This window comes from Phascolarctos cinereus, unplaced genomic scaffold (genome assembly GCF_003287225.1).
Source record: "Phascolarctos cinereus isolate Bilbo 61053 unplaced genomic scaffold, phaCin_HiC Scaffold_5;HRSCAF=322, whole genome shotgun sequence".
Lineage (NCBI taxonomy): Eukaryota > Metazoa > Chordata > Mammalia > Diprotodontia > Phascolarctidae > Phascolarctos > Phascolarctos cinereus.
This window is the reverse complement of record NW_027555958.1, coordinates 422,797,358-422,869,446: the sequence shown is the minus strand read 5'-3', so window position 1 is coordinate 422,869,446 and position 72,089 is coordinate 422,797,358. Positions and strand designations below refer to the sequence as shown.

The 72,089-nt window shown below is 38.3% G+C and overlaps 1 protein-coding gene and 1 long non-coding RNA gene across 3 annotated transcripts; one reads left to right on the top strand and one right to left on the bottom strand.

Moving 5' to 3' along the window:
• Positions 1-17,804: 17,804 nt before the first annotated feature.
• Positions 17,805-55,673, bottom strand: TMCO1 (transmembrane and coiled-coil domains 1). Of its 2 annotated transcripts, XM_020979012.2 has the most exons (7): positions 55,590-55,673; positions 49,197-49,274; positions 43,914-43,973; positions 40,736-40,782; positions 39,773-39,840; positions 31,300-31,444; positions 17,911-18,570 (listed from the first exon to the last, which is right to left on the bottom strand). In XM_020979012.2, exons 1-7 carry the CDS (start codon positions 55,657-55,659, stop codon positions 18,472-18,474), a joined length of 567 nt encoding a protein of 188 aa, XP_020834671.1. In that variant the 5' UTR covers positions 55,660-55,673; the 3' UTR covers positions 17,911-18,471. The 2 variants fall into 2 exon arrangements, with proteins under 2 accessions (XP_078012645.1, XP_020834671.1); XM_078156519.1 differs by lacking the exon at positions 31,300-31,444 and having other exon boundaries at positions 17,805-18,570.
• Positions 55,648-63,475, top strand: LOC110202729 (uncharacterized). Its single transcript, XR_002322784.2, has 2 exons — positions 55,648-56,219; positions 63,374-63,475. It is a non-coding gene; the product is annotated as an uncharacterized LOC110202729 (long non-coding RNA).
• The last annotated feature ends 8,614 nt before the right edge of the window (positions 63,476-72,089 follow it).

Below are 72,089 nucleotides of genomic sequence, written 5' to 3'. Positions count from 1 at the left end.
TGGACTGTTATGTTAAGTATTGGGTGGTACAGTTTAAGAAAGGCATTGATAAGTCTGACAAGCATCCAGAGGAGCGCAACTAGAATTGTCAATGACCTTGAGTCCATGTCATAAAAAGACTGGTTTTAAGAACTGGTGATGTTTATGTAGAAGACTCAGAGTGGGGAGAGGGGGAAGGTGATAGCTGTTTTCAAGTATGGGAAAGATTGTCACGTGGAGGAGGAGTTATACTTGTGTATGGCCCCAGAAGGCAGAACTTGGAGCAATTGGGGGGAGTTGTAATGAGTAAAATTTAACTTTTGATGTCAGCAAAAACTTTCCAACAATTAGCACTGCCTTTTTCTTGTGGTGGCAAAGAATTGGAAACTGAAGGGATGCCCGTTAATTGGGGAATAGCTGAACAAGCTGTGCTGTATGATTGTGATGGAATACTATTGTGCTATAAGAAATGATAAAGGGTATGGTTTCAGAAAAACTTGGGAAGATGTAAGCTGATGCGAAGGGGAGTGAGCAGAACCAGGACAACATTGTATACAATAACAACAATAGTGTAGTGACAATCAGCTAAGAAAGACTTAGTAACTGATCAGTACGATGATCCATCACAACTCCAAAGGACTCATGATGAAAACTGCTGTTAATCTCCAGGGAGAAAGAGAACTGACAAATTCCGAGTACAAATGGAAGCATACTTTTTCACTTTATTTTTCTTGCTTTTTTTGCAATGTGACTAATATGTAAATATGTTTTGAATGACTTCATATATATATAATAAGTCTTATATTTCTTGCTTTCTCAATGGGTGGCAGAGGAAATGAAGAGGAGAGAATTTAGAATTGAAAATATTTTTTTTAAATGAGAAAAAACACAATTCGAGTTGCCGAGGGCCTCAAATCACTCCCACAGTTTCCTCCTTATGCATCAATGCCTAAACTGACTGCAAAGCCCAGACAGAGACGTCTGAAGGTTTTGCTTTCAAAACTCACAAAGTAGAGGTCTTCAAACCCTTCACCTAGAATGGAAAAGAAAAAATGCTAAGGTCAACAACCAAGGCCTATTTTGTGGGGTTGTGAGAAAAAATGATTTATTATATTGTTTAGGAAAAATTAGTATACTATTTAAATCCAATTTTATGTGATTAAAGGTTGTCCACGCCCAGAATGTCTCCTGACCCCAGTAACTCTCTAGGAAGGCTGGAAACGGCAACAAGGTATTTTGGGTTCCCCTAGGTCCTAGATCTACCCAAAGCATTCTTGTTTCAGATGCCCACACCCAGGTCTTGTTTTGGTTCCATTCACACTTGGGTTTGGGGTTCCCTTGTGTTTTGGCTTCACCCAAATTTTATTGAATGTTTACAGTTACTCATATCTGTTTCAATTTACCTTGCTTTCAGGTTGCCCTCTTGGCAACTTTGCTTAACTGTGGACCTGTGGTTTATGTGTGGGCACCCTTGTCTAAATCCTATATGATAAAAAGCTTCCAGAGACTTTCTGGCTTGCCTTCATCTACCAAATGACCTAATAAGTTTCTTTCTACTGATTCATGGGCTTGTCCCCTTCAATAACATGCATTACTTTCCCTGAAGATCCACCTAGCACACTGGCTTCCCTATTTCTGCAGAAGGCACCTCTGTCCTCCCAGTTACCCAGGTTCACAGGCTGAGAGTCAATCTTGACTTCTCCCAATTTCCAGTCAAATTGCCCAGTCTGGTCAGTCCTACATCCACAACGACTCTCGTGTCCATCCTCTTCTCTCTACTCGCACAGCCATGACCTTATTCCAGGCCCTCATCATCTCTCATCATTGCAATAGCTTCCTCACTGGTCTCTCTGGCTCCAATAATCTCTTCTCTCCAATCCATCCTCATCACAGATGCCAAAAGATATTCCTAAAGCGCAGAGCCGACCATGTCACTCCACTGCTCAATAAACCACAGTGTCTTCTTACTGCCTCTGGCCTCAAATACAGACTCTTCTGCTTGACATTGAAACATCAACGTAATCAAAGGCCACCATTGGAGAAGCCGAAGGATCTGTGCTAGACACCGTGTTGCATAGTAGTCTTGTCAATGACGTAGATAAAGGCATAGATGGCTTTTTCATTGAATCTGAAAGGATTAAGCCTTTTTTAATCTGGCTCCAACCTACCTCTGCACACTGATTTCACATCACTTCCCCTCACATGTTCCATATTCCAACCAAACTGACCTACTGGAATGCTCTTTCTCCTTGTCTCTGCTTCTTAGAATCCCTAACTCAATTCAAGTCTCCACTCAAGCGCCACCTCTTACATACCTTGATTTTTGCTCCCCTCCCCTAGCTGCCAGTGTTTCCTCACCAAATTACTTATGATATTAATAAGAGTATTTGCATAGTGCTTTAAGTTTTGCAAAGCAACAAATATCTCATTTTATCTTCACAATAACCTTGGGAGGTAGGTGGTATCATTACCATCCCCATTTTGTAGTTGAGGAAACTGAGGCTTGCCCAGGGTCATACAGCTAATAAGTGCCTGAGGCCATACTCGAACTCAGGTCTTTCTGAATCCTGGTGTAGTGGTCTATGCACTATGGTGCTGCCTAGTGGTAGGTCTCTATAAATCTTGTTTCCTCTCAGTAGAATGCAGGCTCCTTGAGATCAGAAACTATTATTTATTATTTTTGTACACGCTTAGCACAGTATCTTATGCACTCAGAAGTTCCTTAATAAGTGAGTTTTTAAAACTTGAATTGAATGACAAGCTGGTATAACAAAAAGATCTCTGGACCAGGGTGGTTTCTTATGTTTTCTAGTTGGGTGATCCTGGATCAATCATTACACCTGTCTGAGCCTCAGTGTCCTTGGACATAATACTGGAGTGACACTATTTGCCTACGTTATAGGCTAACATAAGGAAGTTCTTTCTAAACTTTATAACTGTAATATATAATAATTATTATAGTTATAATTATTATCATCTTTCAGTATGTTAATTAGTCCTGAAGCAAGTCCCGTATTTCATTCTTGGAATACTGCCTTACTTGCTCTTTCCAGCTTCTCTGTCCCAACACGATTCAAGGAATGTTTTAAATTAGGTGATACCAGAAGCTATTTTTACTATCTAATGATTAATTGAAGGAATAACGTCAGTCCTGCTCTTCCAAGCATCGCTAGAAAGTTTCCTGTATATTAATAGTTCCCATCAGGAACTGCTGATGGGAACTGCTTCTGTCTCTGTTTTGCTCCATGTAAAGCAATCCTTTGTTACCCTGTGAAAACTCCATCACACCTGTGAAAATTCCATCTGTAACCATGGAATTAAGCTTCCCAACCCTTTAAGTCTATCCTACTATGACAAATAGTTTCCACCAGATTTCCCTGATGACTCGGTATCCTCATGATGCTCTGGGCTGGCATTTCCCAAACTTGAGGAGATTTAAACAATGCCAGGCATGTCTAGGATAACTTGGCAAAATCTCCTTTGGGACAAGTGATAGAATGGAAAAGGTGTTAGATTGAGTCAGAAGATCTGACTCTGCAAATTACTAGCTGTATGACATTGGCACGTGTAAACTCTTTCTGAGCCTCATCTCTCTCATCTACATGAATAAGTGTTTGTAGCACATGCTGTAGGGATTACTTTCCCAGTTCCACTCCAATTACCAAGTAGAGTCCTCAGGATTGGGCTACTTCTCCCCTCAGTGTTTTAGGGTTAACCCTGAGGGATGGAGAGATGATTTTCTAGTTCCATGGTGCATGGGCCCCCACTGGTATGCTTTCTTCCTTGATGATATAATTACATCAATTAGCCAGAGTTAATTAGCTTTTAGAAAGGATTATTTACTAAGGTGGTATAGCAAGAATAGTTAGTGTAAAAGATCCCCCAAAACTCTGTGACACCCTCTCCTATAGAGTCCAGAGGAAGCTGAGAGCCCTCATGTTGTAAAGGGGTAACTCACAGATCCTGGTTCCTAGAAATCTTTTCTCTCCCCCTGCTACTGATGATGTCTCCCTTAAGCACGGTGTAAATTTCTGCAGGAGGGGCAAGTAGGTGGCGCAGTGGATATAGTACTGGCCCTGGAGTCAGGAGGACTTGAGTTCAAATTCGACCTAGGACACTTGACACTAGCTGTGTGACCCTAGGCAAGTCACTTAGCCCCAACTGCCTTACCAAAAAAAAAAACATTCTGCAGTTATCCTTCTTACCCTGAAACTCTTTTCCTCAGTATATCTAACTTGTTCTTGACACCAGCTTTTACTATCCCAGGAGGCTGCTATGATGCCAGTGAGGCCAAAAGGTTCACAAGGTCATTCTCTAGTCAAGGAAGGAGAAAGAGACTCTCTGTACTGCCCACCCCTAAACAATCCAGTCCAGTCAAGAGCTTGACTATCCAGATACTTGAATATCTTCTAACTTGCTGCATACTCAAATGCCAGACTACGAACTACCTGTTTTATAGATGATCCACAGAGTATGAGCAAGTTTTTTCAGCTAACAAAGCCCAACACACTTCTGTCCACCTAGCTGAAATTATTTTGACTGATTGGTTTATTCAATAAAGATGCCAGAGGCCTTGTTCACATCTACTTTATAACTACAATCAATTAACTCAAGAAATCTGATTCCTTTACACATCTGTTAAGTGCTTACTGTGTGCCAGGTCTGCATTAACTACTGGGGACATAAATACAAAAAGGAAGACACCTTGAGTTTATGCCCTCAAGGTGTTTACAAGCCAAAAGGCAAAGACAGCATTCAACAGAAGTGGCAAAGGACAGAAGGAGTTACAGGGATGCTAAGCTGATGTATAGGGAAATCAACTGATATTCCAGAAGCAAAGATACCATTGATTTTATTACTGGCCTGAGAAGAAAAGGCAAAAGGTAGTGTTGATGGGAAAAAAGTATACATGTAAAAGCAAGCATGTGGCAAAATGGCCTATGGAGATAGCTGGATAAGCTGTGAAGGTAAAGCACGGCATGAGGTCTGGGGCCAGACAGATATAGTAGATTAAGTGGGGTAGTTTGTACTCGGTAACCAATCTCGTGAGAGAGAACTAGGCCCCAGAGTGGTAGTTATAAAAAAAGATTATATTAATTTTTCTAGTTCTACACATCTGAAGAGCTATAATAAATATTTTATACATAAAGGGTCTTTTCTTCTTTTCTGGATTTCCTTGGGGCATTTCCTTGAAGTGGTATTGCTGGAACAAAGAGTATGTACAACTTAATGTCATATTAGGCTTAATTCCAATTTACTTTCCAGAACTGATGGACCAATTTATAGCTCCACCAGCAGTGCATGAATGTGCCAATTTTCCTGCAGTTGCTACAATATCTGTCATTTTCCTTCACTGTCAACGTTGGAAATCTGATGGGTATGAGGTATAACCTCCAAGTTGCTTCAGTTTGCATTTCTCTAAATATTAGTAATTTGGAGCATTTTTTCATATGGTTATTGATAGCTTGATTTCTTCCCTTGAGAATTTCCTTTTCTTATCCATTGACCATTTATCATTTTGGGAATGGCTCTTATTCTTACAAATTTCAATCAGTTTCTTATATAGCTTGGAAATGAGACCTTTATTAGAGATACTTTCTGCAAAGGTTTTTTTTTTCTAGTTAACTATTTTCCTTCTAATCATAGCTACATTGGATTTGTTTGTGAAATAAATTAAAAATTTATTGTAATTGAAATTGTCTGGTCCTCTCTATTACTTGTTTAGCCATGATTCTTTATCCATAGATTTTAAAAGTAATTTCTTCCTTGTTCTTCTTATTTGTTTAAGATGTGTCTTTTTATGTCTAGGTGGTGTATTCATTTTGAGCTTATCTTAGTGTACACAACGTGAGCTGTTAGTCTAAATCTAATTTCTTCCAGATTGTTGTTCAGTTTTCATAGAAGTTTTATCAAATAATGAGTCTTTATCCTAGCAGCTGGGGTCTTTGGGTTTGTCAGACCCTAGGCTACAAGGTTCATTTGCTTCTGTATGTTGTATACCTAATCTGTTCCCCTTATCATTTTTTCTATTTTTTAGCCAATATCAAATAGTTTTGATGATTTGTAACATAGATTGAGATCTGGTACTGTTGGGACCTCTTCCTATAGAGACCTTCACAGGGTCTGTGGATAGATTTCAGAGGATCTGAATCTGAATGGGAAAAAAATTACATCTCCATTTAAATATTATATTTGGTTTTTTATAATCCTATTTTATTTCCGAGAAGGGGTCCACATGGGCTTCACCAGACTACAATAACCAAGTTAGATCAATATTTGCTAAAGCGTATATATGCATTTTAGATAACACCAGGAAAGCGAAACAGTAAAAAAGAGACCTTCACAGGGTCTGTGGATAGATTTCAGAGGATCTGAATCTGAATGGGAAAAAAGTTACATCTCCAACAAACCAAGAACAAAGATAACTAGTAATCTCTAAACCCTAATGCATTCACTCAATGCCTCTTCCCCAATTATCCAGAGTGTTCCAACAGCAGAGATTCATAAGCTGACTTAGAGGCTCCCGAGAGAATTCAATTCTATTCCTCTCTAGTGCCACAGAAATCCAAAAGGCAGAATCTTACTCAGGCTGTGAAAGTGATGCACCAATGCAATGTGTCCCCAGAAAAATGGGAAAAAAAGAAAACTGGGACAGGACCCATGTGTGGCTATGTGGCACTCCACTAAGACTGAGGGAAAGAGCCCAGGATAGGGCTGGGGACAATTCTATCCTCTTGGAAGTCACTTGAATGCAGAGACTGAGACTGGTGAACCTTGCTCAGTACTGTAGGAAGTTGAGACAGCTTTGAGATTCCGCCCCCAGGGAAAGAAGGGTGTCAGAAAGAGAGCAAAAGGGGGAAAAATGAAATTCCTAAAAATCACAGGAGGAAGAAAACTCAATTAAAAACCTTAAACATAAGTAGATAAACTAACAGTAAAAATATTAATAACAGAAAGGAAGATGGCCTATAAAGTCTAGACATTTATGAATAAATATTGAAAGACAAAGAAAAATGAATCACTCCCTGATGAAGCAAAAGACCTTGTGGAATACAAAGAGAGGTTAGAACCATGGCAACATGTTCCTGAATGGTTTAAAAAGAAATACAAATTTTTGAAAGGAGAATTTATGACCTGCACAGCAGAAATAACTTGCAGAATAGAAAAACCTGAATTCACAGTGGTAAGGCACTCCAAAGAAACAGGAGAATAACTGATTGGGAATGCAAATACACAGAATTAAAGGACAATCTCCAAAGGGAAACAAAAAGCAACAAAATTAAGAGAAAGTGTGATCCCTATAAAAACAAAACATTCTTCCCAAAGACAGAATGTAAAGAGAAAATCTAAAGATTATTGGGCTCCCAGAAAAACATGACAAGTCAAAAAACCTAAATGCTATAATGTGAGAAAGAATACAAGAAAAGTGTTTAAAACTTCTGCACACAGAAAACAAAGTGTCAATTGAAAGAGTCCACAGACTATTTCCAGGAAGAAAAAAAAAATTTTAAACTGTATGCTGTAAATGCCAAGACACATAGTGGTTAAATTTAGCAACTCCATTGACAAGCAATTAGGAGAAAGACCTTTAAACAGAAAGAAAATTTCATTGACAATAAATAAATCCTTCAAGCAATTAGGAGAAAGACCTTTAAATATAAAGGAAAGGAAATTCAAAAGACATGAAACTATTCTGTGCCACCAGAAAGTGCAGGAAAAAATAGAAAAAGGTGTTCTGAAGAGCAAAGGAGCTCAAGACTCAACCCAGATTTACCTTGTCTAAAATCTGATTCTAACTATTAATGAAAAAATATGGATTTTTTAAAAGAAGTATTTGAAATGTTCCTAGGAAGAAAAGCAAACTTGAAGAAATGATTTGTTTCTCAAATACCCCAGACAACAGAAATACAAGAAGGGTAAGCAAATACAGAAATCAAGGGAAAAGAGAGAAGGGAGAAGGGAGAAGGGAAAGGGAGGGAATGGAGAAGGGAAAATTGAGAAAACATTCCTTCAAATTAGCCTTTCTCACATAAGAAGGCCTCTTTAAAGTGCAAGAGGTTGATTGCATAAAAGTCTCCTGCTGGCTCTAATAGCTTCTTCCTCTCTACAAATACCCCACTAATGATCTCTTGAATTGATTTTTGAAAAATCCAGCCACACAAATCAGCATGTACCCAATAAGATCGAAAAGACAGCTTCTGCTTTCAAGCTAAAAAAAAAAAATCATATCAATGTGAATTTTAAAACAATTAGACAATATTATTTAATTAGCCTATAAATACAACCCATAACAGAAATAAGCATGGTTTAGTGGTCTTGTAGAATTGTACTTGAAATCAGGAAACCTGGGTTCATATCCTGGCTCCATCACTTGCTAGATGTGTAATCTTTGGTAGAACTGTAAAACCATAATTAGTTTTGGAAGAGACCTTAGAAATCATCTAGTTCAATGCTCATGTTGGGGAAATACTCCTACTAATCAAATACTCACCATAATGGCTCCTGAATCCCAAATGGTGCGCTTCGTACGTACACAAAATCAGTCACCATGAAACCACTAACAATTAAACACGAAGCATTTGCTAAAAGCAAATGCAATAATCATCACAACATTTACTCAGCAGAAGGTAAGTGCAGGAGTAACCAAATGGCATGACTGCTCAACAGAAGACAAAAGCCAGAATAATCAAAATTGTCCTCAGTCTTCCCACGAACTCATTAGGTTCCAGCTTTGCTGACTTTTGATTTTGGTTTAATATGTTTTGCTTCAACATTGAAATTTGGGGTTCTGTCTCTTTCATTCCACCTCTTACTCTGAGAACGCTAATCAATGCATACCATTATTGCCTCTGGGGGAAAAATGTGTCAATTGGCTGTCCCATTGTTCCACTCACAATCTTTGTGACTTCTCAGACTATGCTTCTCTTCCCTGGCTCCTGCTTCGCACTATGTGTTATTTTCCTCATTGAACCTCGTAAGCTCCTAGTGGGCTGAGACTAGCTCCTTTTGCATTTGATTCTCAGTTTGCCTAGAAGAGGGCCTGATTTATATTAAATACTTAATAATTTCTTTTCATTCTTTTAATTCCTTCCTTTTTTTTTCAAAGTATCTAATGCTTTGCTAAAGTTTCTGTTTTAAGACATACATTCTTTTGAGTTTTTCATTGAGAGCTCTGGCTTTTCTTATCTTTTTCTCCAATTCCATTCTCTTTCAGAGGTTCTGATTTTAGATATTACAAGAGTATAAACTTCTCTTGAGGTCTACTATTGGAATTTTCTTACTACACAGTATTTCTGGATTAAATTTAGAGATTTTCTTTGCTTTTTCAGTTCCTGAACCCATCTGCTGGCTTTTTTTTTTCCTATGGAACTTGCCTTGTGGGGATTTCTTTCTTCTGTAGTAGGAGCAACACCTATTACATATAAAAAGACTGGAAAGTCCCTGCCACAAAGGCTGGTTTTCCCCCCTAAAAGGGCAATGAAACCATCCTGGGGACTCAAGGTCGAACCACTGACATAGCTTCCTGGTTAGCTAAGGTACAAAAGTCCAGCACAAGACTAAGTGACATTCTGCAGACTTGACAGACTTCTCCCTCTCAATGGAATCAATGCACCCTTCAGATCTGGCATACCGTCATGGCAAATGTGTGTGCCCAACCAAACCAATCTTGTATCTTTGCCTAAGATCCTTTCCACACCATTGAGTAAATGTCTTTTGTTACTTGTTAGATGGTTTACCATTATCCAATTTCACTCCAATCCCAAGACTCAACCACAGGAGCAGTTTAAGTCAGATCTGACACAGATCTGACTTTCTTTTGAGGCAGGGGAGAGGTGGGGGAGTTAGTGCTGGTTTTATATATAAACTCCCTTCAGACATCTTTCTAGGAAGCTCTTTTCTTGCTCCTTTCTACCAAGAATAATAAAATAAAATGCTTGCTTAAGCATGGCCAACTAGGTGGTGCACTGGGTAGAGCACTGAGCTTGGAATCACCAAGACTCATCTTCATGAGTTCAAATCTGGTCTCAGACACTTACTAGTGGGTAACCCTGGGTAAGTCACTTAACCCTGTTTGCCTCAATTTCCTCATCAGCAAAATGATCTGGAGAAGGAAATGGCAAACCACTCCAGTATCTTTGCCAAGAAAACCCCAAATGGGGCCCACAGAGAGTCAGAAACAACTCAACAACAACAGTGTTTCCATCATTTATATTTTGACAACCAGTTCCTCTTTGTTGCTCAGAATCTAATCTAGAATAGCAGTTCCCTTCATGGTTTTTCTCTACTTTTTGAAGGTTGCATTTTCCAAGAGGGAGTGGTTGGAGCACAGGCTGGGGACTAAGGTGAGGGGGAAGGAATTAGATTTGGAGTTGGGATAAGACAGAAGGAAATGAGAAAGGACCTGGAGTCCATGCCAACCTCATTTGAGAGGGTAGTGATAGAAGATGGATGAGGGCAAGTGGAGGTAGATTATGGAGGTTAGAGTATGGGAAGTATGTCCAGAGAAGATGCGAGGACTGAAGTGGGGAAGTCTTGGAGAAAGAGGGCCTGGTCTGTGTGAAAAGGAGAAATCTAGGTTGGGTAAAGGATGGAGTGAAAGGAAAGCAAATTACAGCTTACTGGACTGAGTGATGCTTTTAGAGTGAGATAATTATACTATACACATCTCCTCCTCTGACTTGTTGTGTGTGAGAGGCTATAACCCAGGCAGAAGACAATAATCATTTCTAAGAAATGTACTAGTATCTTATTGCTGTGATGAAATGGAAATTTAAATAAATCATCCAAAACATTCACCGGGAAGTGTTGCTATGACTGTTACATCACCAACAGCCAATCAGAAAACTCCAGTCAACAGTTCACCAGCCAATAAGCACTTACTATACACTCACTACATGGTTCGCAGTGTGCTATGCCATGGGGATAAAAAGTAAAAACACTGGCTTTGCCCTTAAAGAGTTCATATTCTAATGGGGGAAACAACATGAAAATAACTGTATGTACATGATATATGCAGAGCAGATGGAAATGAATCATAGAAGAAAGGTACTAGAAGCAATGGTTGGAGCCCAAAAGCCCTGGAGGGGAGTAGGAAAGGCCTTCTGCAGAAGGTGGCTTATGAGCTGTCTTAAAGAAAGCCAGGAAAGCCAAGAGGAGGAGGAAAGGATATGTAATATTTCAGGCTCATGCCTGGAATAGCCAGTGCCAAAAGCACAGTGAGAAATCGTGTTTCCATTTTGTTTACAAAATCACATAAGATAGCACAGAAAATTAGAAGAGAAGTAGATCATTTACCTTTCATAGCTATGGGCAGCAGATGAATTCTTAACTAAACAGTGGATAGGGACAATTACAAAAGATAAAAAAGATAATTTTTGGCTGATAAATATTTCCACAAACAAAACTATTCTATCTATAACAAGAAGGAAAGTAGTTGGCTATAACAAGTGTCTCGGATAAAGGTTTGGTATCCAAGATATTAGATAAGTAACAGAAATACATAAGACCAAAAACCATTCCGCAATTGACAAGTGGTCATGGTCAAAGGATATGAACAAACAGTTCTCAAAAGAATTATAAACTATTAACAATGATATTTTAAAATGACATAAATCACTAATATTAACAGAAAACAAACAAGGTTGTACCTCACAACCAGAAAATTGGCAAAGATGACAAAAGGTGGAATTAGTCAACAATGGAGAGGTACAGTGTTGGTAAAGCTACCTTGGTATTAGTAAAACTATTTTGGAAAGTCATTTGGAATTATACAAACTGGCTAAAATGTAGACATCTCCTGGTCCAGAGAATTCACTGCTAGGCACACATCCCAATCAATCAAAGAATCACAACTGACAAAAAAAGTCACTGACAAAAAGAAGTGTTCCACATACACCAGAATATTTGTAGTAGCATTTTTTGTGGTAGCAAAGAATTGGAAACAACTTAGACGCCTGTCCATTGTGGAATGGCTACACAACTTGTGGTTCATGAATGTAAGGGAGTATACTATGTTCTAAGAAATGACGAAGGTGACAAATACGCAGAGAAGCGTGGAAAGACTTAACTGAACTGATGCATGGTAAAGTAAGAGCAGCCATGAAAATAATATACGATGACAACAACAATGAAAGTGGGAGACACCACCACCGGGAAACAATCGTGTTGCAAAATTACATAAGCTTCACCCCAAATAAAAGATGACAAGAAGATGCCTCTTCCCACTACTTTGCCAATATGCTTGTGGGGGAGGGAGGGCCAGAGCGAAAGCATGCATATGTCAATTTATACGCACACATAGGTATATGTATGTATACACATGTATATTCAGTTTTGTGGAATTTTTCTCTTAACTCCTTTTTCTTTAAAAAAAATTATTTAAAAAGCTGGCTTTCTGGTAAGAGAAAAGGGAATGGAGAAAGTAGAAAATTTAAGCGATATAAAAATAAATCAATGAAAATCTTTTTAAAATATACATACCTAAGAGAGCAGAAAGAAGTTCAGAAGGGGACAAGGAAAAATAAGGCAAGGCTAGAATATGTTAAATTTAATATTTACTTTTTTTAAAAAAGCTATAATGGTATTTAAAGGTGCCATAAATCTTCTTTTCCCATTCTTTGTGTAAGGAAATATTTGTTGATATAAAGTCCACAATAATACACGAGACATTTTTAAAACATCAACTAGTCAATCAGTAAGTCAATAAGCAACTATTAAGCACCTACTAGGAGCCAGGCACTGTGCTAAGCGCTAAAGATTCAAAGAAGGGCAAAGGAGATACCCTGCTGTCGAGGAGTTCACAGTCTAAGAGGGGAGACAATATGCAAACAACTATGTGCAAATAAAATGGATGTGAGATAATCAACAGGATGACACTAGCCCTAAGGGGGAGTCGGGAGAGGCTTCTTACATAAGGTGGGATTTTAGCTGAGACTTGAAAGATGCCTGGGAAGTCAGGAGAGATGAAGAGGGAGAGTTCCAGACATGGGGTACAAGGGAAAATACCCATTTGGGAGATGAAGTGTCCTATTCAAGGAATAGCAAAAAAAGCCAGCGTCACTGAATTGAAGAGTATTTGAGTATGAGAAAGTATAAAATAAATTGGAAAGGTAGGAGGAACTAGTTCAGTCATTATTCAGTTGTGACAGACTCTGACCTTATTTGGGTTTTCTTGGCAAACATACTGGTGTGGTTTGCCATTTCCTTCTCCAGCCCATTTTACAGATGAGGAACTGAGGCAAACAGGGTTAAGTGACTTGCTCAGGGTCACACAAGCTCGTAAGTGTCCGAGGCTGGATTTGAACTCAGAAAGATGAGTCTTCCTCACTCCAGACCCAGTAATCTACCCATTGTGCCACCAGGTGTGCAAGGAGGAACTCTACAAAATAACAGCCTCTCTTAGGATAAGCTAATCACTTCTAAACTCACCCATGCTGCTAACTCACACCTTGATAGATATCACCTCCCTCAGCCTTCTCTCCCCTGTCATTGAAGGTCTTGGGGGCAGAGTAGCAAACTCTGCCCAATTCAATTTTCGGCTCACTCTACTTTGCATCTACTGCTCTGCCTGTTTTCAACTCCATTGAATAAGATACCTGGTGACCTCTCCCCCTTCCCCCTCACCCCTGCCCCTGGCCACCCTGTGCTGTTGTGGAAGCAGTGAGATATGAACCCATGTCTTCCTGACACCAAGTCTAGTATTCTAGCTTCTAAACCAATCACACCCGCCAGACCTTTCAGCATCCTGAGATACAGACCATCTGAACCGCCAAACATCTTGAAGAGTGAAATTCCCTCAAACTCATGAAATCAAGCATTAAGAATGTACTAAGTACCAGGTACTAGGCTATGTCCTGGAAATATAAGTCCTTGTCCTCTACTTGATTATTTTACATTTCAACTGTTAACTATGTTTATTCTCTTTCTCAGTCTAATGATTATTCTCTTAGAAAACAGAAGCAAAATTAAATACATGGCATAGTGTTAAGACCACTCATCACATTGGCTGCCCTTTTTTGAATGCATGCCAGCCTGTGAATACCCTTTCTAAAATGTAACTAGCATTTACATTGCACTTTAAGGTTTGCACAGCATTTTGTAAGTATTCTGTTTGATCCTCACAAGCCTAGGAGGTAGGTGCTATTATTACCATTTTGCAGATGAGGAAATTGAGGCAGTTACTAAATATCTGACACTACATTTGATCTCGGGTATGCCTGACTCCAAGTTCAGACTACGGTGTCACCTAGCTGCCCAGTCCTTGACACCATGTACCAGATGCAGTTTAACAGATCATACAAGAGATAGTTGGTGAACATTTTGGGGTTGTTTTTGTTCATCCTTTGTTTTTGACAATAGCCAAAGATATTGTGATGTTGGGGCAAAATAGTGGATAGGTGATGTCTTGAATTATCTGTGAATTGGTTTAAAATAAGGCAGAGTTACACAGTCATCAGCCTCACTCTCTCTTCCAGAGACATCAAAGTCCAGTCATAGGACCAAGTCAAGATGACTAGCAATGGCCCAGGATGCGGTGGATGACCTTGGCATCTTTGATGTCTGACCAAACTCTAAGCACTCCACAGTACCTGCTTCAGCTATCCTCATGGTCATTGCAACAAATTGTTTTCATCTGCCCATTTTATGTGTGGTGGGGAGGGGGTAGTCTTCACAAGCTTAGGGTAGACATCCTTCTACTTCCGTGATGGGTTTGATGCCTTTGGAGTGTGTAGGGTTTTCAGAGTGAACATTTAGAAAGTGAATCAATGAATACCAAGAACCAGTACAACTTTATCAATAACTCATCATGCCAGACTAAACTCATTTCTTGTTTTTGACAGGATCATTAAACAAGTAGATGAGAATGCTGTGGATATAATTTACCTAGGTTTTAGCAAAGCTTTTGGTAAAACATCTCTTACAATTCTTGCATATATTCCTGTACAGAGAAGGCTGTGGGCCAAACGATAAAACAGACGAATTCAGAACTGCTTGAGGGGCAGCTAGGTGGTGCAGTGGATAGAGCACCGGCCCTGAAGTCAGGAGGACCTGAGTTCAAATGCGGTCTCAGACCAAACACTTGACATTTACTAGCTGTGTGACCCTGGGCAAGTCACTTAACCCCAATTGCCTAAAAAAAACAACAACAACAAAAAAAAAACCTGCTTGAATGGTCGGACTCAGAATAGCTGTTAATGGCTCACTGTCAAAACAAGAAATCTCCAGTGGAGTACCCTAGGTATCTTTACATGACTTTTTCTCAAGTTACTGTTTGTGTTGCTTAACTTTATAAATAACTCCAATAAAGGCATAGATGTCACAGTCATGAAATTTGAAGATGACACAAAGATGGGAAGGACAGTTAATACACTGGACAATAGTCAGGATTCAAAAGATATTTTGACAGGTTAGAGAACTGAGATGAATCTAGTTAAGTCAGTAGAGATAAATGCGGAGTCTTACACTTGAGTTAGAAAAATATGTTTCACAAGGACTAAGATAGGTCAAACAGATCACAGCTAGTATGAAAAAAAAAAGTAGGGATTTTAGAGGACTGCAAGCTCAATGAGACCACCACAAAAAAGCTAATGTGATCTTGTGCTGTGAGCACACCTTCCAGAAATAGGGAAGTGATAGTTCTACTTTATTCTGTCCTCCTGTGGAATACAATGGCCAGCTCTGGCATTAATAAGCTGGAGTGTCCAAAGAAATGCACTCAGGATGGTGAAAGGCCTCAAGTAGATGTCAGATGAAGTTAGGACAAAGGAACAGGACATGCTTAGCACAGAGAAGACTCTGGGTACCTGACTGAGGCCATATGGTGAAAGAATTCCACTTGTGTTTGGCTTTCAAAGGGCAGAACCCAAATCAATGGGTGGGAGTTGCAGAGAGGCTGATTTAGGCTTAATAGTGTCAGGAAAAACTTCCTAACAAATAGGGCTGTTCCAAACAGCTGCCTCTGGAGCTAGCCATTGGTCCCTCCTTGGATGTCTTTTGCTAGAACAGGGATTCTTTTCATTTCTGAGTTGGACTGGATGGCTCCTGAAGGGCCTTCCAACCTTCCAGTTCTATAATAAGGGCCACATATAAGAAGACTATTATCTCTCTCATTCTGGACAGTGCAGATCTATCAATACAGCCTAAACTGTTAACTTTTTTGTCTGTCTCAACACACTTCTGGCTCAACTGAGCTCTAAAAATGAGAACCCCAGGTTGCAGGTCTTTTTCACATGAACTGCCTTCTAAGATCTAGGTCTACTCCAACCTGAACTTGATATAATTCATTCTTAAATTCAAATACTAGACACTGATTCCAATTACAACTCATTGTGTTAGCTTCAGCTTACCTTTCTGGTCTATTGGCATCTGTTTAGATCCCAACTGCATTAACTTCTTCACAGGGTTGCCAGTAAAGGACTTTGTAAATGGTTATATAAATGTAAGCTATTATGATGTTATTTTGGCAGCAACATTTTAAACCAAAAAAGATAACATAAGAAACGGACAGCAAAAGGGTATATGCTTTTATGTCTTCTTTTGTTTCTTTAAAATATAAATATAAGATGTCTGCTATAGGACAAGAAAATAAAGACAAACAAGATGAATAAAAATACAAATTACGAATGTTTAGAGAACAGAAATGTGTTGTGACATTTTAGGGCTTTCTTAAAAGTAGGACTACAGCTTTACCTTTGGTTCTAAGAGTGAAAGAACTCTTCCTTAAATATGCTGTAAACACAACTGGAAAGTAGCAAAGGGTAAGAGGCAAATTCAAGCATAACTACCCTATTTAATACCAAAGATTACAGAGCCTCTCTCAGAACATGCAACTTCACAAAACAGATCACTTAAAATGTCTATCACAAATAGTTTTGCATGATGCATAATCATCCAACTACCTAGTTCCAGCAAAGTCTATGTGATACTGATGCAGAAGCCACCTAATCAGATTCAGGGGAGGAGGTCTTAGTGGCACTAGAGAAATGAGACTGGCATGCCTAGGCTCCTCCTTCATAAGATGTCTACTGCACAGGGTCACACACTTAGAAACTAGATGACCTCTTCATGTTCTCCATTTATATGTCTTATAGTACTGATAGAGTCATCAGTTCAAATTCTCAAAACTTAGAGCTCTTCCAATCTGCCCCTTTCATTGCTGCCAGCTTTATCATGTGAAACAGCATTCCACGTGACTTAGGTTTCATAAAAGAGCCTTACTGTCTTGGCTTCTCTTTACAAGGTATAAAAGTAGTAAAATAAATTAAATCGGATGTTGACATTTCAACATGCTTCGTCCTCAGCAAGTTGCTCTGTGGGAAGATGACAAATTTTTTTCTGATATTTAAAACCTCCTAACCTCTCTGATATTAGCATTTTAAAACCAGTCTTCTCCACGGCATACACGTACTGAACGTAACTCCCTCCTTAAGAATTACAATGCAAATATAACTGACAGGATATTCTGTTTTCGTATGTAGAGGGTGACATGTCAAGTCAAGCATCCTGCCCCTTATAGCTAACTATGATTCTTATTTAGCTTCAGGAATAAAAGGGGGACTTCCAAAGAGGGATTTTCCTAATAAAAAAGACCACAGCCAAGTAGAAACTCTGAAGCACAATCGTAAGAAATAAAAAGGAAAGGGTACATATTGTTCTACCAATGGGGAAGATCTCCATGAAAATCCAGCAATTTGCAATTAGGCTTCAAGGTATGAATGGCATGCTTTAAAGCCTGCCAGGCTACAAAACATTTACCTGATGCTCATCGTTATGAACTCCCGCACTGTGACTGCTCTGCATGATGTTCAAATAGAGGAGGCAGGTCATAAAGGTTAGGACAAAACCAGTCAACTTGTTTTATTCCTTTCATACCAGGATTCCCACTAGATGCAGCTTAAGCTTTCATTATTAAAGATGACATTCATTCATAAACATGCTAAAACAAGGTGTATTTATTAGACTACAAGATTATTTTATGTATGAAGTTGCACAAACTAGGTTCTTCTTAAAGTCGGTAGTCACCTAACATTTAGCTGTGGAAAAAAAAGGATCGTAACAAATTCTTTCTTTGAGTGTGCTTAGATCTAATGATTGTTTTCAGTTCAGCTCCCCATGACTTCATGCCTAGACCATTTCCATGGCATATGGCACATATCAGAATTATGAACTGGCCATACCAAAAATATTCTTAGAATATGACAAGCATAACATGAAAGATTCCTTGTTTCTCAACCATACCAATAGCATTTAAATTTATCTAACGAACATACACATATTTTAAAATTTTCAACTCTGACAGACAAGTACAATTTTTAATCTTGTCTGCTGAATGCTGTTCTCATTCCAATCGTGTACAGAGGCCTGAGGCTAGCTCAGAAAGCTGGGAAGTGGCCTTTGTGGCTAACAGTGCCCACTGCTCAGGACAAAATAAGAGCAGTTTGGTTTAAGTGTCTGAGTAAGTAGGAAAGGAATGAAAAAGCTCTGAGCTTGGTCTCAGGAGAATTTTCCAGCCGGAGTTGGAGGACCCAGAAAGCCCCCTGCTTGCTTGGTGGCAGCCCGAGAAGGAGCAAGGCCAAGCATCTTCTGAATGTTCTGTGGAGATAAACAGAAAACCAAATTAGGTTTGAGAATGATACTTATAGAAGGCCAACTATTTATGCCACATACTTGATTTCCAGATGTAGTCAAAAAAGTTCTCTGTAGCCAACACAGAATGTGTCCAAATGTAAGCAAAAGTACCCTTACCTTCCTCACTATGATGCTTTTGCAAAGGACCTAAAGGAAAACCCCCTCGAAATATGGTACTTCCTAGGGCAGAAGAATGGCTATTTCCAGTACCAACTGGTCCCACGCTGTTCAGATTTCAAATACACATCCCCTGAAGCTTCCATAGACCACATATTTACAACTGGAAACCATAGACTTCTAGAGCTGAACACCCTCATTTTACAGAAGGGGAAACAGAGGCTCAGGAGGCTAAGTCACTTGCCAAAGGTCACACAGGCACTAAGTTGCAGAGCTGGGATTAGAAGCAGGGCCTCTGACTCCTAATTCACCCTTTTTTCCCACTACACAAATCTGCTACATTGGGTCTTAATCTATGCTTTCAGCCGGTATAGACAGGTATTCGAATATGAAATATTTTCTGAGGTGCTTATTTAAATACTATGTAAAGTGAGTTGCCTCTTTCACAAATACATGCACTACTTTAAAGCAACAACACTTTTAATGTTTTTTATTGAGTGTTCATAACTTGTGGTGTGTGTTACAATACAGATTCCTTTCATGTATGGGTTGGCCACTCAAGTCCCTTGCAATTCTCCAATATTGTGACTGTGAGGCTCTTAAGAAGAAATTTTAAAGGGAGGTACAAGGATAAAAGGAATAGTCACTGTTGGGAGACCAAGCTACCTGCCTTTAGTAAAGGTGCACAATAATCTAAACAACAAAAGGCCTAGGATGTATGCCTTTTTCTAACTTCTCTTGGTCAGCTGTCAACTCTCCCTAGTGCCTACTTTGTACTGAGTGTGTACAAGACAACTATAGGGCACAGTCCCTTATTCTCACAAAGCTTACAGTTTAGTTAAGAAATATTCACTTAAGAAATAAAGCCAATTATAATAAGACATTAAGAAAACACAGTCTAGATTTGTAACACACAAGATACTGTATAAGCATCACAAGGAAATGCAGCTTATAATTTTGTAAAAAAGGTACCAGAACAAAACAATTCCTCTCTAAACACAACTCTGCTACCCTCTAAATTGTAGGGTCAATGGATTTGAGGAAGAAGATGTAGAGGGAAAGGGATAAAGGAAAAAATATTTTCAAGACTCAGGTCTACAATAGTAAGTGACCGACCAGTAACTGAAGAAAGTGGCAAATGACTGGAAGAGCACAGCATTGTCTTTTCTTTCTGTCAGACTTCACCAGCAGTCAGTACTACCCTAAATGCTGGTAAGACTCAAACAACTGGAATGCCCCAGCAATTGTGTTTCAGGCTGCAGTTCACTTAAATATTGCCATCTTATTCTTTAGAACAAAGCAGTCTTTTCTCATAAGATAGCCTGATAAAAATCAAGGCTTCTGTTAATGCCATGAAGCTCATGACTTTGCTGAGAGCAAACACCTTCACACTTGCCAGTCGTTAGTGAAGTTTTCTCTCATGCAGAGACTCAGAAGACATCATACCCCATTTTGCAATACTAGACATATCCCTTAGTAACAAGTACCTTGCAGGGGGAACAGTACAAGCAGCACCCCCTGAACGAGCTAGCCCAAATTCAATTCAATAAGGCCAGTGGCCTGACACTACAGTTAGGGAAGGATATATGGAAAATATTAGCAGTTTTCCTTTTTCATCTTTTAAATCACCCATTTCCTGATCTTCTCATTTTGATCTGACTTCTGTGCCAATTCTTCAAAATGCTTTCTGAGATATTAGGTTAATCAAAAAATACAAATGGAAGGAAAAAAATATTACTGATATCAAACTTATAAAAATAAGCTTTCTTTCTCATATCAGGAAGATAAGATAGAGAACTTAAACCAATTAATTAAAACAGATGAAAAATGATAAGGTAAAGATGTTAGGGCTCTAAAATGAAGTTAAAACAAGTTTCAGATATATAAAACATTTTGAATTATAAGAAGACTCATATCTATTTCTGCATTTTGAGAGAAGCCATCTGTAATCACTAGCAAATGAAGCTTTTCTGACCAGGAAAGAAGAAAGGGAAAAAAATGATTATCCCTTCCACTAAAGGAGGAAATCCAGATGCAATCTTCTACAGGATTTATGTTCCTTCCTCTCTTGTGAAGGGTGAGAACAAGCTACCAAGAAAAGGAAGCTATTAGTTGCAAACTGGATATTTTGGGAAGACACTGTAACCCAGGTCATGGACAATAAATACATTTCATTCTTCTATTTTTTAGTCATTTAGATAATGTTCATCTCTTTTAACTTTCAGTTCCATTTGTCAATGCAAAGCTCTCTGGCACTGTGGTCTTCTCTAGCATTTGGCAGTCAGATTTTGTTTCCAATTAATTATGCTTCCTTGGTGGTTTCATATAACAGTCTTACAGACTTTATTTTCCATCTCATACTCACTTTTCAACTACAGCTCTCCATGTGTCATATTATTAACCGTGTCTTCCACAAGCTGCCTGTGGAATCAGATAACCTGGAATCTCAACTCAGAGCCTCCTTGGTAAATCAATAATTAAACTACGTTTTTATCAGCTATTACTATCAGCTGTTATCATCAGGTATTAGCTCAGAGACAAAACATTCAGTCATTCATGATCATTTCAATATATTCCATGAGATGGATTTCAGCACTTGTTGGTTCTCTAGGAAGGAGAAAAAGAGTTCAGTATGGAGAACAGGTACACAGACCTGTACTTCCTATACCACTAAGGCTATACTCAATGTAACCACCATCTCCAGTTACATTCCTACTAAATAATAAAGGCCTCTAAGCAGTACCCAGGATTATTCAAAGAATAACAAATGCATGTCTCCTTTGATATTATGTGATACTTGAGGCCACCTTCAATACCATGGTGGCCCATACATTGAATAAAACCCAGAAAACAGGAACTCAAACCTTTAAACTCATTATCATTATGACTTCAAGAATGACTATTGGACTCCAATTATCTGCCTCCTGAATAAGCACTAAACTGTCAGACCTCATTGCTTTTCCTTCTTCCTCATCTTCCCAGGCTGAATTCTTACAAATCTTTTAAAATCCAACTCAAATTCTACTTTCTCCAGGAAGCCTTCCTTGATGACTCCAGGCAATGCAGTGGACAGACTGAACTTAGAGCTCAGGTTCAAATCTCCCTACCGATAATGGTAAAGGAAGGCAAGAAAAAGAATCTGATCTTCCTCTCAAACTTCACATAGCACTTTGACTTTGTCCTGGTTGATGTCTTATCCCTTATTGGAATATAAGCTCCTTGAGGGCAGGGACTGTACGTCTCATTTAAACTACGAATATTCTTGGTGGCTAGCACAGTACTTTCTTTGCACATAGAAGGCATTCAATATTTATTGTACTCAGCAAATGTACACCTATGTTCTGAACTCGTTGTATTCAAACACAATTTGAACAGTTTTAATTATTTTGCACATAGAAGGCATTCAATATTTATTGTACTCAGCAAGTGTACACCTATGTTCTGAACTCGTTGTATTCAAATGCAATTTGAACAGTTTTAATTATCTACCGAGAGATTCTATATCTATATATTATAATAGTTTGAACTATCTAACTATCTGTATGTCTACCTAGGTAGCCAGACATACAGACAGACACCCACCCACCCACACACTTTTGTGTGTGTATGTTCTGACTCATACTGAAATTGATGATTTAGGATTCAAATTTTGAACTAAAGGATATGTCATTTCCAGGCGCAGGCATGCAGCACCTCTACTGTTACCTTGCTGACTGAAAGATGTGATAATGTTTTCAAGAGTAGAGATTCCTTTGTATACACTGGTGGCTTATGAACATGTTCTATTAAAAATCAGCCTAATCTCAAAGAATGTAAATTTGCTTAGTCCTAGGAAATAGCTGTTGAAAGATACTTCACTAATATAATAAAAATAATGTTAGCTCAATTAGTTGACAGATTTAATGTGACATCATTGAAATGCCAAAAAGGTACTTTTAGACACCTAGACCAAAAAAAAAAATTAATTAAATTCATTTAGGGTAATAAAAGGTTTTTTCATTATTTTCCAGGAAAATAATGGGGGAAAAAAACAGGAATTATAGGAAAGTAGCACTTCTAGATTTCAAATTATACTATAAATGTAGGTTTTTATATATCATCTCATTTGATCAACAAAACTACTTGGAACTAGTTAGATAACAGATCAAGGAACAGAGTATGTAATGATGATGAGAAACAAAAGGAATTAATAGTCAAATATTTGATAAAGCCAAGAAATTACTTCGGAGAGAACTAGCTATTTGATAAGAAATAATGTGAACACTGGAAAGAGGTTTGAAAGAAATTAGGTTTAGTTTAAATCACTATCCTACACTATTTACCACAATAAGATCAAAATGGTTACTGATCTGAATGCTAAAGATCTTACCATAAAAAAAAACCACCTAGATATATCAGATATTTTTCATTGTCATGGCTAGAAGACAATTCTCATATAAATAAGAAATAGAGATGATCACAAAAAATAAACTAGAATTTTAATTACATGAAATTGAAAAGCTTTTACAAAACTAAATCAACACAATTAGGATATAGAAAGCAGTCAATTACAAAAGAAAAAAAGGAAAAAAAAAGCTCTGAATCAAATGTCTCTGATAAGGGGCTGACAGCCAAGAGATAGACAGATATAGATATTAAACTACCACCAATACATACATACTTGTGTGTATGTATATGAAAATCATTCCCAACAGACAAGCGATCAAAGGATACAAGCAATTTCAAGAGAACCGCAAATGATTAATAATCAAATGAAAGATTGCTCTAAATCACTAGTAATGAAAAGCAAACTGAAATAATTCTAAAGCTTCATGACAAAGCCAGAAAACTGGCAAAGATAACAAAAGACAATATTTAATGTTGGAGGGATTGTGGAAAGAAACACATACTTTTGGTGGACTAACACTGGTCCAACCATTTTGGAAAGCAATTTGGAATTGTTCTGAGAAACTGACTAAAATGTCCATACCCTTTGACCCAGAGATCCCACTACTAAATATATACTCTAAAGAGGACAAAGATAGAAAGACAGGCCCTGTATATACCAAAATATTCCTAGCAATATATTTTGTGGTAGCAAATTACTGGAAATGAAGTAGATAACCATTGACTGGGGAACAGCTAATAAATTATGCTATGTGAATTTAATAGATTATTACTATGCTATAAGAAATAATGACTATGAAGAACAAGAGAGGTATAGATATAGGAAGATACGATAAAAAATGATGTAAAGAAAATAACAAATACAACAAATACACTAAAAGCAGCAACAAGCAAAATTAAAAATAAATACTGTATAACTGGCAGTTACATGGCACAGTGGATCGAGCTCTGGGCATAGAACCAGAAAACCTGAGTTCAAATCAGCTAGACGGGTGACCCTGGGAAGTCTGTTGGTCCTTACAGTTGGTTTCCTCAACTGTAAAATGAGGATAATAATAGCACCTACTTCACAGGGTTGTCAGTTGATCTGTTTTGCTGACTGGATATTACAAATCTATTACAATAATTTCCACTAATGGATGCCATTAATCCCATTTAAAGTAAAGTAAAATCATATAGCAAAAAACCCCCCAAAAAGCCCAAGAAAAAGAAGAAGAAGGAGAAAGCCTCAATTCAAAGATCCTTTGAGAAGATCCTTCTTATTCTGGAATTTTTTAACTGCTCTGAGACTGACTTAATAACTATAGTGGAAACTGGCACAGCTGCCACATCCTTGTGAGGTCTCTTAAAATTCACAAAAGGAAACCAGTCATTATCTGAAGGTCAAGGCAAGTTAATCACTAAACTTTAAGGAAGTAAACAAAAACCAAGGAGAAAAATAAACTGAGAAAAGATAATTAGGTTTATTTTTATATGAGATCTTACCTTCCCCCACAATATAAGAATAACCTTCCTGTTCAGTACTCAGTCAAAATAAAACTAGTCAGCCTTTTAAGTAGCACACTCTACTCCTCTTAGTGACTATATTAATTGTCAAAAAAGAAGGAAAGAAAGAAAAAGAAAGTGAGAAAGAACCATTAACAATTCTCGATTAAAATCATTATTTCTTACACATTTTAGTCACTTAAGAGACTCTACCTTAAAAAAAGGAACTAGTGGCTTTGAGGGGAAAGAAGGGTTACTTTAGCATGAAACCCTAGTCTGCTTAGGTTTTTGAGCTTGAGTTTCACCTTAATTCTCCTATAAATGAATACTTTGATAAAAAAAAGTTTTGAAGGCACAGACCAACATCTTATACCTTATACCACGATAAAGTCAAAATGGGTACATGATTTATATATAAAGACCAATACTATAAGCAAACTACAAGAGCAAGGAATAGTTTACCTATCAGATCTATGGAGAACAGAAGAACTTATGATCAAACAAGAGATAGAGAACATTAGGAAATGAAAAAATGGAGACTTTGATTACATTAAATTGATAAGTTTTTCACAAACAAAGCCAATACAGCCAAGATTAGGAGGGAAGCAGAAAGCTGGGAAACAATTTTACAGCCACTGTCTCTGATAAAGGCCTCATTTCTAAAATATATAAGAGAACTGAGTCAAACTTATAAGAATACAACTCACTCCCCAACTGATAAGTGGTCAAAGGATATGAACCATCAGTTTTCAGAGGAAGAAATTAAAGCTATCTATATAGTCATATGAAAAAATGCTCTAAATCACTACTGATTAGAGAAATGCAAATCAAAACAACTCAGAGGTAGGTACCACATCACACCTATCAGATTGGCCAACATGACAAAACAGGAAAATGATAAATGTTGGAGAAGATGTGGGAAAAGTGCAATACTAACGCATTGTTGGTGGAGTTGTGAACTGATCCAACCATTCTGGAGAGCAATTTGGAACTATGCACAAAGGGCTATAAAATTGTGCATACCCTTTGATCCAGTAATACCACTTCTAGGGCTGTATCCCAAAGTGATCCTAAAAATGGGAAAAGGACCCACATATATAAAAATATTGATAGTTCTTTTTGTGGTAGCCAAGAATTAGAAACTGAGGGGATGCCCATCAATTGGGGAATGGCTGAACAAGTTGTGGTATATGAATGTAATGGAATACTATTGTGCTAAAAGAAATGATGAACAGGCTGACTTCAGAAAAACCTGGAAAGACTTCTATGAACTGATGCTGAGTGAAATGAGTAGAACCAGAGGAACTGTACACAGTTTCAGCCACACTGTGTGATAACTGATTTTGACAGACTTAGCTCTTCTCAGAAATGCAAGGATCTAAGACAACTCAAAGAGACTCACGATGGAAAATGTTATCCACATCCAGAGAAAGAACTATGGAGTCTGAATGCAAATGGAAACATACTATTTGCTCTCCTTTTCTTTTTTTGTTTTGTTTTGTTTCTTCTTTCTCATGGCTCTTCCCATTAGTTCTAATTCTTCTTTACATCACGAATAATGTGAAAATATGCTTAACATGAATGTACAAGTAGAGTCTATATCAGATTGCACACTGTCATGGTAAGGGGGGAGGGAAGGGAGAGAAAATTTAAAACTCAAAATCTTATGGAAGTGAATGTTGAAAACTAAAAAGTAAATAAATCAATTATTAATAAATAAAATTTTAAAAAGGTCCAAATATGCTGTTTTTAAAAAGTAATTACAGGGCAGCTAGGTGGCGCAGTGGATAGAGCACCAGCCCTGAAGTCAGGAGGACCTGAATTCAAATCCATCCTCAGACCAAACACTTGACACTTACTAGCTGTGTGACCCTGGGCAAGTCACTTAACCCAAACTGCCTTAAAAAAAGAAAAAGGTAATTGTAGCTTCTACATTAAGGGACCAGAGGGCTTGGAATATAATATTCCAGAGATCAAAGGAGATAGGATTACAGCCAAGAATAATCACCTACCCAGCAAAACTGAGTATAATCCTTCAGGGGAAAAAACGGATATTCAGTGAAATAGAGGACTTTCAAGCATTCTTGATGAGAAGACCAGAGCTGAACAGAACATCTGACTTTCAAATACAAGACTCAAGAGAAAAATGATAAAGGTGAACTGAAGATGAAGGGGTGATATCTGGAGAATAAAATTAAGGGATAAGAGAGGATTATACTGGGAGAAGGAGAAAGGGAGAGGTAGAACGGGGTAAATTATCTCACATAAAACAGACAAGAAAAGGCTTTTACAGTGGAGGGGAAGTGGGGGAAGGTGAGAGGGAATGAGTGAATTTTATTCTCATCAGATTTGGCTTAACGAGGGAATAACATACACATTCAACTGGGTATGGACATCTTTATCTTATCCTACAGGAAAATAGGGGAGAAGGAGATAAGAGAGCAGAGGGATGATAGAGGTAAGGGCAGATCAGGGGAGGAGGAAGCAAACACTTCTGAGTAGAGACAGGGTCAAAAGAGAATAGAATAAAGGGGGTATGGGATAGGATGAAGGGAAATATACTTAGTTTTTCACAACTGACTACTATGAAAATGTTTTGCATGACTACACATATAGAACCTGTATTGAGCTGCTTGCCTTCTCAATGAAGGTGGGTGGGGAGGGAAGAAGGAAGAAAATCTGGAACCCAAAGTTTTAAAAACAAATGTTAAAAATTGTTTTCACATGCAACTGGGAAGTAAGATATACAGGCAATGGGGGATAGAAATCTATCCTGCCCTACAGGGAAACAGAAGGGGAAGGGGGAAGATAGAAGGGAGGCAGACTGGGGAAAAGGGTATTTAGAATGCATGCCGTCTTGGGGGGGGGAGGACAAGATGGGGAGAAAATCTGGAACTCAAAATCTTGTGGAAGTGAATGTTGAAAACTAAAAATAATTAAGTAAAATTTTTTCAAAAAAGGTAATTGTACTATGGGTAGGATAATACAGTGATTTCAGAAGGGACTCTTTCATGTGAATCTATCAAAGAATTACTACCACTAGAATGGTAATATTTCTGAACCTTAGAAAAAAAGTTCTACTAATACTACTAAATATTGTTCACAAGCTACCAGTAATGAAGAAGTCTAGTTTATATTACAATTTCATCAAGTAAATAAGCAAATAGCATTTATTAAGTGATTACTAAGTCTCTCACATTCATCCCAACCTTAGGGGTAATTCGGCAAGCCCTGTGTTTCAGGAAGCTTCAAGACCTACAGAATAATGCCATCAAAGCCCAGGAGTGGAAGAAAAGAAAACTCCAAATCAATGCCTTGGTTCTCAGGACTAAAGCACTTTGTAAACTTCAAAAAGCTATAGAAATGTGAGCTGTTATTATATTTAGCTGAGTACGACGCATAGCAGTTTTATCTACTTTTAGTTTTTGTCCAGATCATACATCAGAGAACAAAGCACATCATCTTAGCTACATTTCATTACAGTTTGTTAAAAAAAAATTAGGTTATAAGTCATGTACCCCAAGACCTTCATTTTAATATAGCCCACACCTCCCACTGTGTTAACCAATCTGAGCTGCCATTCCTTGGGAATGCCTACTCTTTGAAGGGCATGTAAACTGAGCCTACTACCACGAAGGGTCTTTGGTCTAAAAGATGGACAAATGACCATTCCTTTATAAATAACATGCTGGCCTTATTAATAAAATTATTAAATTACCCAGAAAAAAAAAAAACTATTGTTACCGTTTCAGTATTTGCTTTAAGATCTGTACCTAGAATCATCATCGATCTAGAGCTGGTAGGGACCGCAAAAGACACTGAGACCAAGTCTATCACTTAATAAAAGCTAATTATAATAGAATTCTGTCACACTTCAACGTTTACAGAGAGCTTTACGTGTCAACTTATCTGATCTTTACAACAACCCTGCAAGGCAGGTGCTATTATCCTCATTTTATAGATGATGAAGCTGAAAGAGACAAAGGTTCAGTGGCTTGCTCAGGACCATGCAGGCAATAAGGGTCTGAGGCTACATCTGAACTCAATCAGGTCTCCCTATCTCCAAATCCAGTGCTCTAACCAGGGTATTACCTAAAACTGAGACCCAGGGAGGCTGGTCACACATGACTCTCGGGGAAGGATTTGAATCCAGATCCTCAACTCAGGAGCCAAGGCTCCTTCCACTGTACCTCACTACCTCCTGGCAGCATGAAATTTTTTAACCTAAGTATAAGACTTTACATGGATTCCTAATTAAATTTTATATTATTAGATTCAGTCCTTCTAGCCTGTCAAGACCTCTTTGGATCCTGATTCTGTCATTCACGTTCTTGTTTACTCCCTTCAAACTTTCTGTCACATTCTATCAATGTCTTCAGGTTATGGATAAAAATACTGAACTAAATAGAATCCAGGACAGAAATGTCTAATAACCCTTAGAAATCTGTTTACAGTGGCATCAACCTACTAATATCTATGTACTGGGCCAAAATCCACTTATTAGAATTATAGTATGCAACAACACCATGATGGACTTCAAATGCCTTGATGGAATTCAGATACACCATATTTCCTTGACCTACTAATTTGGCAACTGTTTCACTAAAGGAAGTGAAGCTGCTTCATGGGATCCCAAAATTTTAGAGCTGGAAGATCCTCAACAGCCATCTAGTTCAACCTGTACCATAAAGGAATTTCCACTGTAACCTAGCTGGACAAGTGATCATATAAGTTCTGTCTAAAGACACCCAAGAAGGAGCAACACCTACCCACAAATGCAGTCCATTCCCCTTTCAGACAGCTCTAATTGTAAAGAAGTTTTCCTTGAAACAGAACCCAAATTTGCTTCTTTGAAACTTCTCATTGCTCCTAGTCCTGCCCTCTAGGTTTAAACAGAATTAACACTAAGCTTTCTCCCACAATATCCTTCTAAGTACTTGCAGATAGCTCCCAGGTTGCCATTCCCCCCAATTATTTTCTTATGCAGGCTAAAAATTCCACCTTCTTCCACATGATCCTTAATCACCCTCAGTCACAACCTATCATTATCCTGGTTGCCCTCCTCTGGATGCTGTTGTCCTTTTAAAACTGTGGTGCTCACATAGGGAGAGGGATTGTGACTTCAGTGTTGTAAGGAACTGTCATGTGAGGAAACTTCTCAACCTAATGCAGGTTGACAACTTCTCTGCAACTAACAGGCCTAGAGAGTTGCCCAGATCACCAAGAGGCTGTGACTTTCCAGGTACCTCAGAGCCAGTATGTGTCAGGAAGCAGGACACAACAGATTTTGGCGGCTTCGTAGGCCAACTCTATCTGCTGTGCCAAGCTGCCTCTACTGACTGTATTAATAGAATGGAATACCATTCTCCAGAGGTTGTTGGATCAGGGCAGACAGAATACAATGGGACAGTACAGGCTTTTTTTGGCTGCCAGTTCATACTATTAACTCATACTGAGTTTTTGTACACTATAATTCCCAGCTCTTTTACAGATGGGGAAGACCAAGGCATCCCCATCCTATAATTATATAGTCTGATGTTAGTGAAGCCAAGTTGGCTCCTAGTGTTAACTACTTTTTTTCTTGTCTAAGGGTTCACAAACTATTCAAATAGAACTCTAGCTGGGATAGACTCAGAGATCCACATCATGCTTATTAGTATACAGTTTGTGGAATCCTTTAAATTTCATAAGCCTCATCATCTTCATCTGTAAAGGGGGTTACTGTGAGGACTTGCCTCATAAGGTTGTTGGAAAGATAATGTGATTCTCTTTGTGTGTGTGTGTGTGTGTGTGTGTGTGTGTGTGTGTGTGTGTGTGGTGTGTGTGTGTGTGTGTATCAAGTGCTCTATAAATCTCAAAGTGCTACATGAAGCATGAAACAATAATTACAGATTAATTAAGCTTTCTTAAATACTTATTACATGGAAGGCACCACCTAAGGAACTGGGAATGATTATTTATTTTGGAGAAATAGGATCATAAGATCATAGCTCATTTTACAGATGAGGAAACTGAGGACAAAGGAGATTAAGTGACTAGCTCAAGGTCACAAAGTGAGAATAGTAAGAACAGTAAGAATCAGAGACAGACTATGAAGACAGGTTCTCCTACTCCAGAGCTAGAGACCTTTCCATCACACCATGCCACTTTTGGCTTTGAGAAGGATATAATCAGATTGGGGAAATGAGGGAGGCATGTGCACAACTTTCATACGTATTAGAATTAAGATAAATGTGTAAGTCAAACCAAGAGGCATAACAGATTTGGAGGAGAGGAAAGAAGTACAACAAGAAAAAGGCTTCATAGCAGAAGTACTACCTGAGCTACGTCTTAAGTGGAAGGAAGGACTTAAGTATAAAATCAAAACACAGTTTCACAACATTAATCTAGAATTCCACAACAATAATCCAGAATTGTGTGCATCTAGAAGAAGGTCTCTGTAACACTGAGGTATACACTGTTCAACATCGCAAAATCAAAAGGCAATCTCAGGCATGAATTCTTATCATAGATTCAGATTTGGTAAGGACTTTAGAGGTCATCATATCCAACATCATTATTTTACAGATGAGGGAAGTTCGGCCAAGACTGGGATTAAATTCTGAGCTGAGATTTGATCTCAGTTCCTCTTACTCCAAATCTTCTTTTCCCACACCAAAATGCCTCCAATAATGTGTAAGTATAAGCAAGATCGTAAATACTCACCTGTCTAATAGACATGGTACAGAGTATATAGAGGAAGATGAAGGAACAGTCTGTATAGTCTTCCCCCAACAGATTTCGATGAGATAATCCTTGGATGTAGGAAAGAGGAGTGAAGGGAAGCTTGGCTACCACCCTGCCATCAAATCTAGGAAGGAAAAAACAAATTATTTTTATTTTTGGATGACTGATGAGATTCCCAGTTCAGATAAGCTCTTGGGACAGGAACAACACTTAGGTTCTCTGATCTCTGAAACACAAAGAAAAGGTGACCAGAGGTAAGGACCTAAATAAAGTGCACGGATAAAAGGAAGGGTTTGGATTATTCCCATCACCCATTCCCTAAACCATGAAATGAAATAGTTCATGAAAAGCTATTGCTTCAGAGAATTATCCAGCACAAAATACATTTTCCAAGTCCTAGAGATCAATGTTACAAATGCATTTCCAAGATGAAAGGAATGTATCCTAAGGATAGATACTGCAGCTACTACATGTTTTCCGAGACAAACAGTACATAAAAGACAGTGGTTATCAGGCAGGGGAAGCAGAAAAAAAATAAAAATGGAAAGTTGCTGTTCATGGATTAGGTATTTTTGCTAGCAGAAAATTAACAATGTTTATAATAGTTGCAAAATACACACACACAAACACACACACTCTGCATCTTAGAACTAGGAGGAACTTAATTAAAACTTCTTTATTTTGATAATGAAGAAGAGGAGGCATGGAGCTAATCAAGCTGAAAGTGTCCTTGGATAAACTAACTCAGAATCATAAAGCTAGAAAGGCCTGTAAACATTATTTAGTCCACTCACTTCATCATCTGACAGATAAAAAAATTAAGGTCCAAACATTTCATACATGGCCACACAGGCAGGTAGCAAGCGTGGCCTATATCCCAAGTCTCCTGATCCCAGTTCAACATTCTTTCTATTACACTGCAGTACATGAAATTAGGAAAAGAGATAAAACTTTCCAAGATAATATAAAAACTTACTAAGGAAAACCACTGTAAGTCAAAAACTCTGGGTTGGGCTATAGGCTTATTATCACATTAGGTAAGCTATTCTAGTACTCTAAGCCCTATTTTGTTTCCATGTAAAATAGAGGGCTCATTCTTCTACTATATTTCCCAGGAATGATGAGAGAATTAATACTTAGAAAATATATTTTCCACCCCCTCTCCTCTTTTTACTTTAAGTGTGGCAGTAAACAAGGACAGGCCCTTAAAAAAAAAAAGTCAGCTAGTCCAATCCCTCATCTAATGGATAGGGGTTAAAAAAGTGAAGCAACTTGCCAGAGCTCACACAGGAGTAAAGTGGAAGACTGAGATGTGGATCTGGGGCCTCTAACTTCAATCACCAATGCTTCTAACCATCAAATGGAAGAAGCACCCTGCCCTGATTACTCCATTGTACAATAACATGACAAACGGAGCATCAAGCACTAAACAAAACTGCCAATTGTGGGAAGAAGAAGTCATGGATGGCAAGGAGCTGGATGATTTTTCGTAGTCTGAAGTAACAACAGAGGAAAATACAGAAATCAGCAGCTGCATTAGATACACAAAGAGCTTGTTTTCCCTCAGAGGAGTTCAGAGTGTCTCTCAAAAACACTACATATTGAGGCAGCATCTGTAGAGAGGGAAGAAAGGGAAAAGGTAATAGCAATATAATCCTTTCTCTCAGAGACAGAAAAAACAAAGAAAGAAAATCTTGCTAGACTTTTTTTACCCTTGCAATTCAGTATAATCACAAAAAACTTTTGCTTACAAAATCATTATCTCTGAATAACTTCCAAAAAATTATTTCAATGAAAAGTAGCATATATTCAATGAGGTGTTTTTCCCATTGTATTTTCTAATTATCATTTCTAAATTGCTAGAGATCCTACATATATGTTCCTTTCTTACACAAAGAAAAGCAGTTCAGTTATGAAGGACCCTCTCTTACATATAGCAAGCAATTTGGTAGATGATGTCAAATCAATTATTACCTTCTCTTTATAAGAACTTTACCATTAAAACTATTACTTTCTCTAGGAAGGGATATTAAGATAGTATTGGAAGAAAGAAACAAATCACAAAACAAAAAAACAAATCAAAAAAAGTAAAAGGGGCAGCTAGGTGACACAGTGGAGTCAGGAGGACCTGAGTTCAAATCCGGCCTCAGACATTTGACACTTACTAGCTGTGTGACCCTGGGCAAGTCACTTAACCCCACTGCCTAGCAAAAACAAAAAACAGCAACAACAACAACAAAAACTTACCTAGTCTCCCTCAAAGCAGAGTCAAGGGACTACTCAAGCAAAATGTTGTAAATGTGGTCAAACACATCCAATGTTTTAGATGTTTGCCTAATTGCTTTTCTTATTTATGAGAGTTTACATGGAGAGAGGATCTCCAGAAATGACTGCTATAAAACCAAAAATAACTAATCACACCCCCCCCCCATCCACAGCTTTAGAGCTAACAGGAGCCTTAGAACCCATCCAGATAAAATCTCTTCTTTTACCAAGGAAGACATTAAGGCATTGAGAAATTACTTGAACTGCCCAATGTCATACAGGGAGGTGACAGTGGCAAATCTTGAACCCAAATCTCTGGCTGCAAATTCAGCACTGTTTACCCTGCACCTCCTCACAGTATGATGTAGGCAAGGCTGTAATTTGAACTAATTTGCTGGATGCCTGCCCCAACAAGCAGGGCCCTACAAAGTAGGAGCATCGCTCCAGGTCACAGTTTGATGCAGTTCAAGGTCTTCTATCAGAAGAAATCCTGCAATATTATGACTCAAGGGTGGTTTTTGGTTGTTTCCTCAAATCTCAAAGTTACAAATGGCATAAAGCGCATAACATTGTTTCTGTTTTCCAAAAACACTTATGTGGGGCATATGGGGTTATAACCTCTGGATCCCCCGCAGTACTTCATTACCCAATCTTCTACAGCTACAGTTTCCACACTAATATATCCTACTAGGTTAGGAACGATGTAGATGAGGTATCTTGTACTTAATAGGGAGTAAAAGTTCATTAGGTTTTACCTTTTTGGCCTGAGAATGGAAGGGGTAGAGGATGGAAGTGACTTATCCAATGTCACAAAATGAGAACCAGGATTCAAACCTGGAACCTGTGATTCCCAAACCAGTATCATTTCCATTATATCAAAGTGTCTGCCCAGATGGCTACCCACAATCACAAGTTTACACATCTAAGACTGGCTTTTAGGAAACTGTATTATCAGCTGATATCTAAAATACCATACTCAGTTCTGGAGGCCATATTTTAGAAAAAAGTGATGAGAGCATAATCCAGGAATGTCTCAAGATCACACCATTTAAGGGCTGGCTGAAGGAATTGGGGATGTTTAATTTGCAAAAAAGATGACTTAGGGGAGACAAGATGGATATATCTTCAAGTTTTAAAGGCTTAAAATATGGAAGGAATTAGGCTTGTTTTGCGTGGTTCCCAAAGCAGGGAAGCAGGCTTAGGGTAAATGTAAGGAAAATGTTCCCAATAATGAGAGCTTTCTCAACATGGAACCTACTGCTTCAGGACACAGTGGGTTCCCTTCACTAGATATCTTCCAGCAAAACCTGGATGGCCACTTGTCAAGTATATTGTTTAGGCACATATCAGACCAGAAGGCCTCTTAAGATTTCTTCTTCTGAAGATTTTTTCCTTCTGAAATTCTTTCTTCCTCTCAAAATTCTGTGATTCTATAAAAGGTCCCAACCTACCTATCCAATATTAATTATGACCATCCAAGACACCTTCCAATTTAATAAAACTGTTGCTTTCACACCCTATGCTCATTCTTGCCCTTTGCACATACTATTCCTTCCATTTAGAATGTCCTCTAGCTAGCCAAATTCTACTCATCATCCAGGTCCCACTGCCTCCAAGACTTCCCGATTATTACACACACACACACACACACACACACACACACACACACACACACGCACTCTCTCTCTCTCTCTCTCCTATCATACTCCAAATTCTAAAGAAGTTTAATTCCTTTGTAGTTCTCATATAAACTACACAGTTCTGAATAAACAAAGTTTGTTTCTAACGGTTTCATGTTTTCAATCTTCTTTCCCCAACTAAATTACAAGCTCCATGAGGGCAGTAACCATCTTACTGATTGTCTGGCATCTTCTATATCACTCAGAACAATTTCAGGTGTGGTAAGGACTTAATAAATGTGTTTTGTTGATTGATAAATGGCAATGTAAGCATCAGAGACACTCCAGCAATGAAGTACAAATAAACTAAGCAGACCAAAAACACTTCAAAGAGCACCCTGAAAGTGACTACAAAACTTTGAAATACAAATAAAACAGGAAGATGGCTAAAGAATGATTCTGATGATCAGATAAAGGAAATACACTCCAAGTTGAAGTGATAACAGAGATTAAGTAAGAAAGATTCTAAGCAAGACCCAAGTCATTGCAGGACAGACAGGCATTTCCATATAAGATAAACTGATATAATCAGTGATACAAGACAGGTTCACTGGGAGAACGGAATCAAAGCAAAAAGCATTTCTTGCTAAGAATTCTCTGAGATCAGATACATACATGGAAAAGGTTTTGATGAGATTACATGGTCATTTTAAAATTATCATGGGACTTAGAAAATAGATGCTTTTGTCACAGATGTGGAAATAGCTTAGAAAGAGAAAACAAAAGTAACAGATAAGTGGATACTTCATTGATTGGAAAAGCATAAACAAAAGGGCTTCTAAGGGACTGATGACAAAGCTAATCTTAAATCATTTGATAAAGAATATGTAATTTCCAGGTCTTTAGATAATAATTTCTTCCAGATAAATTAAACATTTAATCAATGGAGATGAAGCATAGTCAAAGCTTTCAAGGTGGTGGTGAAAGTAGAAAAAAGTAGTCCGGTGCTTCACTGTTTCCAAGAGTGAGGCAACAAACATACAGAAATAAAAATTAATTCAAACTACATTCATCTTAGAACCCATCAATTACTATCTAAAAATGAAGCGTGGGTAGTTCATTAGATCTGATGCGTAATGGGCTGAGAGTTAAGAAAAACAATAGGACAATAACAGCAGCTCATATTTACAGTGTTTAAGGTTTGCAAGACACTTTCCTGATATCAACAACAGTGAGGCAGACAGTGAAATATTATCCTCATTTTATGAGAAAACTGAGACCAAGAGGAGTTAAGTGACTTTTCCAGGGTGACACAGCTGGGAATCAAACATTATCTCCCACACTCCTGAGCTTTTTTACAAAGGGAACTGAAGATAAAACGGAACATTTTATAACAAGTGAGGATACATCTGTATTCAAAATACTTCAGGTGATTTTGGTTGTTTCACTTCGACAGAGGCATATCTAGAGAAGAAACTAATAATAATACCTTAGCATTTATATAGCTCTTTAAAGCTTGCAAAGTGCTTTTTACTAAAATGCTATCTAATCTTATCCTCATAACAACCCTGGGAGGCAGGTGTTATTATTACTCCTCAAGTTCTGAGGGGAGGTGAGAGGAAGAGAAAAAAATGCTTTTTAATTAAAAAAAAAAAACCAAAACATTTTAGGGGCAGGTAGGTGGCACAGTGCATAGAGCACTGGCCCTGGAGTCAGGAGGACCTGAGTTCAAATCCGGCCTCAGATACATAGCACTTAACTAGCTGTGTGCCTCTGGGCAAGTCACTTAACCCTGACTGCCTCATAAAAAAAAACCGACTAGCAATAATGATTCATCAGTTTGCAAGGGGATCAAAACCTAAAAAATGATGAAGCCTGTGGATATGCTGAATACAGATTTACTTACAAAACTGCAGAATACCAGAATTTGAGGAGTATACCTTAAAACTCAAAAGAGATAAATATAAAATACAACATAAAGTGGCAGAAAAATATAATCCAAACTATACTTACATAATGTTGGGTTGAGATAATATAATATAGTATGTATAAAAAAGCAGAATTACAATATATAATTGATGGTAAACTCATAGAACTTGTTGTGCTATGAATGGTCAGGCCTGAAAATATAAATTAGCTCACAAACAGTTTTTAAAAATTCAGATAGCTGCATTATAGACAGAGTAGTTAAGGACACTATGTTTTAGAGATACAGTTCTAACCTTGTGAGGCTGTCATTACGGGGAACAATTATGTTCTTCTATAAGCAGTCCCTTGGTACCACTGGCAGACACAGAATACTGAACTAGAGAGATCATGGTGTGGATCTGTATGAAAATTTTTGTTCTTAGCAACATAACTACAAAAGAGATGTTATTCTTGTCTGTAGACAGAACCTGGTTGTTACACAGAAACAGAAGGGTGAAGGTGATAGACACTATAGAAAAATCTGAAATTAAAGAAAGAGGAGAAAACTGACATGCATTCATTTAGAACTCTACTTTATAAGAATACTACCAACCAACTAAAACACTGTATTTTTATTGTACTTGCTTGGAAAAGGTATGGTAGAATCCTTGAAAAAAACAGCTCTTTGCTTCCAACCAAGATGTTATCCAGTTCCCATATTCCTACTCCAGCAAAAACCTAAAAATCACACTAGAATGAATAATGACCAAGAAATTCAGTGAAAAACTACAGTACATGAGAACTTCCACTCCAGAACTGCACGAGAAATCAGCCAGATGCCTGGGTACAAGACGAAAGGGAACTGTCAGCAAAGCCAGTGCCAGCACTGCCTCCCTATGTGCCCAGAGATGGGATAAAGACATCTGTAGGCTCTTTATCCTAAGCCAGCAAGTGTGTATGTTTAAGGGGACAGGTGAAATCATAAACTCACAGTGGAGACCCTGGAAGCACAGAGAATAAGTGATATGCTAGCATTCAGATAAAGACAGCTCAGATCCAAGGGCTCAGAGGTCCCTATAACTAAGCCCTAAGAAACCATATAGGGTCCTGAAGATCCAGTGCTCTGAACCTCAAAGATCCACAGAGGGCCTATATTTAGAAGGTGGAGGTCAGCACAGAAATCCAGGTGACCAAGCAAGGCCAACCATGCCACCCAAAAGGGCATCAGAATGTTGAGCTGGACCCTGGCACAAAGCCCAGTGCAGACTGGATAGTGGAACAAACATTCTAAGATACAGACCACTATAAAACAGAATTATAATAGATCCAAAGATATCCAAAAATCTAACCTAGAAGAAAATAATACTATAACACAATTGTAAGCAGAGATTCAAAAGAGAAATAAAACAGATTTTCTATAAAGACTATAAGAATACCTAGAAAAAATGAAACAAGAGATTTTTAAAAATGAAATGAAAAGGAAAGAGAGATCATGGAATAGAACATCCCAAAAGGCAAAAAATATAGCTTACAATCAAGAATACCTTGCCCTGAAAAGCTAAGTATAATAGTACATGGGAAAATTTAATGGAATACAGGACTTTTAGATATTTCTAATAAAGACCTGAGCTAAGGAAGAACTCTGATATAAAAACACAAGAGTCCAGAAAAACCCAGAGAGGTATATTTATTTGAGCAAACTGGAAGAGGCTTTATGACGATGAAGGGCTAATGTTTTAACAGGGGTTGAACACCAACTATCCTTTCAGAACCATGTCTTCCAAGGATACTTAGAAATTACAAAAAACAAAGGACCAGGGAGTAGACTGTGTTTTGAGAGCTTTTAGCAAGGAAAGAAAAATGCTGGTAAGAAGAAGGAGGGAGTTTGGGCATCAGAATTACCTCATCTCTAACCTGGACAAAAGAGGGCTGAACATACATACCCAGAGTCTGGTGCAGAACTAGGAGAAATTCAGCAGGGAAAGAGGTGGGGTAAGAGAAGAAAGGTGGTTTGAGAGGGAAGATAATACCAGGGAGGGAACAGCTGCCAGTAAAATATACTTCCCAATCCTGAAGGCAAGATGAGAATAAAACAAAAAGAACTGGAAATGAAAAAGATGCCCATCAACTGGAAGAATGACTGAACAAATTATAGTATGTGAATGTAATGGAATATTATTGTACCGTATGAAATAATGAACGAGATGTTTTCAGAGATAATTTTTTCTTCTGCTTTTAACTGGGATGGGAGAGTATCAATGGTGATAAAAAAAAAAAAAAGAAAGAAAAAAAGAGGGCTACTGAAACCTTTTTAAGTGCACAGAGAAGAAGAGAAACTCAGAAGGAAGCATAGACAAACTAGGCAATTTTGCAAGTAACATGTTGGATTTATTACATACTTAAAAAGGCAAGCAGCATGGGAAAGAAATTCAAGGTTTCATATACAATCTTCTCTTTGTCTACCAGTTTATATATGGAAATGATCATTTTTTGAGTCTAAGTTCAGGATAAAAAAGCATTTTTAAAAAAACAATTCTGTGCCCCTGTTTATATGTATACAGCTTTGTTATTGTTGAAATAAAATGCAAAAGTTTAAAAAAAAAAAAGGAAATGCATCCATATGTATGCAGTTAGGCAAAAACATTCAGAGGATTACTTACATGGAGTTAAACATCCCCATCAGGGCAGTAAAACAAAAGCCAATAGCAAACATAGATTTCATTCGAACCTGCAATGAGAAACGTTACAAACAGTTACTGTACTCTGCTAGCAATCACCAAGAAAAAATACTACGATAGCAATGAACACAAATTTCAGTTTGACAAGGTTTCAACTGTCCATTAAATAATGGATCTCTCTCATTTAAAATAACATGAATTTCAAGCAAAAGGAGATTAAGAGAGCTGGTAAAAGTTCTTCAGCAAGTTAATGAGAACTGGCATCACTGCTTAGACTTCCTCTCTTAAAATCATATTAAAAACCAGAAGGAAAATCAAGTTATACAAGAGAATTATTTAATGGCCACTATGTTCATCCCAGAAAGAAGGGCTTAAACATGCTTCTCTTTAAATAAACGATAAATGAGTGATGAAATCATCTTTTTTATCATCCTGGAAATGTTACACCAAAAAAAATCAATGAAACTGAAAAAAAAAAAATCAACTGAAACTATCATGTTCTCATACTGACAGGACATGAGGGCCAGGAGGTATAAAATGAAGTCATGACAGATAAAAGTGTTTCACTATTTGATAACACAAAGAGTCTATGGGAAAAGAGGCAAGAATTGTACAAGAGGGACAACTGATAAACTGTGAGATGAGCTAAAGAGTACTATTCAATTTAATAAAACAAAGTCATAGAGATAATAACATACCTTCCATTTTGAACTAAATGACCAAAAGCATGGCAAATAACAAGACTGCCATTGCAGACTGGAAAAACAACATAATCCCATCATTAAAATAAACAAAAAAGGCAGCTGTAGGATGCTAGATGAAAGGCAAAGAAGAGTAGTGTGGCATGTAGCCTGTAAGTTTTATGCATATATGTGTATATAGATATATATATATATATCTATACACACACACACACATACATACATATCTATATCTATATCTTACCATTGACAGATCCCTGTTGTTATTCTTCAGTTTCTCCTCCTGCCTCTCTGCAAAGAATCAAGGCTAGAGTTAAGACACACAACATATAGTAAGTAGGTTCTCCAATACTTCAATCAGGAACATATATTATAACTTGCCTGGCTTCCAAAACCAACAGAAACATAAAAGCAAACTCCACTTTCACATTACAAAGTGTTTACCCTGACACTGTTGGTTGCCTTGATACTCTCCCCTTTCATGATACTACTCTCTCTAGGTTCTTTTTCTACAGATATCTGACCTCTTCTTCTCAGCCTCCTTTGCTGGATCTTCACCAGGTCTCATCCACTAATGCTGGTGGCCCACAGGGCTCTCTCCTCTTCTCCCTCTACCATTTCACTAAGGGACCTCATCGGCTCCCATAGATTTAATTATCATCTCTAAGCAGGTAACTCTCAGGATCTACTTATCCTGACCTGACCTCTTTGCTGACTTCTAGTAGCTCATCTCCAAATGCCTAACAGACATCTCAAACTGGATGTCCCATTGACATCTTAAACTTCACATGTTCAAACTGAACCCATTTTCTCTCCCCACAAACCCTCCTCTCTCCTAACTCTTCTCTGTTACTGTCAAAGGCACTACCATCCATTCACTCACCTAGGTTCATAATCTAAGTGTCATGCTTGACTCCTTATTCTTTCTCACCCACAATACCCAATATGTTGCCAAGGAACGCCAACTTTTACCTTCAAAACAACTACTGAATATGATCCCCTCTCTCCTCTGACACTGCCACTACCTTGGTGCAAGTCCTCATCACCTCACAGTTGGACTAATCCAACAGCCTGCTGTTTGGTCTCCTTGACTAAAATCTCTAGTCATTTTAGCCCATCCTCCATTTAGCTGCCAAAGTCAGCTTTCTGAAGTGCAGTTCTTAGCACGTCATCTCCCTACTCAATGAACTCCAGTGACTCCCTATCACTTCCAGGATCGAATATGAAATCCTGTTTGGTATTCTAAGTCTTTCATAACTTGGCCCCCTCTGTGCCTTTCCAGTCTTCTTATACATCACACCCTCCAACATAACGCTGCAAAACAGTGACACTGGTCTCTTTGCTGTTATTCACTTAAAACATTCCATCTCCTGACTCTGGGAACTTTCATTTTTTTCTCCCCTTATTTCCAGTTTCAAATGCTCTCTCTCCTTCCATCCCTTCTTCTACCATTGAGAAGGCAGGAAATACAAGGCCCATTATACGTATGAAGGCATGAAAAATATTTTCATGTTAGTCATAATGGGAAGGGAAAGGAGTGAGAAAAAGAAAAAAATATCCTTCAATCGCACTCAAAGTCCATCAATTCTCTATTCTAGGCACTTTCACAGGCTATCTCCCATACACAGAATTCTCTCCATGCTCATATCTGTTTTCTGACCTCCCATGCTTCCTTTAAGTCCTAGATCAAATCCCACCATCTACAAGAAACCTTTCCCGATCCCCCTTAATTCTAGTGCCTTCTCATCACACTACTCTTCTTTGATTCTCTTCTTACTGTGTAACTGCTCGAAATTTCTCAGTCCCTTTTCCTGCATCATCCACGTACTAGCCTCTAATGGGGGGGGAGGTGGAGGGACAGGGGTGGCACAGGAGAGATGACTCTCAGATCTGCACAGAGCCTTTTTCTCTTCTTTCTTGGTGACTCCTTCAGCTTCCATGTGTTTAATTATCATCATTTCTACCTCCTGGCTTCTCTGGATGGCTTCAAGTTCCAGCTAAAATCTTACCTTCTACAAGAAAGAAGTCTTTCCCCATTCCCCTTAATTCTAATGCCTTCTCTCTGTTATCTCCAATTATCCTGCCCGTAGCTCGTTTGTACATAGTGGTTTGCAATTTGTCTCCTCCATTAGATTCCTTGAAAACAACGACTTGCCTTCTGCCATTCTTTGAAGCCTCAGTGCACTTAACAGGTTCTTAATACTTGTTGACTAATTTGAGTACATTTTCTTGAAATAAAAAAGCTTAGGACTAATCCAAATTAGTTACAAGTATTGGAGTGGGTATTCCCTCCAATGATTCAGGTTATAAACCTTTTGCCCTTTAGCTGGTGATCTTTATGAATCACGTAACCAAAAACACAAAAAATCATCACCTGGTAACCAAGCCTTTCAGAACATAACAAGGCTGTTCGTAGAAAAACAGATATTCAACCTATCACTGGATCCATACCTGAAACCATTCTCTTGGTAGAACCTACCAGAACCTGCACTCATCGCTAACTGCCACCAAATCCAATGTGAATGGGCCTTTGCTACATACAGTATGCAGTCTACCATTAAATTATATGACTTTACTCATGAGAGACAATAAGGATAAAATAGACAAGACAGAAAGAACAGATGTGGGTTCAAATTCTGGTTCAAATTTAAATTTATAAAGTAGAGCATTTGAACCTTCTTTCACTTGGCCTCAGGGCTTCAAAGTCATCACCTATTATCTACTGTCCTTTAAAACACTGATTAACTGATGAACAATTCTTTATAGTTGTTTAAACTGCCCTACACCTTAAACCTGTGGACTCTGAAACATGTGTCCTCAACAGACCCACTAAGAGTCACTCACCAATTTCAGTTTTATCAAGTCCACCTCCAAGTTCTCCACCATAAGCAGTGAGTGACCCGCACTGTTAACAGTATTCAAGCAAATCTAGCTCCCTTAGCACTAGCCAGCCTCACTCCCAAGTATCATACTTCAGGCATATCAAAACTAAGTTGTCAGGAAAAAGCTGGGGACTTTGTTCTGAATAAGACAATCCAAGCAACCTGCTATGGCTGAACTGGAGAGGCAGCAGCAATGAGTGCAATACCACATGTTGGGCAAGATGAAACCTCCAGGAGAGCTTTCACCTCTGGTTCAATCCCATCACTACTTAAGAGATACAGAGAGCACACGTTAGTATTCCAGCAAAATCAAATAAGAAATGACTACAAACCACAATTTCAAAGATAAATTAAAATATACTTGAAGGAATCCTATAAAGAATCCTCAACCATATGCAAAACCTAAAACTAGCATGTTCTCTTAATCAAGATTTTAAACTTCAACGGTCAGAACAAAAAAGGGACAATTCTGTTCATATATCTTCCCTCCACTTTCATCTTTGAAGCATTTACTGTGCACAGACCACGGTGTAATCTTACCTATTTTCTTCTTTTGCTGACGGCCAGCAGATTCTGTTATTGTTTCCTTCTTCTTTTCCACTGTAATCAACAAAGCAAGAGTGGTTAACACAGAAAAGCAATAGCTTATGATATGAAAGTAAACTATTAACTCTTCATAATCATAACGATTAAAGAAATGGACAAAACAGCAGCAATGACCAGACATCACTTAATAGCTTCAGCTTATAGTCATGGGTAAGTCAGTTTTCTTGCCACAAGACATTAATAATTTTCTAAGAATGAAAACAATTCCACAAACAAAAATGCTAGAAATATATTAATATTGTCACAGAAGTGACTATTATAATTAAAGCCCAAGTTTTTTGACAGTTTTGAGATTATTTACCATCTAGGCTAATAAGAGGAATTGTGATCTACTAGGAAGAACAATGAATTTGGCATCAGGCCAGAGTTCTAATTAGAGTTCTACCTTCAACTCGCTATGTCAAATGGATAGGACCCTCCTCTTCCACTCCTATTTTCAAAACTGTCAGTGGCTCTGAACTGTCTGCAGGATAAGATAAAAATTCCTTGTCATTCAAGGCCCTCCACAATATGATTCAAACCTACAACTTTAGTCTACTCCCTTTCATACAGAGTATGTTCTCAGCCTACCTAGCCTACTAGCCATTCCCCCATCTGGTCCTACCTTCTCTAACCCCCATATGTTGCATAGATGGTTACTTGACAAATGTTTACTGGGCTGAACTGAATATTCAGCTCAGTTTTATAGCCACCTCCTTCCTCATTCCACTGCAGATTTGAACCAGCTACAAAAATGATCTCTCCACTTCCTAATTTCTCAAAACACTTGGCCTGGATCTCTGCTTTGGACTTAATACTTTCTGTCCTGTCATTGTAGCTGTTTAGTCATTTCAGTTGTGTCTGACTCTTCTTGATCGCATTTGGGGTTTTCCTGGCAAAGATCCTATAGTGGTTTGCCATTTCCTTCTCCACATCATTTTACAGATGAGGAAGTAGAGGCAACCAGGATTATTAGGTGGTCACACAGACAGTAAGTATTTGGGGTCAGATGTGAACTCAGGCAAATGAGTCTTCTTGACTCCAGACCCAGGCATTCTTATCTACTAAGCCACCTAGCTGCCCCTAGAGTTAACTGTACAATGGATTATACTGTTTCTTGTTGAAGATATAAAATGCTTGAGGAAGCTAAATCCAAATCTTTTCAGTTATGCTAACTGATTTGATGACAAATTAACATACAGGGCTGTAAGTTTGTATTGTATATGTAGAAATTTCACATCATTAGTAACTGTGATAAGTCTAGTGAAAGTAGTGCCCCCTCCAAAAAAGGTCTTGTCTCATTTCATTTAACACTGGTTCCCATGTTTTCTTAGTCATATCTACTTCACTTGTCAAATGTGTTACAAATGTATAATTTCAAATAACTGTATTGAATACAGAAAGCTTCAGCTAAGCCTCATCTTCTGAATGGAAAAGTATAAATTCTGATTATAAGATTTCTAATTTGCAGTTCTAATTGCAAGATTTGTATCAGTACTTAGGGAAAAATTTATATCCCTTAAATGGGTACAGCAATAATAGAAAGAAAGAGCAGATCAATGGGCATACAACTAAAAAAACTAGAAGATTTAAAACCTCCTAATAAGCACAAAAAAAATGAAAACCCTGAAAATCAAAGGAGAGATTAATAACACTTAAAGTAAGAAAACTACTGAACTAACAAATAAAACTAGAAGCTAGTTTTATGGAAAAAAAATAGATAAATCATTGGTTAATTTAATTAAAAAAAACTAGTTACTAGTATCAAAAATGAAAAGAGTGAATGAACCACCAATGAAGATGAAATTTAAGCAATTATTAGGAGTTAGTTTGCCCAATTATATGCCAATAAAACTGACACTCTAAGTGAAATGAATGAATGCTTTGAAAAATATAAATCACTCACTATTAATCTTTATTACAAGGTGTAGCTTGCCAGAGTGGTCTGGGAAAGGAATATAATTGGAAATGAATGTGATGTAAAAAGCAACAGGTATCAACAAAAAATAAGGTTAATTTAACAACAAAAAAAGAATAAGGCAGACACCTCATTTTTGGGGACAGGCTTTCTAAACTGGTAGACCAGGAGAAAGCCACACATATGATCTAATCTGATTTCTGTAAGGCATTTATCTGCCAAAGTCTTTCCCAATATTCTCACAGATAAACTGGAGAGATGTGGGTTAAGTGATAGTGCAACGGACTCTGGACAAGGTGAGTGGCGAGATCCAAAGAATGATGATCAATGAACTAACATCACCCTGCCAGGAAATTTCTAGTGAAGCACAAGGTTATGGTCCTGACCTTGTTCATTCAGCTCAACACTTTAATCAATGACCCAGTTAAAGGAATAAATGGCTTGCTTATTACATTTTGGATGGCAGTATACTGACAATAATAGCTAATACATTAAATGAAAGAGTGAAGATCCAATAACAGGGACGCAAAACTATAAGCTGAAGCAAATAAGATGCAATTTAATGAGGAAAAATTTTAAAGTCTACTCTTGGGTTCAAAACAATCAATTACCCAAGCAAAGCCCACAGTAGGCATAGCTACACTATAGTTCACATAAAATGCCATAGGATTCTGAATGTACATGCTCAATGAGTCAGGAGTATCCCTTGACAGAGGATCATTATGTATTAATAATTAGAACAAGAATTACTACATAGCACTTAAAGATTTGCAAAACACTTTTACCATACAATGTCATTTGAGGCTCATCCCAGTACTATTAAAGGTTTTATCACCATTTGACAGACGAGGAAATGAAGACTGAGAAGTGAAGTAGTTTGCCATTAAAAAAAAGAAAAGTGACTTACCCCTTGGCACAAAGATAAGTGGCAGAGGTGAGATAAACTCTGACCCTGAGCCAGACTCTAACCACTATACAACACTGTCTCTAAATTTTATTTGGGTAGATATTACCAACACAGATTGTAACCCTTCTATCACTTGAACAGCTCGCAGAAGTACTTGAGCCAAAACTTCATCAGTTAGGGGCAGCTAGGTAGCGCAGCGGATAGAGCACCAGCCCTGGATTCAGGAGAACCTGAGTTCAAATCTGGCCTCAGACACATAACACTTACTAGCTGTGTGGCCCTGGGCAAGTCACTTAACTCCACCGCCTAGCAAAAACAAAAAGTCATCAGCTGTGCCTTGCCCACCTCCCCCATCAGCACCCTCACCCCCTGCCCCAGTGTCAGATACCTTGCCAGAAGCTGGAAATCAAAGAACTCAGGCAAAGGTTTAGTACTGCACCAGGACTCAGAAGACTGAAACTGCAGGGAAGGGCTAATAACGGCCTGTCTGGACCAGGGTCTTAGACATCACACTAAGTGTATGCTCCACATATACTATGTCTTCTTATCTTCCACCATCTTGGGAATACAACTACTGAGCTGGTACTATACTCAACTGAGACCAGGGTAAAGCAGAGTTCCTGCCTGAACTACCTGCAACCACTCTTGTTAGCACTCTAGCATTTGGAGAAGGAAGAGCACACCAAAATGCCTTTATTACAGGTAACTGAAGGTAAATTTCCTAGCAAATGTACACTTCCTGCTCCCCTAACCCATGTTTCAGATTCTAAAAGCCCCCTTCCCCTTCTAGATCTGCTTCCATGCCCATTCAGCTCCAAACTTCTCCTCAGTCCTGCTCCTCCTCTGCCCCCTCTCTACTATGCCATCTGGAACTTCCACTCATAACAGACTTCCTTGATGAGTTTCCTGTGCACCTACACTGGTTGCTTCAGATCATGTCTGTTGTTTTTTGTTTCCACTCAGACTTTTCTGTGTCTTAAGAACTTCATTCTTGACAGTCTCCCATCCATCCTGGGCTGATTTTTCCAGTACAACATCAGCCATGGGATCCCAACTCTTTTTCTTCTGACTTACAGGATGAATGTTATATACCTTACTCAGCTTTCTCTCTTCCTACAGCACAAACTCAAGGAGCAAGCGGTTACTTCTTCCTAAAAGTGTCATCAATTCCACCTTGGCAACCAATTTCTCTCAGTTAGTCCAATCATATCAAATACACAATTTCCCTTTGTTAGTTCCTCTACTTTTTGAAGGATCAAATTACCATTAAGTCATTAATTTATTAGCTACTCTGCTTTTGCCAGAGGGGGAACACTCCAGCAGACATCCGGATAACTGAAGCCTCCTATCACTACTATCATATCATATCTTTGTGCCTCGCCTATAACCTTTTTTTCCAAACTCATCTATTTCCTCTTATAATATACTCCAATGACAAAGCTACTTCTTTTTCCACTGATCTTTACTAAACCAAATGCTCTCCAGCAAGTTCCTCCCCATTGGCTTCCATGATATCTCATTAAGTTTCTCTTAATATACAACGTCACTCCACTATAAACCACATTCCCTTTCACCTATCCTGTTTCTTCTGAATAAGATACCCCCCCTAGATCCATACTGGCTTCAAAGTAACCCATACTAGAGTTAGGAAATGATCCTAAGAATAACCTGAACATGTGACATGCTAGAGAAGGCAAAGGACCTACCAAGCTTAAAGGGCCACTGTCTTTTCCTACTTAAGCCCACTGAACTATGAAGATTTAACTTTAAAGAAGTACCTAATGAAAAAAGAAAGAAAAAAACAAAGTCCTATTTTTATATCAATATTCCTCCACTAATCTTGTGTTACTACCTGTAAGGGAATATCAAAATGTCTGAAGAATTAAATTTAAGGACTGAACAATGAAGCAGTTCACAGTGGATGGGAAAAGGTTTCAAACTATTAGCAAAGAGGCAACTCTGCAAGAATAGAGGGAAAATGAGGAACTGAGAGTCTGTGGCTCCACTGGTATCCCCACTTAACATCTCAGTACAGGCCTGCTATCCATGATGTATTCTGGCCAAATACATTCAATTTCTTCTTCTAGACAAATGCAAACATCTTCTGAGACTCTTTCTGAGACTATGAGGTGCCCTAATCTGAATCCTGGACTGACAGTGGGAAGCACTAGTCTCTAAGTTTGTTTATGCTAACATGCCACCTGTCTTCCAGTTTTCTTTTTATTCTAAGATAAAAAATTTACATCACTCCTATTTTGAGGGACTGATTTCTAAATCTAAATTAAATTTGTTAAAACTTGCAGCAAGAAAATGATTGGTGGAACAAACTTTTCTTATCAATATAACAGATGCTATGATGCACATTTGGTGAGCATTTAATACATTTTAAATGGAATCAAGTAATGATACTCACATTTTTTGCTCTGCTTTTCCACTTCAGCTTTTAATCTCTTATACTTGTCTGTCCTGTAAACCAGCACCCAAGTTATACCTGAAAACATCAAAAATAATACATTAAACCAATCATCTCTTCAATCAAGGCAACATAACAGGATGTGTTGGTGGCATATGTATCTATTTAGTTCCATCCTGGTGGGAGAAACATTGCAATACAAAGAGGAATCAATTAATTTCGAGTTGAGAACTTCTATTTCACAGGATACATATCCTTCCAACATAGCAAAACCCCTCAATCTGAGGCCTCTCCTATGGAGGGGAAAAAAAAAAGGGAAACCAACTAGAGAAGAACTGTTCAAACCATGATAGGAGACTAAACCACGGGACACGGGTCTAAACAGTCTGGCTAAAGACAGAATGATAAGGGGAAATTCCACCTGTCAGGAATTGCAGTCAGGCACCAGAGTTATCAGAAGATAGGAGAGAAGTTGCTAGAAGACTCTTCTAAACTAATGTCAAATTCCATCCCCCTCCTCACAAAAATAAAAAATTGTAGGTTGGAAAGAGGACTAGAATTGGATCCAGGGCCTGGGTTCTGGGCCTAGGCCCATTTCTGAACTGAGTGACACTGGTGTAACAACACTTACACTTCTCAAGTTTACAGAGTGCTTTGGGTTTTTTTTTGCCACCACAAACGGAGCTACAATAAATATTTTTGTACGTAAAAGACTTTCCTCTTTTAGTTCTTTTGGGTATAGGGCCAGCAGTATTACAATTAAGTCAAAGGGTATGGACTGTTTTAGTAACTCTTTGTGAAGACTTCAAGTCACTTCCAGAATGGTTGTACCCATTCACACAGATCCACCAAGAGTGTATCAATGTATCTGTTTTCCCCGCAATTCTTCCAACATTTGTCAGATTTTTTTTTGTCATCTTTGCCACTCTGACAGGTATGAGGCAGAATTTGAGTTGCTTTAATTTAGATTTTTCTAATTCTTAGTGATTTGGAGCATTTTTTTTTTCATATAGGTGGCTTGGGTTTCTTTAACTGTCTGATTATGTCCGTAGCTCATTTATTAATTAGAAAATCTATTCATTTGTATCAGTTCCTTAAAAATCTTGGAAATGAAATTTTTATCAGAGAAACTTGCTGCAGTTTTTTTTTCCAGTTAACTATTTCACTTTTAATCTTAAAATCACTACATCCATTAGTGCAAAAACTTTTAAATTCTATGTAATCTTCTGTGATCTGCTCTATTCCTTGTTTGGTATTGAACTTTTCTACCATCCATATACCTGATAAGTAATTTTTTCCAAGTTTCTCCATTTTATTATGTGACCTTTTATATGTCTAGTTCACATTCATTTGGAGCTTATCTTTGAACAGGGTGTGAGACAATGGTCTAAATCTAATTTCTTCCATACAGCTGTCCAATTTTCCCAGTTGTTTTTGCCATATAGTGAGCTGTTAAGCCAGTAGCTGGAGTCTTTATGCTTATGGAATACTAGAGCACACAACTCTCAAATGTAGCTGGAACCAGATTTAAAATGTTATTGGGAATTATTTATTAAAATAAATAAAACTACAATGGAGGACAGATTTTTTTTTTTGCTTTTTGGTGAGGCAATCGGGGTTAAGTGACTTGCCCAGGGTAACACAGATAGTAAGTATCAAGTGTCTGAGGTCCAATTTGAACTCAGGTCCTCCTGACTCCAAGGATGGAGCTCTATCTACTGTGCCACCTAGCTGCCCAGAAGATAAATAATGTTAATAAGTGGTTTTCAAAGTCAATATGCAGGCAGCAGAGATCATTACATATGGTTTAGTAGCCCTCAGTTCTGTTTGAGTTAGACACCACTATAGTAGAATATTAGATACATTTGCTTCTGTATATTATATACCTAATCTGTTCAACTGATTGATCTACTTTTTAACTAGTAACAAAATGTCTTAATAATTTCCACTTCGTAGTACAGTTTTTTCTTTGGCAAAAAAGAACAGAAACTAAGGGGATTCTCATCAATTAAGAAATGGCTATGTAAGTTATGTTATATGAATGTGATGGAATACTATTGTGCTTTGAGAAATGAGGAAACAGGGCGGAGCCAAGATGGCAGAGCGACAGCAGTGACTTGCTTGAGCTCTCCCTCAAACTCCTCCAAATACTCATAAAAAATGGCTCTAAACAAATTCTGAAGGAGTAGAACCCACAAAAAGATAGAATGAAACAAATTTCCAACACAAGACAACCTGGATGGTTGATCAGAAAGGCATATCGTGCCGGGCTAGGAGCGCAGTGCAGTACAGCACGGTGTGGGCATGAATCTCATGCAGCTGTGGAGGTTTCCAGACTCAATCCACCAATGCCAAAGACAACTTAGAAGGTCAGTGGGAAAAGTCTGTTTCTGTGGTGCTGAGACAGGAAGGCAGGGTCTCAGCTCCATTCCCCAACAGTGTGGCCCTGGGAGGGGGCAGCTGCTTCCCGAGCTTCTGGCCCACAGACTGAGGGGCAATCCAGTGGCTGATCAGAGAGGGACTGCAGGGATCTCTTTGCCAATGCTGAGGCAGGAATCTCTTGCTTTGCCCGTGTTGGGATCTGGGTCACAGTTCTGGGCGGCAGTGCTGGGGTGAGGAGGAGCGCTGGCATGGTGGAGCTTGTAGTGGCTGTGGAGAGGAACCCCTCCTCACAGTTACAGGACAGAAAGTAGTACTTCTGGTCACAGGCCAGGAAAGGAGTAAATACCTCGCCCCTTATCATACCACCTTGGAAGAACTGAAAATTTACAGGTCCCTACAAGAATCTCTGAAAACAGCTATACAAACCCCCCAAAGCTTGGGACAGTACATTCTCCACACTGGAAGCAGATCTTACCTTAACAAAGAGTTTAAAACTCAAGTAATTGGCCGGGATCATGAGCAAGCAGCAAAAAGAGTCAGACTATATTATCTTACTTTGGTGAAAAGAAGATCAAAATATACAACCAGAAGAAGACAACAAAGTCAAAGCTCCTACATCCAAAGCCTCCAAGAAAAATATGAATCAGTCCCAGGCCTTGGAAGAGCTCAAAAGGGATTTTGAGAAGCAAGTAAGGAAGTAGAGGAAAAACTGGGAAGAGAAATGAGAGTGATGCAAGAAAATCATGAAAAACAAGTCAACAGCTTGCTAAAGGAGACCCAAAAAAATACTGAAGAAAATAACACCTTAAAAATAGCCTAACCCAAATGGCAAAAGAGGTCCAAAAAGCCAATGAGGAGAAAAAATGCCCTAAAAAGAAAAATTGGCCAAATGGAAAAGGAAGTCCAAAAGATTACTGAAGAAAATACTTCCTTAAAAATTAGAATAGAGCAATTGGAAGCTAGTGACTTTATGAGAAATCAAGACACTGTAAAACAAATCCAAAAGAATGAAAAATTAGAAAACAATGTGAAATATCTCATTGGAAAAACAACTGACCTGGAAAATAGATCCAGGAGAGAGAATTTAAAAATTATTGGACTATCTGAAAGCCATGATCAAAAAAAGAGCCTAGACATCATCTTTCAAGAAATTATCAAGGAAAACTGCCCTGATATTTAGAACCAGAGGGCAAAATAGAAATTGAAAGAATCCACAGATCTCCTCCTGAAAGAGATCCCCAAAGGAAAACTCCTAGGAATATTGTAGCCAAATTCCAGAGTTCCCAGGTCAAGGAGAAAATATTACAAGCTGCCAGAAGGAAACAATTCAAGTACTGTGGAAACACAATCAGGATAACACAAGATTTAGCAGCTTCTACATTAAAGGACCGCAGGGCATGGAATATAATATTCTGGAGGGCAAAGGAGATAGGAGTACAACCAAGAATCACCTACCCAGCAAAACTGAGTATAATCCTTCAGGGGAAAAAATGGTCATTCAGTGAAATAGAGGACTTTCAAGCATTCCTGATGAAAAGACCAGAGCTGAATAGAAAATTTGACTTTCAAATACAGGACTCAAGTGGAACATGAAGAGGTAAACAGGAAAGAGAAATCATAAGATACTTATTAAGATTGAACTGTTTACATTCCTGCATGGAAAGATGATATTTATAACTCATGAGACTTTGTCAGTATTAGGGTAGTTGAGAGGAAAAAATTATGTATGTATATATAGATAGAGGGCACAGGGTGAGTTGAAGATTAAGGGGTCATATCTGGAGAATAAAATTAAGGGATGAGAGAGGATGATACTCAGAGAAGAAAGGGAGAGGTAGAATGGGGTAAATTATCTCACAAAAAAAAACCAAAAAAGAAAAGTCTCTCAGTGGAGGGGAAACGGGGAAGGTGAGAGGGAATGAGTGAATATTATTCTCATAGGATTTGGCTTAAGGAGGGAATAATACACATTCAATTGGGTATGGAAATCTGTCTTGCCCTACAGGAAAATGGGGGGGGGATGGGGACAAGAGAGCAGGGGGATGACAGAGAGGAGGGCAGAATGGGAAAGGGGGTAATCAGAAGTTCTGAGAGGGACAGGGTCAAAAGAAAGAACAGAATAAATGGGAGGGCAGGACAGAATTAAGGGAAATAGAGTTAATTTTTCCCAACATGTCTACTATGGACGTGTTTTGCATAACTGCACATGTACAACCTATATTGAGTTGCTTGCGTTTTCAATGAGGGTGGGTGGGGAGGGAGGAAGAGAGAAAATTTGAAACCTAAAGTTTTAAAAACATATGTTTTTAAAAAATGTTTTCACATGCTACTGGGAAATAAGAAATACAGGAAATGGAGTACAGAAGTCTATCCTGCCCTACAGGAAAACAGAAGGGGGAGGGGATAAGAGAAGGGGGAGAGATAGAAGACAGACTAGGGGAAGGGATATTCAGAATGCAAGCCATCTTGGGGTGGGGGGAGGGGTGAGATGGGGTGAAAATTTTGGAACTAAAAAACTTGTAGAAGTGAATGTTGAAAACTAAAAATAAATAAATTTATATAAAAAAAAGAAATGAGGAAACAACACATGGAAAGACTTGTATGAACTGAGGCTAAGTAAAATAAGCAGATCTAGAAAACAACCTATATCATATCAATATTACAAAAGATGAAAAATTTTGAGGATTTCCATAAATTGATGAAGAATTAAATGGATAGAACCAAAATAATTTCTATAACACTATAAAAGCAAACAACTCTCAAAGTTGCAAAAATTATGATCAATGACCATTCAAGATTCCAGAGGACCCATGAAGAAACAAGCTATCCATCAGAGCGGTGCCAGATTTAGGGTGCAAAATGCTATTTTTATGCAGCCACTGAGGTAATGTTTTGTTTAACTATGCATATTTGTTACACAATTTTTTTTTGCCCAGCGGGCCTCGTTGGGAGAGTACTACAAATGGCAAAGGTTGCACACACTTTCAAACAAGGTCACTGAATTATCAGTTTTACTTAACCTTTGTACTTTGTTATAAGATAGCTCTCAAAGTGAGTATAATCTCTGCATGTAATATAACAAAATACACCAAGAGAACATCAGAAAAAGAAATAGCCATTAAATCATCGGATGACTTATAAACACATCACATTTCTTCTTTATATTCCCCTTTGCACACCCTAGTTCCGTCTAATCTGGACTATTCTATATTCCCAGAATTTGAAATTTCATCTCTTGCCTCATACAATCCCCCATACTTAAGAATTCATTATTATGGGTTACCCTGACGAAGATGTCCTACTGGGAACTGGAAACACCAGATTAAGGCATAAAAGGTTATCTGTGTGTTGATATTAAATGCCTACACAAATGCTGAAAGTCTGTCTCTCAGAATTCTTATCTTCTTTTCAGGCTCAGCTATTACTTTCTCCACAAAAATCTTTCCTGATCTCCCCGCTCCCTCCCGTTGTAGAGCTCTTCCTTCTTTGGCCACCCATCATTTATTAAACTAATCCGTGTACACATAGTGACCCACCAGTAACCAATCAATAAGTATTTGTTGGTCGCCTACCACGTACCATATTAACAACTGGCACTGACATAACTCTTTAAGGTTTGCAAGGCACTTTCGTACATAAACTTCCTGGGAGGCAGGCACTACAAGTCGTATGGTTTTTAAATGTCGATATAAGAAACTGAAACTCGGGTTAAATGACTGGCCCACGACCACGCAGCTATTAAGTATCAGAGTCAGGAGTGGAGCCCAAATGTCTGATGTCCGACCCTCGTTCCCCATTTCATACATACTGTGCGAGGGAAGGTTAGTGTTGTACACATAGTAGGCGCTTAATAAACTGTTTGTTAAACTGAACCGAATCAGTGAGAAGCCCCTGCTCTCTTGAGGCGGGAAGGTGACCGAAGGGAGCCTCTGGGTCCTAAGGCCCGGGGCAGAGGAACCCCAAGAGAGCGGAGTGAGGCCCCCGCCACCGCCGCCGCGGTCCCGCCCTCACCCTCGGCCAGCAGCGCCGTGCACACGGAGATGAAAACGATGAGGAGAGTGTCCGCGAACATGGTGCTCATCCTGCGCCGAGGCTCCCGCTCTCCGAACCCCCCCGGAGGGGGCGTGGAAACACCTGCGGCGGCTCAGGACCGGGAGCAGACGAAGCGAGATCTCCAGATAACGGCAACCACCCAAGCAAACACGGAGACACCCCGAGAAGCTGGAAGACTCACTTCCGCTTCCGGCTCACGGAGCCGGATCCACGAGGAAAGACGGAAGAAGAGGAGCCCGGGGGAGAGGAAAGGGAGGAAAAGGGAAGGGGCGAGGCAATAAGCTGGGGAGAAAGGCAGCCAATCAGAGGGCGCTTCGTGCTGCAAGGCTGTCCGGACTCATCTCGCGGGATCTCAAAGGGCTTCCGCTTCTGAAGGTTTAGGCGGCTTCCGGTGCCCGTGAAGGGCCCTAGGCTGTCTTCGCGCTCCCTCTCGTGACTCCCCTCCCCCTGCCACTCCTGACTCCTCCCCTTGCTCAGTTTCCCGTGCTGACTTCCACGTCACTGAGCTCAGTCCTGTTTCCGGTTCTCCAACAGGGTTCCCAGTCGGAACCCTTAGAGACTATGAAGTTCCATTCTCTCACTTTACAGGTGAGGAAACCGAAGCCCTTTGAGGCGAAATAGCACAAGAAGATAATGACGGGCCGGGCCTAGAACTAGGGGCTCCTTGACTCTACGACCAGGCTCTTTTCCCCTTGTAGCACAGTGCCTGGCACCAGTAGGCGCCTGACAAGTGCTTCTTCCCTCCTTTCCTTCCTCCTCCCAGTTTAGATCAAATGTTCTTCACCTTTCCTGTGTCCTGGAACTTTCAGCAGTCAGTCTGGGGAAGCCTATGGACCCTTCTCAGAATAATGTTTTTAATACTTTTTAAAAACCAGCGTTACAAAAGAAACCAATTATATTCAAGTAGTGATATACATGTATATACATATATACACATCTGTACCCATATATACAAACATATCTATATAGCCATATCTGTAGTTCACAAACCTCAGTTTAAGAACTCTAGACTGGCAATGAATAGTCAAGGTTTTTGAATAAGAGATCGGCACGATGTTTTAGATTTGTGTGGCAGCATCATTTGACAGATTGTAGATCTTGGAATCAAGGAGGCCTGCTAGGGTATTATTTCATTTGATACAGGTATGAAGTTATGAAAGCATACTATAGTAGGTTGTTGGTGCAAGAAACACTGAAGAAAGAAACGTATTTTTGTAACAGTGGGTCTAGAAGTGTGTGTGTGTATGTGGGGGGGGGTGACAAGGCTTTTTCAAGGGAGGAGAAAAATGGTGACACACCACTGCTAGAAATTCAGCAAGCAAGTAGTTGGGAAATGCAGTTGGTTTGAGAAGAGAATGGGAAAACAAATGATATATTTGCCGCATGATTATTTGAGGTGATGGGACATCCTGATGAAGATGTCCTGTTGGAAACTGGAAATAAAAGACTAGGTCATAAATAAGAGTTGAGAGCTAGACACCATCTTTTGTATTGATATTTGTATAAATATGAAATGCATACACAAATGCAGAAAGTATGGGTAGCAAGCATGGCCTAACACAAAAGCAAATTTGACCTTGTAGGCATCACTGACACTTGGGATGAGACCCATGGCTGAAATGTAGTTATTGGACTTTATACCTTATTCAAAAGGAGAAGGTTTAAAAAAGAAGAGGTAAAGATTAGCATTGTACAAAAAAGTATATATGTATACATACATATGTATGTATATACCTATGAGAATCATTTGGGTGAAAATCAAGTGGAAGGGAAACAGAAGTGATATTGCAATATATATTACTGATCACCTACACAAGAAATACAGGAAACAGCTTACAAGCCTGTCATGGAAATGATGTAATGGTGAGAAGGGATTTCAATTATGCACACCCTGCAGGAATTTTCTTTCTGGTAAGAGCTGAGCAGCTAATAATTTCTTGGCTTGCTCAACTTGCTTAGCTACCTCATCTTTCAAAAAGATGGAGAAAACAAGGAAGAAGTGGTGTCTGGGTTGGAAATTATGAAAATTTTTTAAGGATGACCATTCCAGCCATGACTGTGATCACAAAGAGGATGAAAATTAGACATAATTTCATTGTGCACCCTAAGTCTTAGGGAAAATAGATTTTAAAGGATTTGTATAATTCCTGATTAGTGCAGTGGTTATACATAGTAGGTGCTTTTTACTTTGAATTGAGTTGTGAGAAAAGATAGGTTTTCTTGGCCACCATTTGGATGTTCGGGGTGAGGAGGAATGCACCTAATCTCAAGTGTCTCCCTATCAACTGTCTCATTCCTTGCTGCATACAAGTTGAAATGACTGCCTAATGGCACTAGGACCCAAGTCTTTTGATTTTGAGTGTAGTAGTGGGCCCCATGAGTGTTATTTAAAGGTACCAGTGAAAAGTACCCTGAAGTAGTCACTGTGCTATGTGATAAAGCTCATTATTCTCCTGTCAGCAGGATCTGGTACTGCATCTTCCTCCAGCCTACGTCTAGCTAGACATCCTGTTCCACTCAGGTTTGATATCTCAGTTCCCTCTGATGTCCCTTCCTATAGATCACTGAAATTACCATTAAAATTACCCAAACCATAAAATTTTATAGTAGAAAAGGATTTCAGATATTATCCAATCCAACCCTTACCTGAGCTCCCTTTACAACATCTTTTATAATTGGCAATCTACTCAAAGATCTCCAGGGGTTGATAGCAATCTCATTCTACTTTTCAGATCAATTTTTAAAAGAAAAAAGTCATTAATTTATTATGTTTTAGACATTTTTTAGAAATTCTTAGGTTTCAGAAATACAACTTTCAAAATTTTAATCAAAATTATTTCTCAGTCAGAGTAAGTCTAATTTCCTTTTATGAAACAACACTTCAAACATTTGAAAACAGAAAATGATAACTGTACTAAGTCCTTCCTTTTCCAAGCTAAGCATCTCCAGATCCTAAGTGGCAGTATAACCTGTAGTGAATGATTGGAAGCCCCACACCGTAAAAAAGATCAGTCGGAAGTTGCTTGATGAGCATAGAATCAGAAAAGAAAATTTAAAAGAGGAAATTGTGTGTTGCCAAAAAGATTTTTAGATCAAGCTGATAGAGCGTGTTTTTGTCATCCTTTTCTACACTAGGGCCAGTTTTTTCTACCTTATCATTGCCATCTGTCAGCTAGTCTATATATATATATATATATATATATATATGTGAAGGCTCATTATATGTAGAGTATTATCTTAGACTTTGAGCTAATATGGAATTAAAGAATGTGATTCTTTGACTTTGGGGAAATCATTTAACCTTTTGGGCCTCAGTTTTCTCAGCTGCAAAATAAGGGATCTGAATTAAATGAATTCTAAGATCTCTTCCAATTCAAAATATGTAATCCTGTGAACCTCTTTAAAACAATCTTTCCTGATTGACAGCTATGGATAGTCACTGCTAAGGTAAGATAGTCAAGTACTAAGGTGCTAAACACCTTCCTTAGTGCTATAGGAACTATGCCATTCTTAATTCTCCATATCCCCTTTTCTAGCTCTTTTCACTGCTCAACAGAAAATCTTTCCCTTATATCATTTATTTCATATGTTATGATGTTATAATTTCTAATACTATAGCTCACTTTACATTAATTTATATTTAAATGGCTGTCTCCTTGATTTTTTATAGAATCTCAAAATTAGAAAGGTCTTCAAGTATCATCTATTCTATCCATGCCTGAATAGGAATTCTTGTTTCAATATAGCTAACAAATCCTGCAGTCTTACTTTAAGACCTCAGGTAAGGGTGAAACCATGACTTCCTGAGGCATTTAATTTCATTTTTGGCTAGCTCTAATTGTTAGGAACTTTTTTCCTTATCTTGAGCCACAATTTTTCTTTGCCATTTCTATCCATTGTTCCTAATTCTGCAAAATTAGATTAGGCAGAATTCAAATTTCTTTTTATATGACAGTTCTTTGGCTGCTTGAAGACAGCTGTCATCTGCCTAATAAGTATTATCCTGGTACAACTAAATATTCTCTATTCCTTCACCTGATGCTAGTGTGATGTGAGCTCTCTGATAGGATCTGGGAAGGCTATTTCCCGGACATAAAAATATATGAGATATCATGTCTATTTTTCAAGGAACTTATAGTTAGGAGAGAGAAGACATACAAATAACTGTAATACAAAGCAGAATATAGTGGCATAAGCATTTTGTCATAGGGCTTCAGAGGAAGCAGGAATCATTTCTAATGGATGTAATCAGGAGAATCTTCATGGAGGAGATGGCGTTTGAGTTTGGACTTGAAAAATGTATAAAATTTCTGTTGCTGAAGATGGGGTAGTTATTCCAATCAGAGAGAATCAATAAAACAATATATGTGCCTAATATATTCTTGGCAGTCTGTTAGTTGGGGAGAATACAAATACAAAAATTTGACAGTCCTTACCTACAAGGAGTATACATTTTACTGGGGGCAATATAGCATGTTTACAGATGAGTAAATACAAAATATATACAAAACAATTTGGCAAAGGCACTAAAAATGGGGGAGTCAAGAAAGGCCTCTTAAAGGAATTGGCATTTCAGTCAGTCTTGAAGTGAGCTAAAGGTATCAAAAGGTGGAATTGAGGAGAGAGGATCCCAGGGACTGGGGAGAGCCTGTGCAAAGTCACATATGTGAGAGGTTATAGAATTTGGATAAATGCTAAATAGGCTAGTTTGGCTGGTGTGTAGAGCATGTTAGTGACAGTAATGTGTACTTAGCCTGGAAACTGGAGCTAGTTCAGTTTTAATTTAGACACATTGAGTTTCAGAAGTTATAGAAGGACTTCCAAGTAGAAATGTCCATCAAAAAGTTGGCAGGGTGATAGAGCTGAATTCTGGGAGAAAGGTCAAGACTGGAGAAACATGACTAAGAGTCATCTGTAAATCATGTCTTAAGGGCATTTACTTCCTGGAAGATATCTTCAGATCATTAATTCTGTCTGCTGTATATAGATTCTTTTTGCTACATGGGTTACTTTTTTTAAAGTCAACTTCCTATAATAGCTCACACAGAGCATTTTATAATTTTCAAAATAATTTCTTGAGGCCAGTGGTTTTATTATTTCATTTTATAGATGAAAAAACTGAGGCTTACAGAGGTTATGATTTAGCCACAGTCAAATGCGTAATAATTTTTATGGAGCTGGGACTCATATACAGGTCTTCTAACTTTAGGCAGAACCATAAGTTCTATTAGTACTTTGCCACTACCTCATTGCCTCTTTATCCACTTATAATACCATGGTAATAACTAGAACTGAAAAAAATATAAGAGAGATCATCAGTACACGGACCAGAGATTTAGGAGTTGAACTTCTCCAAAAACATCTAGCCATTTTGCTTTTTTTATGAATTTTCTGGGCTGAGAGAGAGGGAAGGAACAGAACAATATCCTCTTTCCTCTGAAAAATATCTGGTGACTTGGCATCATGGTAGTCTGCTCTGCCTGTTTTGTAACAGCGCTTTTCATTCGTTGGATTCTATTAAAATAACTAAATTCACAGTTTATAGATAGACCAAATATATCATGTTTACTGAACCTACTATAATCAGTGCTATTGCTCAGGTATGAGCAAGCAGTTTTGTGTAAGTGCTCTATAGATTCTACAACCACCTTATACAGTATTAATAATTAGCTAGTTTAGAAAAAATCTTTAGGATGATGATAAGGTCTCAGAATGAACTGGGAAAATAAACTGAGTGCTTTTGATTCCAAAGTAACTAATGCCATTTGTTGATGAAGGCTGCCTTCAATCCATATGGGTAGAATTTTGTCTACTTTCCCATAGCTATGGTCTGAAAAAGGAATAAATCTTTCTATCATTTAGATGCCTTAGTCTTTCTCCATTCCTTGTATGTAGGACTCAAGGGTCCAGCTATAGCCAAATATCTATTGATAGATATTCCTAAGCCTTTCTAAGTACCCCTCTAGGCTCAGTTTCCCAATTTCTCCTTGCGTTGGTATGTTGACTCCTCAGGAAACAGAAAACCCTGAGGGGTTGTTGCTTCTCATACTATCATTCATAATAATATGATGGCTACTAATAGCTAACATATGGAGCTTACCGTGTGCCAGACACTATGCTAAATGCTTTACACATATTAGTTGATCCTCATACCAATCCTGGGAAGGAGATGCTATTATTATCCCCATTTTACAGATGAGGAAACTGAGGCAGACAGGTGCTTTGCCCAGGGTTACACAGTTAGTTAAATCTGAGGCCAGATTTAAACTCCTGTCTTCCTGATTCCAGGGCTGGTGTTCTAACCATTGTGCCACTTTGCTGCCCCACAAACACCTTTCAGAGTCCTTTCTCCAATGTCAATCAACTGGTTGATATCAATTAGCTATTACAAAAGGGAATTTACTGAGAAGATATAATAAAGACAGAAGTTGTAAAAATATTCCCTTCCCCACAATGAGGGTACATTCTCCCCTCTTAACATAATCCCTGGAAAGAGTGGATACCATGTAAAAGCACAAAGATAGTGAAGTAAGGACCATGTGGAACCAAGGGCTGCCTTGAGATTCTTGGCCTTGGGAGACCTTTAATCTTCTTAAGGAGCCTCCATCAAGTTCTCCTCAGGTTAGCCCAGCTGAACTGGCTCCTTATAAGGTTGGTGTCCCACCTGAGGGCCAACTGGCTACTGGTCTGGGTTAAGCTGGTCGCTTGATGCTTGCCAGGCTTCAAATTGTCCTCAGCTACTTGAGCTCCTTCACACTGCTACTGAATCTGGTAGCTGAGGATCCCTCCCATGGCTCTTCAGGCCTTTCAAAGTTGACAAGGTCCTAACCTGGTTATTTTCCTCCAGTACTCATTCACTTCTGTTGATGAGGGAAAGTCAAGAAAGAAGAAACACAAAAGAACAAAGGTGCTGTGTTTTCATGGATATGTGGCAGCCAGTTAAGATGAAGCCATAACTGCTGCTGCTCCTCCCCCACCCCGAATCCTACCAAGCACTTCGCAGTTTTCTTCCTCACTTGAAAGGGGCCTGGAAAGAGAGATCATCTGATGAGACCTTTTATATATACCCTTGATTCCAACTCAGCTACCAATTTAAAAGACTTTTTGTCACTAACATGCTATTGTGGATAGATTTCTGGCCTTGGAATGAGGAGGACGTGCATTAGAGTCCTACCTCTGTCCGGCACTAATCATTTGACCTTGGACAAGTGAAAGCCTTTCTGAGACTTAGTTTCCTCATCTGTGAATTGAGGGAGAAGGGAAAGTGTATAGCCTCAGTGGCCTCTAAAGTATCTTCTAGCTCTGAATCCATGATCCTGTAATCTAAAAACATCAGTAAGTAAAATCTCAGTTAAATCTAATTTGGGATTTCACAGCCAATGTATGGCAAAGGCAGGACTTGAACCCCTGGTTTTCCTTCCCCTCTCATTTCTCTTCCTCTCCTCCCTCTCTCTCCTCTTCCCCTTCTCTCTGTCTTTCCCCTCTCCCTCTTCATTTTCCCCCTCCCCTACTCTCTTTCTCCTCCTCATTTTTGTCATTTACTTTTTTAAAATGTACATTCTTTCTTTTAAGTAATTAAATACACATAAATTTAAGTGGACTGGGCATTAAGAATGAATCAAAGGACAGAGAGGTGATAGACTCAGAGTACAGACTTAGACTTTTTTTGAAATGACCAATGCAGAAATTTATTTAGCTTGATGTTACATATTTGTAAAAAGGGTTTTTTTTTTCTTTTTCAGCTGATGGAGAGTGGAGTTAGTGGAACAGAAGATGAATTTTTGTTGATTAAAAAAAATAAAATTGTATTTTAAAAAGAGTGAATAAAGGCTGCTATGATTTAAGAGGTAGAGGCAAGAACCAAATTTCTGGGTGATATGGCCAATAAGATGGAGTCCTAGACATTTTCTCCAATCTTCATGACTGCCCAAAACTCCCAAAATATGAACTATTCTCAAGAGGCAAAATAACTGTAGAGGTCTCCGCAGACTAAAACACCAAAAACACTAATAAGGTACACCCTGATGAACTAACAGCAGAAAAAACTAGTCTCTAATCCCAAATACGCTCACTCAACATCCCCTCTTCCACCAGTGCCCACTTTCTTAGGGGCTACACAATGGGATGTACAGGCTTGTATTTCATAGTACACTCTACAAACAATTCCCTTGCTGATGCTAGAATCCCTACCCTTGTCCTCCTTCCACCATTATGTGACAACAAGCAACAGAATTCAACTCTGTTACTTCCCTCTTTTCCCCCCCTCCCAATTCATGGGCATCTATTTTGTTTCTGATTCTTAGCCATCACAAAAAGTGCTGCTATAAACATTTTGGAGCATGAGGACTTTTTTCTTATTGATGACTTCCTTGAAGTATAAGCCCAAGAATGGAGTCTCTGGTTCAAAGGGTATGGACAAGTTAGTTACTTCATTTACATAGTTCATTTTTGCCAATTTGCAGGGTGTGAAATATTAGTTGTTTTAATTTGCATTTCTCTTATTATTAGTGATTTTTTATGTGCCTATGAATACTTTGCAGTTCTCCATATTCTTTGGCCACTTATATGTTTGTATATCTTGTACATCAAACCCTCACCAAAGAAATCTGATATGAAGAATTTTTCCCATTTGACCACTTCCCTTCCTATCCTAAATGCATTAATGTTGTCTGTGCAGAAGCTTTTTGGTTTCAAGTAATCAAAATTGTCTGTTTTATCTTTTGCAATTGCCTCTCTGTCATTTGGCTAAGAATACTGTCACTGTGTCTTAATATCTTCCTGGATTTACTATTTGCTATCTTTCTGTGCCCGCCAGTGCCTGGGAAACTGTCATTACTTATTCATGGGCCCTAAGACACCTGGGCCTTTCCATTCACCTTAGTATTTCTAGGCCCTTCCATCCATCCTGTGGCTGAACACTCTTTCATGTGCTTCCTTCCAGCTTTATTTTCTTCTCCCCCAACCCTCCAGGCCATCCTAGAATGTCTAGGAAGACCCACTACTACTAGGGGTGTTCTTTCCCTTTTGTCTTCCCTCTCTGCTCCTTTCTCTGGCTTTGGCCAACCAGAACCCATCTTGACTCCTTGACTGCTCACATAGCCTGGATAAGTTAGGAATCACCATCTCTATTTCATCTGGTAAGTTGGAGGACCATCAGGCCTTACCAATTGCCTTGCCTGTATGCCCTGCAGACCCCTGGCACATCTTCAGAACTTCTAGGCCTTGCCATCTTCTCTGTTACTTAATCCTTAGGGGTTCTGGGCCTTTCCATCTGCCCTGCAGCAAAACTTTTATTTATATATTGTCCCCTCTTAATAAAGTGAGGGCTCCTTGGGAATAAGGACTGTCTAGCTTTTGCTTTTTCTAACCCCAGTACTTAGCATAAATGTTTGGCACAAAGTAAATATTCAACAAATCCTTTTTCATTCATTCATTCATTTGTCCCAGATACCATCTGACACAGATCTGACGTTCATTCATTCATTTGTCCCAGATACCATCTGACACAGATCTGACGTAAGACCTTCTTTGGCTTGTCACGAATATGGATTTTGAGCCAGAACAAAAGGTAATCTAAGGAGGCAGTCATTATTCTCCACCTACTTGACCCACCTTTCTGAATTTATTATGTATATCTGTCAGTAGCAAAATCTTGTAGCTTTGATATCTTATTTAGGATGACAAAAACAAAACCTCACTGTCTCCTTAGATTGTTATGATTTTAGATTGCATTAAATCAACTTTATGTGTTATTATTATGTAGAGAGAAGGAGAAGGAATGACTATTCTGAATCACTTCATTCTACTTCAACAGTGTAATTGTTAAGGTAAGCTAAAAAGTGATTTGAACATCCACAGCTTTGGGATCTGGAGGCCAACCTCCCAAGAGAGAATGATGCAGGATAGGGACTACAACTGGCAACTTGTCTCACATTGTATTTGTCCAGCTACGTTTAAATAGCTGTATTTAGTATTTGTAGACTTACAATCATAGAAACTCTGTAGCTGGAAGGGTCCTTAAAGAAAAGTGATCAGAGTCTGATTTCAAGAAAAGAACATACTTTTAATAAGAATTGGCAAGAAATATTCTTTATCAAATGATATGTATGATTTTTAGTCCAGGCAAATATAGAAATAGGGATAAAAAGAGTCACCAAATCTGTAGGTCCAGAGAAAGCAGGGCATGGTAGATGGAGAGCCAGCCCTGGGGTCAGTAAGACTTGACTGGATTCAAGTCCATATTCTATTAACATGGTCAAGCCACTAAGATCCCTCAGCACCCCAAGTGACTCTCTAGGGCCATAAGTTACAGATGAATTGCTGATCTTCAGTGGTGAAGGGAATTCCAACTGCAAGAGTTTATCACACCAAGAAAATCCTAGGTCTGAACCCCCCTTCCCTATGAAAAGTTAATCTATAGATCACTCAAGGGACAGCTAGGTGATGTAGTGGATAGAGAACTGGCCCTGGAGTCAGGAGGACCTGAGTTCAAATTTGACCTCAGATACGTAACACTTACTAGCTGTGTGACTCTGGGAAGTCACTTAACCCCAGTTGCCTCACCAAAATATAAACCACACACACACACACACACACACACACACACACACACACACACATATCATCCAAGATTTTTTGTTTTTTTAGGCAATTGGGGTTAAGTGACTTGCCCAGGGTTACACAGCTAGTAAGTATTAAGTGTTTGGTCTGAGGCCGAATTTGAACTCAGGTCCTCCTGACTTCAGGGCGGGTGCTCTATCCACTATACCAACTAGCTGCCCCTCAAGATTGGTTTTGAATGACTTTAAGGAACCTGGCATTTTTCTTCCAAATGTGAGAGGAAGGGATCAGTGATAGGAAAGTGAAAACAAACATGTTAAAGGATTATAATAGATTTAGGTCTGGAGAAGACCTTAAAGGCCATGGAGTCCATCCCTTCCTGTAAAGATGAGGAAACTGAGGCACAGAGAAGTTATGACTTGCCTGGAATCACAGCTGAAAAATGAGGTGACATTTGAATACAGGTCTTCCTCATTCCAAACCTAGCATTCTAATCTAACTATATTATGCTGCCTATACCCAACAAGTAATAGTGTCCTTACTTTTCAAAGCACTTTTGCATCTATTAACTCAACCCTAGAATAGGTGGGTAGATAGATCCGATATTTTCATCCTCGTTTGATAGATAAAGAGACTAAAACATAGGGAGATTAAATGATTGGGAATCCAAACTAGTTACCTCAGAGCAAGATAAATACATTGTACAAGGAGGGAAAATTGATTCTTGAGAGGCAGTAGCATCGATGTAATTGGAGGTACATCCAGGGCCTATTCGAGCCTCAGATAATTATAAAATTGATACTTCCAATCATTAATCCATTCCTATCTCTCCCAAGAACCCAGTGATCCTTGCTCCCCTGGAGCATTGGATCCTATGTTCTAACCCTGTGTTTTCTGACCAAAACGTACTGTGGATTAGTAAAATATACAAATGCTGTACGGGAACCACTACGGTTATATAGCTGTATTTTATACTTTAGTGAATCTGTGATTTCATTGATGTAAATGTTTTCTCCATTGATGCAGATTATAACATATCCATATTTTTTTTGTTCTCTGTACTTCTTGTTCATGTTCTCAAAGATCATTCATAGAGGAACTATCCAATGTAGTGAAGGCCTTCTAGAGCTGTTTGTAGGTAAAAATGTAGATAAGAGTTGGACTATTTCTGTCTTACCACATGACTAGTCCATTTTAAAAAAAAATTATAAAAGGATCATATAGTTTGAGCTGGAATGGACCACCAAAGTCATCTAGTCCAATTCCCTTATTTTACACATGAGGAAATTGAATCCCAGGTAGGTTTAATGACTTGCCTGTTTTCACATAGGTAGTAAGTGGGAGAGCCAGTGTTCAAACTTAGTTTCTCTGAGTTCAAATCCAGAATGCTTTCTATGGCATCATGCTACTTTGTCTCTTTAGTAATATCCATTACAGCACTTCTTGTGTAATTTTTCATTGGTAATGTGTTGCAGCATGCTTAATACCCATCATGTACACTTTTCATTATACTTAGGTTGATCCTTATATTTCATTCGTCAGAACCTATTCCATGAATCACAACCATAAAACATTATTGGAAGAATATTGTTGGAAAGATGGGCCGTTGATATTTTGTACTGTTGGTAGAGCTATGAAATGGTACAGCCATTCTGGGAAGTAATTTGTAGCTATGTCCCCAAATTCATTAAACTGAGTATATCCTGTGACCCAATAATACCACTACAAGTCCTATAACCCAAAGATATCAAAGAAAATAAAGGACCCCATATATACAAAGATATTCTTAGTAGTTCTTTTGATAATAGCAAAGAACTGGAAACTAAGGGAATGCCCATCCTTTGGAGAATGCCTAAACAAATTATGATATGTGAATGTAATAGAATACTATTGTGCCATGAGAAAATGTGAAAAACCAGTTTCAGATAAACCTAGGAATACTTGTATTAACTAATTCAGAATGAAGTGAGCAGAAAAGGAGAGCAATTTATATAGTAACTACAACAGCACTGTAAAAACAAAGAACTTCGAAAAACAAGAATTGTAATGAATGTAATGACCAGCCTCTTCTAGGCCAATGGCCTCTAGAGGACCATTGATAAAGCATGCCACCCACTACTGACCAAGAGATGATAGACTCAGGGTACAGAATGAGATTATGTGGATTGTGTATATGTGTGTGTGTGTGTGTGTGTGTGTGTGTGTGTGTGTGTGTGTGTGTGTGTATGTAGAGGTCATGGCCAATGAAGGAATTTATCTTGCTTGACTATGCACATTTATTACAGGGTTTAGTTTTATATTTTCATTTTTGTTCATCCCCTTCCCCCATGGGAGGGGGATAGGAAGGAGAGAAAATAGATTTTTGTTCATTGAAAAAGTAAAAGTTAATTTTAAAAAGGTAAGATGGACCTTTGTTTCAGAGAGAAGCTTAGGGTTATTAAAAGCACTCTACAAGTGGCCACAATGTCAAAAGATGGAAGTAGTCAATGTTGGAGGGATTGTATAGAAAGACAAGAACACTAATGCTTGTTGGTGGAGCTGGTTATTGGCACTTCCATTCTGGAAAGCAGTATGGAATTATGTAAAGAAAATGACTCAAATGTCCTTACCTCGTGATCATGAGATTTCACTGCTAAGCATATACCCCAAGGTATAGTCAATGAAAAAAAAAGCTTCATAGACACCTAAATATTTAAAGCAGCATTCTTTGTGTTAGAAAAGAAACAGAAACCAAGTAGGTATCCATCAATTGTCATATGATCAGTCAGCTCAATAAACATGTATTAAGCTCCTACTATGTTCTAGGCACTGAGCTAAGCACTGGGAATACAGAGAAAAGCAAAAGTCAATCCTTGCTCTCAAGGAACTCAAAACCTAATCGTGGAGACAACAAATAAACAAAAATGTACGAACAAGCTAGATACAGGATACTAGGAAATAATGAACAGAGGGAAGGCATGAGAATTAAGAAGAACCGAGAAAGGATTTATGGAGAAGGGGGATTTTTGCTGGGATTTGAAGGAAGCCAGGGAATCCAGCAGCTGGAAATGAGGAGGGAGAGTATTCCAGGGATGGGAAACAGAAAATTCCTGGAGCTGAGTGTCTTGTTTTCAGGGAGGGGAAGAGAAATAAACATTTGTTAATGTCTGCTCTGTGTCAGGCACTGTGCTAAATGTTTGTTTATTTTAACAAATATTATCTCATTTGAGCTTCACAAAAACCCTGCAAGGTAGATGAGACTCTTATAGGTCATTCAGCAAACAAAAGGAAATTTATTTAACTATATTAGGATAAAGATATTTATCAAGGATAGGCATTTAGAACTGGAAAGACTTATATGAACTGATGCTGAGTGAAGTGAGCAGAACCAAGAGAACACTGTACACAGTAACAGCAACATTGTATGATGACCAACTTTGATTGACTTAGCTCTTCTTGGCAATGCAATGATCTAAGACAATTTCAAGGGACTCGTGATGGAAAATGCTGTCCACATTCAGAGAAAGAACTATGGAGTCTGAATGCAGATTGAAGCATACTATTTTCACTTTTTTTATGTTTTTTGTTTTTTTCTTTCTCGTGGTTTTTCCCTTTTGTTCTGATTCTTCTTGCACAACATGACTAATGTGGAAATATGTTTAATATGATTATACATTTGTAGCCTATATCATATTATATGCCATCTTGGGGAGGGAGGAGGGGGGAATTTAGAACTCATAATCTTAAAAAAGTGAGTGTTGAAAACTAAAATTAAATAAATTAATTAATCTTAAAAAAAAAAGGATAGGCATTTATAACCTGTGGATTGATTTGATGGAGCTACGCTTCCTTGTCTACATTACCCCACCTACATTACTTATCATGATCTATGGTCAAATCTCTGAGATACCACTCTCCCCACTGCAGGTCCTGGTGACTGCTTTGTTCTCAGGCAGTTGGGAAGTGACATCAACAATCTGAGCCCTGAGTCCCTTGAACCAATATTAGAGGAATGTCTCAATACTTTAAAAAAAATAGTAAGTATTGATGTTTTCTGTTTCTTGTGTCACTACAGTATACCATGTAGCCCACCTTTTGCCCCATTCAGAGAACCATCCCCTATAACAAGTAGTTATTTTTTTTAGAAAGAAAAAAAAAGGTAGTACAACTGATTGATGCCTTGAAAATGTCCAAAAGCACATACAATGTATAATACTTGTAGACCTCCAACCTCCGTGAAGGGGTAGGTTGGAGATATCATCTCATAAATCTTCATTGATCTTTATAATTTTGTTTCACTTACTTTTGATTTTTTTTTGTGGTGTTCTTTCCATTTACATTGGTATTCATCCCTTGACTCTGCTTACATCACTCTGCATCAATTCATATAGATCCTTCTGTGTTTCTTTGTATTCATCACACACATCATTTCTTATAGTGCAGTAGTATTCTAGTATATTAATGTATTACAATTTGTTTAACCATTTCCCAGTTGATGGGCACCTACTTTGTTTCTAATTTTTAGCTATCACAAAAAAATACTGCTATAAATATTTTGAAGTATGTGGGGCCTTTTTTTCTATTGATGGCTTCTTTGGGGTATAATAGAGTCTGTGGTTCAGAGGTTCAGTTTAGTCACTTTGTTTGCATGATTCCAAATTGCTTTTATACCACGTCACAGCTCCAACAATGTGTCAGGGTACCTATCTTCTTGCAACCCCTCCAACATTGATTATTGCCATTTTTTGTCATTTTTGCCAATTTTGTAGGTGTTAGGTAAAATATCAGGGTTGTTTTTCTTTGTATTTCTCTTAGTAGTGATTTGGAGCATTTTTTAATGTGATTATAAATGCTTTGCAGTTTTTCCTTTGAGAGCTATTTGTTCATTTCCTTTGACTATCTACTGGGGAACAGCTATTAGTCTTATATATATATTTATTAATTATTTCTATATCTTGGATACCAACTCATAGCAAAGAAATTTGACACAAAGGTTTTCCCCCGTTTGAACAGTTCCCTTGTTATCCTAGATGCATTAGTATTGTCTGTGCAGAAGCTTTTCAACTTCAAGTAATGAAAGCTATCTAGTTTGTATTTTGTAATTGCCTCTACCTCTTATTTAGTTAAGAATACATCCCTTAACCATAGCTATGAGAAGTATATGATCTGTTTCTCTTCTAACTTTTTTGTAGAATGATCTTTTTCATTCACTCATTCAAGATCTATTAAGATCTTGCATCCATGTATTGTGGAGTATGGGGTAAAGTTTTGGTTTAAGTCTAATTCCTGCCAGACTGTTTTGCAGTTTTCCCAATAGTTTTTATCAAATAGGGAATTTTTCCCTAGGTTGTTTATTTTTTCCCCTTTAACAAACACTGGGTTATTGAGTTCTATTGTTTCTGAATCTCCCTTGTCTAGTCTATTCCATTGATCTATCTCTCTATTCTGTAACCAATACCAGATGTTTTTGATGACTGGTGCTTTATAATATAGTTTGAGATCTGGAAGTGCTATTCCCCCTTCATCCTTACTTCTTTTCATCCTTTCCCTTGATATTTTTATTTTTTCTTTTTCCAAATGAATTTTGTTATTATTTTATCAAGCTGTGTTAAGTATCCCCTTGGAAACTTGATTGCTGTAGCATTCAACATGTAAATTAAGTTTGGTAGTATTTTATTATATTGGCACAGCCTAACCAGGAGCAGCAGATTGTAGGGGTTTCTTTTCTTATCCAATCTCTCACTCTTTTTCATTTTATGGGATTGTTTAATCCATTCACATTTAAACCTACAAGAGTTAGGTTTGTATTTTCTCTCATCCGTCACTAAAGTTGCTTCTCCCACCTCTGCTAAGTTATGATTTTTTTCCCCCTCTTCTGCTATTAACATAGTATTATGTCCCTTCAATTGCTTTACTTTA

What these genes read in the sequence shown, in the direction of transcription:
- TMCO1 (XM_020979012.2), bottom strand. Translation starts at nt 55,659, where the DNA reads ATGAGCACCATGTTCGCGGACACTCTCCTCATCGTTTTCATCTCCGTG. An exon ending in GGAAAAGCAGAGCAAAAAAT is followed by an intron (nt 43,974 to 49,196) that starts GTGAGTATCATT and finishes TGTTGATTACAG; the next exon opens with TGGAAAAGAAGAAGGAAACA. An exon ending in TCAGCAAAAGAAGAAAATAG is followed by an intron (nt 40,783 to 43,913) that starts GTAAGATTACAC and finishes GATTCTTTGCAG; the next exon opens with AGAGGCAGGAGGAGAAACTG.